The sequence below is a fragment of the Equus quagga genome, chromosome 17, assembly GCF_021613505.1.
Source record: "Equus quagga isolate Etosha38 chromosome 17, UCLA_HA_Equagga_1.0, whole genome shotgun sequence".
NCBI classification, from domain to species: Eukaryota; Metazoa; Chordata; class Mammalia; order Perissodactyla; family Equidae; genus Equus; species Equus quagga.
The window spans coordinates 16,738,872-16,810,960 of record NC_060283.1 but is presented as its reverse complement, the minus strand read 5'-3'; the positions used below and the strand labels follow the sequence as shown (position 1 = coordinate 16,810,960).

The 72,089-nt window shown below is 35.6% G+C and overlaps 1 protein-coding gene and 3 pseudogenes across 1 annotated transcript; all 4 read left to right on the top strand.

Moving 5' to 3' along the window:
- The first annotated feature begins 9,603 nt into the window (after positions 1-9,603).
- Positions 9,604-10,591, top strand: LOC124229324 (olfactory receptor 4A16-like; annotated as a pseudogene).
- A 27,348-nt stretch (positions 10,592-37,939) lies between these two features.
- On the top strand, positions 37,940-38,863 carry LOC124229290 (olfactory receptor 140-like). The gene has a single exon (XM_046644433.1). The coding sequence runs from the start codon at positions 37,940-37,942 to the stop codon at positions 38,861-38,863; it is 924 nt and encodes a 307-aa protein (XP_046500389.1).
- An 11,090-nt stretch (positions 38,864-49,953) lies between these two features.
- Positions 49,954-50,857, top strand: LOC124228391 (olfactory receptor 4C11-like; annotated as a pseudogene).
- Positions 50,858-63,709: 12,852 nt separating this feature from the next.
- Positions 63,710-64,468, top strand: LOC124229126 (olfactory receptor 4C11-like; annotated as a pseudogene).
- Positions 64,469-72,089: the final 7,621 nt, after the last annotated feature.

Genomic DNA, 72,089 nt, shown 5'->3' with positions numbered 1-72,089 from the left:
AAATGAGACAATACAGGAACCTTGGCCTGAAAAAGATATAATGAAGATGTGATTAGACCTTTTTGGGATGAGGTTCTGGGCTACCTCTCTAGGTAAGTCACTGAGACCAGTCATGGTGTTAGCAAAAGGCAAAATGAGAAGAACTGAATTGATAATGAAGGAAGAAGATGATAAGCAGAAATTGCACCTCTAACATCAGCTGCAGTGGCAATGGACATAGTTTATCCCTCTAACCATTCTCTTCTAATTTTCCCCCAGAAAGAGAATCCCAGAGGACCTGTATCCATAACGTATATGAAAAAATGGACTCAAGCAGCAAAAGGGGTGGACTGTGGTGTATATGGTGATGTACTACTCTGCTCTCCCTTTAGGGAAGAAGAATTTATTGCTCCTGTTACTGAGAGTGTTGTTAGTAGTCACCCTCCTCAAGATTAGCTTCATCAAGGTTCACATAAGTTACAGAAAGCCTCCTCATCAAAGATCTCATGCCCTTTCCCAGAGCAGTCCCTCATTGCCTCCAGATCAATAATTATATTCAAGCATCAGTAGAGCCTAAGGAGGAAACACAGTTGTGTTTTAGAAGGAAATAGTTTATTTGATTAAAAAAATGCAGAATCTGGGTAATGTGTACTGGTAATAGCTGGAGTAACATATATGGAATGGATCTCTTAGATATTGAAACAGAGAAGGGCAAAATATAAGGCTACATGGGGAAAGTTTATTAGCATGGGGATATTCTCTCATGAATATGCATGACATAAAATATAAGATGACTAAATATTACTGAACACATACTGTATGCTAAACATATAGGAGACTATTCTAAACTTTCAGAGTAGGGTCTCTCAAGTGGCACCATAAGTCAGCTTTCAGTAGGCCATTCCCATGTTCTATTCAACTAGTTGCTTCTAGGTGATGGGCAATATTGTTACACCAGTGAATTCTATGGTGGTGAGCAATTTGTTTTATTTGATTTACCATAAAACGTGTCTCCTGGTTAGAGATGACAATGAGTGGAATACCATGTCAATGGACACAAGATTCTGATCCATGAATAATAAGGCAGAAGGAAGCACTGCAAGTAGAAGGGACAAATATTTACCTAGAATATATGATGCCAAGATGCTGTCTCCTCTAGGTTGAGGGGTTTCAATGAAGTAAACTGCCACAAGTTGTTGGCTAGTTTCCCTAGAGAATTGTGCCCTATAAGAAAGTAAGTGATGGACTTTACTGATAGAATTTTTGATATTCAGCAGTAGTAATAGCCAGATAAAGACTGGTGAAAGATAGATCATGTTGTTCACTGAGCGTACATAGAGCATTCATCTCTGCCATAGTCACCACAAAAGTGACTGGGGAAAAGGCTGAGTGATATGCACAAGACAGGTCCTCTTGTCAACCAGACTTTTGAGACCCTTCTCTGCAGTGGATTATCTCTGTTAGGTACTTATATAAGAAACAAACTTTGTCACATTTGGTGTCCATTCTAGGGGATCCATCTACATACCACTCCTCCGAACTGCTTTATGTCCATTCTTCCATTTATTTTCCTTTCCTTCAACAGTGCATCAAATCTGTAGTGACTGTCCATGAGTCAGTGCGGGACCATAACTCAGGCCATTTCTCCTTCCATGTGAAGTGGAAAACTATATATACTGCTCAAACTACTGCTTACTGGGAGGATTTTCCTTCACTACAATCCTTCAAGACCATGTTGAAGTGAGAATGCAGTGCAGCAATTGCCTGCTTTTGGTGATTGCTGCCAAAATACGCAGATTTATTCATACAGTTGCTTTTATTTTTATTCGTTCCATTCCTCTGCTTATTTTTGTTTCACTTTTCTGCCATGTTAATAACTGCTTGAAAATAGGTTTAGGGCATTAATTTTTCAAGATTCATCATTTTTTCATACATGCAAATACGATTTTAGCTGACTCTCACAAGCTGTGATATGTTTTAATTCATTACTTTTGAACTCAAAATAATTTCTATTGTGATTTACTTTACCCATGAGTTACTTAAAAATACACTGTTTAATTTTCAAACTCACAGGAATTTTCTAGTTAGTTTTAGGTTTTGATTTTCTAGCTTATTTTGCTCATGTTCAGAGACATACCTTATGATTATAATTCTTTTTGAAATTTTTTGATAATTGCTTTATGGCCCAGCATCTAATCAATTTTGAAAAATGTTCCATGTGCTCTTGGAAAGAGTATGTATTGTGCAGTTGTTGGATGCATTGTTTTCTTATGTAGATAGATTAAATTTGTTAATGATGTTGTCTTAAGTTTTTTATATCTTTATGAATTTTTGGTGTGTGTATGTTCTTGCAATTACTGAGACTTGTGCTAATCTCTCTCTCTATTATTACTGATTTATCTCTTATTCCTTTCAGTTCAATCTGAAATTTTTAAAAAATATGTTATGAAACTATGTTTGTAGGTGCATACTAGCTTATAATTGTTATATATGATTGCTATATTGACCTTTTGCTGTTGTAAAACTTTTAAATATGGAAGTGCTTCCTGCCTTGTAGTCTACTTTTTTCTGATATCAGTATAGAAAGAATGCATTTTTTTCAGTTAGAGTTCATGCAGTTTATTCCATTGTTTTATTTTCACCTTTTATCCTCATTTAAGATGTTCATCTTGTAAGGCTCATACCATTGAGTTCGTTTTCATTTGGCGCTTTGAAGATGTTATTCCTCTAACTCCTTGCTTTCATTCCTTTTAAGAAATTGGTTTTTGGTATTATTGTTGATTCCTTGAATGCAATATGCCCTTAAGTTTTCTCTTTGTCTTTTGGTTTTATGCTATACCTTTTCTATTTATCTTATTTGAAAATTTATCCTCTTAAAATTTTATTCTTCATGAAATTTGTAACTCCCTATGAATATACAACTTAATGTCTTTCAATAATTTTGGAAAATTTCAGCCAAATATCCTCAAATATTTTGCCTACCCTAGTCTCTTTCTTTTATCTTTCTGGAATTATAATTAAATTAAATGTATGTTGGAGTTATGCACTGTGCCTTTTAAATGTATTTTGTGTTATTTTCTGCATTGTCCATCTTTTTATCTCTCTCTGCTTCTGTTTGTGTATTCTCTTCCAGTCTTATTTCCCATTTACAAATTCTCTATTCATATGTGTCTAATTTGCTGTTAAACCCAATGATTGACTTCTTAATTTCAGTTACTTTAGTTTTCAAATTTCTTTGATTCAATTTATTACCCATCTTGTTCTTTAATTATTTGAACATACTACACATTTTAAAATGCTTGTTTTTTTATAGTCTGGATCATCTATATCTGTTTCTACTACTATTGCTTTTCAATTAGGCCTTGTATTTTCCTGTGCTTTGCTATTTTTGTTTTTGTGCCAGATTTTATATTTTAAAACATGGAGAGATAATTCAAGGATTTTATGATGTTTTCTTTGTTGAGAGAGGATTTCATTTTGTTTACAGCTGTCAGTTAAGTTGGGGGAAAAAATCCTAGATAGCCTAATCTGATCAAGAGATTAGATGATTCAAGATGGCTTGAGTTTCTCTAAGAGCTGTTGTATGTTCTATTTACCCAGACTCCAGGGGTGAAGCCCTTTGTGGTCTCAAATGAGAGCCTGGTTGTTTACAAAAGCCTCTTCTTGATAGACCTTGAATCCCATTTGTTGTCCCCCAGGGTAAAGCATCTGTAGGAAGTTCTACTTAACTTTTCAGCCTTTCATTTGTCATTTTTAGAATTTTAGCTCATATCTTTAGCAAAAAAAAAAAAAAAACCAAAAAACTAGGAAGTGAAGTGTTTAGCTCTTGGTTTCTCTTCTATTTAAAATATTGGCCCCATAAGGCCTTGATTCCGTTTTAGATCTCTAATGCTTTTAAACACATGCATTTTATATTTTTCTAGTTCTTCCAACTTTGCTTATTGAGAGATTTGGTGCAAAACAAGCTGTTCTTGCTTTTCCAGATGACAAATATTATCTCTCCATTTAATTTTCTAGTTTGGCAACGGATGAGGCTTATAGAGAATTACTGTGGATAATTACCTATTTTGAGGCAATGTCTATACTAGTTAATATTTTCAGTGTGCTAATCTCATCGGAGACATAAATTCAGCTTCTGGGCTGCTGTAGACATCATCTATCTAGCAAATTCTTTCACTTCATTCAGTTACGCAGAAAGCATTAGTAGTTCTTTGCATTCAGCTGGAAGGGACATAGAGAACTATGCCTATGTATATATTGGTTCTCCAGCTCTGAGTCATAATTTAGTTCACAGTAACCTTGATCATATCAGATAGTTCTCCTAAATTAAGGGCAACATCTATATTTTTTGCTATTCACTGATAAGAGAGGACCAGTGTTTCGATGTATTCTTTAAATCATAGAAATAATCCATATAACATTTCAGGTTATCCTCCGTTTATTAGCTAAGCTGAAAACTTCCAACTTTTGGTGTGGCTTAGCACATAATAAAGATCTTGAGGTGGTTCATATAGGTATTTAATGGCTCTTTACCTAAGACCCTTACGACCTAGAAAATGCAATATTAAGCTGAAGATATGTGGAGATGAACATGCTCAGTGGAGCCCATAGCAAGTCATATTACAACAAATAACAATGGAAGATCTCATAGATTTTGATGTACAGGAGGGCTCTTGTTGAAACATAAGACCTTCTTATAGAAACAGTTACTCAACTGATACTGGACTAAAATTAATGGACTTAATTAATGGACTAAAAGTCATCATGGTTCCACCTGATATTGATTCAGGCCTTGATCAACAACATCCCACCCAGAACTACAGGTCTGTGATTAACTGTCTTTTGAAGAATTGGAACATCAACTTCCATTCCTAGTCTCAAGGTTTTCTGCCTCTGAGCCTCAGCTCTTCTTGAGCAAAGGCTCTATCAGCTAGAGTAAGGACCTCTTTTGATGGTGATGTATGGATAAGGAAACCTAAAACTGATCTACCTTTCATTTTGGCTGAAATATATTTTGCCTTACTTAGATATTTCCTAATATTAAGGTCATAATTCATTATTTACTTTAACAGTTTTTTTCTTTTAAAATTACTGATGTTTCACATATTTGGGTGTTTGTTACTCTTTCTTGGCAAGAACCAAATCTTTTTTCTCTAGGGGTTTTTCTAGGAGAGAAACTTGTCCAGAAGAGGTTACTTTATTTGAGTTTGTTCCAAATTTTCTAATAAACTAATCTATAATGATATTATATTATCTTTCATTTAAAACAATATGATGTAAAAACCATAGGCTATGTCTACAGAAATAAATGGAAGAATGATTTTCGTGATAGAATGGCCCAAGAGATTTCCAGGTTGAAGTCTGTTTTCAACTGGTATCTATTCCTTTAGATGTTTCTTTGTTATGTTTTCCTTTTTATAGATGTCCCTCATCACTTGTAGGAATTTAGGGAAGTTCCCAATTTTCTGAGATGATGTTGGAGAAAAGTAAAGACATGCTTTTAATTAAGGAGGAAGTGACCTTAGGGATAAGCTATTTGAATGATTGAAAGGCTAAAACGTTCTACTCTTATCTGTGGGAATGCTTACTCATTGGCTATTCTAGGAAGTTAAATCCCAATATTTGTCTTATTAGGCACAGGGATATATTAATCGTCAGAGATGTGAATGTCATCCTAAATCCTCCAAGTAAAGTACTTTGTGGTAGTCTCACTTTAATTTACTGAAAATACATACATTCAAACGACCAATTTCAGTGTTTTAAAATTTGGGTGGGGGGGTTGTTTTGGCAAATAATAAGCTTGGCGAAGTTAATTTCCACTAATTAGGCCAGATTTACATAGTCATGAGAAAAGATCAGCTTTGTTTTTCATTGAAGAAATTTTCCCAGCAGGTGAGTATGTTCAATTATATTTGCACAGTAAATATTTATGTTGTATTTAAGTGTCTTTATATTCTAGGCATCTACAATGAATACTTCTACATTTATCAAAAGGATCAAGGTGATGGGGAGCCTGTGTGGAAATCTGGAAAGTGTGGCCACTTGAAACTATTTCCAGATCCACTTATCAACCATATATTATTATGTGTTCTATGGTCACACATAGATACATAAAATATCTAGAGTTACCTCATGTGAAGGAAGGAAGCACTGGTTTTAAAGAACAAGGGAAAAAGCAAAGAGGTGAGTTCTTGTAACAGGCGAAAAGGGCTACTCATTGAAAAGTCATATATTTAAATTCAGATATATTTAAATATAACTAATTCTTCAATTTCATATATTTTCTTGGGAAGAAGTCTGAGTTGAGTAAAGTAAGCTAGCAAAACATGGAAATAAACCAAAGTATACAAAATGTATTTGTTTTTGGTATGTCAGCCTGACAGATGTTCATTGTCCATTTTGCCAATAAATAAATAAATAAATATGTAATGCATTACAAGTACACTAATGGATTTATAATCTTGGTTCATGGGCTGTTATATGTTATGTAATATTTTAATATTTATAATTACTTTTAGACATTTAAAGTAGAGAATTAAAAATCATATATCAAATGTGATAGAATATATAGGAATGAATGGCTATTTTGTTCTGAGGGCTTGATAATGGCATTTATGTGGGAATTTTTTAAAAGAGTCACTGCAACCATGTTTGTACATATTCATTAAGAATCCCATACTCGGGGAAGTACCTTGCTTAGTGTCACTTAGAGAGGCATAAAACTGTAATTATAAACAGCTTTGATCTTTTTCTACCCATAGGATTTTAGTTTGCTTTGTAAAAGACCATATTCTTAAGAAACTATGTTAAATGACAGTTTTAAAATAGAGAAGTGTTAGCTTAGTGGTCTAATCTGAAAGCCTAGTAATACTATCTTTTGTTTTTTATAGTATCAAATCTTTCACGACTTACACTGGAGAATAGTTTATATACCTATTTTTCACATATAAATAATTTACCTGGCTAATAGAAGATTCATCCTGGTGAAATCCAATATTGATTATTACTAAGAGTAAGTGCACTAGATTCTGCAGAGAGTCAGGAGTGAAAAAAATTAATTGTATGTAGATGACCTTCTTCCCTTATGTTCTTCAACAGGCGCACCTTTATCAATCTATAGCTTCAGCAATGACAGAACTTCTGAATTGAGTGGGAACAGTGATGTGAGCAAGTCTGTGGAATGTTCCTCACAGTGGGCTCCTACAGAAAGCTCAGACTTTCCTGCACATGCCCTCCCCCCACCAAATCCATGTGAATCGAATCAACTTGTCTAGATTTGAGGTTTAGTAATTGTGTAATGTTTTTGAGCAGTGAATAATCTGAATGTAGTTATACAGTTCTCTCTTGTTTAATTTTGTCCTAACCATCAGATGTAGAGCCTCTAGCTTCACTTAATTATCACATTAATATTCTTATTTACTAGTATTAATATTCTTAAATCTAACTTTTCCTTCCTGATTTTATCTTTCTTTTCTTTCACTTTCTACTTTTTTCCTGGTATTCTGCTTGCTTCTAGTTAAAATACATCTAGTTAAAATACCTACATGAGTAGGTAAATGTTATTGCTCATAGATAATAAGACATACCATTTTATCTTATGCTTCTATTGGGATTCATGAATTATAGATATAATATTCTTTTTATCCTGGACAATGTTTATAATTCTTACCAAATTGAAAAACATCCAGATGTCTTGTTCTGATGCAATGTTCACAGCGAAGCACTTAAGAACATTAATAATAGGTGTCTTTCATTGAGCCTTTATCAGGTGTCAGGCTCCTACCATGTTCTAGGCACTGTACTTGTAATAAAACAACAACCCTAAGAAGTAGGCATTATTGGTATCTTGATTCTAAAACATGATGAACCTGAGGCACAGAGAAGCTTAATAAGTTGCACAAGGTCACCTAGATAGTAGGTGGCAAAGCTAGGATTCCAACACAGACAGTGCAGCTCTAGAGTCCACGTTACTCACTACTGTGCTGTGTTCTCTCTACAAGTATGTTCTGGATCTTAAATAGGCACGCACTGAGTGAGAAACTTATAGTCATTATTTGCTCTCTATAATTGTCAAATCCTATAACCACTGGCTATCTTTTCTCAAGTGATGGTGATATGTTGGAAAGTTTTATTTAATTATAAAAATATCAAGAAAGAAAAAATATCATCAGCAGAACAGAATAAGGTGGAGCTGCACTAACAGTATCATAGAAAGTTGGACTGGAAAGGATTTGAGAAGGTCTAGTTCAACCCCTTGGTTTTCCAATGAGCAAACTGAGCAGGCTTATAATTACATTTTGAAAATGACTCTGACTCATACCTTTTTACACTGAACTTGAACTTTTCCCTTGAGTATGCCGCCTTTTCTAATCTGAGCACTGAAGTTGTCTTTTTGAGTTCTCTCAGTGCCTAAGTATTATAAATAAAACTATGTCCCCTTGTCCTCTACCTCTCTTTTCAGCGTCTATTTCTCCTCCCTCACTACCTTTCTCACCCCAAGAGTTTTGAAAAAATATACTAGCTGCTAATGTAATAGTTGGTGATAGTCATGAGCCATTTCAGTTCAAAAATATTTGGGCCAGCCTGGTGGCACAGCAGTTAATTTCACACGTTCCTCTTTGGTTGCCCAGGGTTTGCTGGTTCAGATCCCAGGTGTGGACTTACACTCTGCTTGTCAAGCCATGCTGTGGCAGGCATCCAATATGTAAAGTAGAGGAAGATGGGCACAGATGTTAGCTCAGGGCCAGTCTTCCTGAGGAAAAAGAGAAAGATTGGTGGCAGATGTTAGTTCAGGGCTAATCTTCCTCAAGAAAAAAATATATATATATTTGCTAAAAATTTATATAGTGTCATGTGTGTTAAGGTTTGAGGGATAGGCAAAGATTAAATGGAGAGAATTGCAACTTGTTAAAAAGCTGACAGAGGGTCAGTCCAAGTAGTTGCTACAGGGAACAATACGCTAAATAATTTTGTAGATATTTGATACAGTTCAAAGTCTAGTTTCTTTAAATTTAATGAGAGATTCATGAAGACTGAAAGTCTTTCAAGACACGAAGGATTGAGCATGTAATAGTGGAATATCATAGTATTAAGTGAGTTATTCCAGAAGGGACATTATTTTGGTACTTTATAGATCATTTTGTAAAGGTACTCACTACAAATACCATCAACTTAATGGTCTGACTCCATGCCAGTTTATTTAGAGTTTATCACCACCACCAGAGAGTAAGTTTCTGGAGAACAGGAACCCTTTCCCTGTTCATCATTGCTGACTTGTGCACCAAGAACTGACACAATTTAAATGTGAGACTGACTGTTGGGCCTTTGCTTACTCTTCTCCACAGAAGATTCACTATGACTTTGAGATAGAACCTCTTACTTGTAGCCCCAACAAAATCATCTGAGGAGAAGTAGAATTGTCAGAGGAAGATGTGATGGGCTCTTTGGTAGAAGAACTTGGCAGATATTTACTAAATGTTTATTGTGTGTAAACCGCTGTAGAAGACATAATGGTGAAGATGTGCCTGTAACATAATGGATGTACTCATAGTCACATTCACAATTTCATTTCAGGTCCCATTCTTCTGAGCACTAATCCCTGAAACAGGCCTTAGAGAAGAGCAAATGGGAAATAGTAACAATGTAACAGAATTTGTCCTCCTGGGTCTCACTCAGGATCCCGAGGGGCAAAAAGCATTATTTGTCATGTTTTTACTCATCTACCTTGTGACAATGGTGGGTAAACTGCTCCTTGTGGTGACTGTTCTTGCCAGCCCCTCTATGGGCTTCCCAATGTACTACTTCCTTACCTATCTATCACTCATGGATGCAGTTTATTCCACTGTCATTTCACCCAAATTGATTATAGACTTACTCTGTGATAAAAAGACAATTTCCTTCCAAGCTTGCATGGGACAGCTCTTTCTAGAGCACTTGTTTACTGGTGCTGAGGTCTTCATTCTGGTGGCAATGGCCTATGATCGCTATGTGGCTATCTGTAAACCACTGCACTACTTGACCATCATGAATCAACAGGCTTGTATCCTGCTGGTGGTGGTGGCTGGGGTGGAGGTTTTGTGCACTCTATGGTTCAACTTCTCCTTGTGTGCAGCCTTCCCTTTTGTGGCCCCAATGTCATTGATCATTTCATGTGTGACATGTACACATTATTGGAACTTGCCTGCACTGACATCTACTTTGTAGGTCTCACTGTGGTTGCCAATGATGGAGCAATCTGTATGGTCATATTTATTCTTCTACTAATCTCCTATGGAGTCATCCTGAATGCCCTTAAAGCTTACAGTCAGGAAGGGAGGAGCAAAGCCCTGTCTACCTGCAGTTCCCACATCACCATTGTTGTCCTCTTTTTTGTTCCCTGTATTTTCATGTATGTTAGACCTGTTTCCAACCTTCCCATTGATAAATCCATAACTGTGGTTTGTACAGTTATCACGCCCATGTTGAATCCTTTAATATACACCTTGAGAAATTTGGAGATGAAAAACGCTATGGAAAAACTCTGGTGTAAAAAGTTAACCTTTGGTAGAAGAAGAATGGGTCACCCACACTGAACATGTTTGCTACTAATTCTAGAGCAACAAACAAGCAGTAAATTCTAACAATGGATGACAGTGAATTAAATGAATTCTCTAGGGATATTTTTCTTTTATTTATGCAAAAGCATTGAAAACAGTAGAATAAATTGTCCTTTGAGGTTAGAACAAATCTAACAGAGAAATTCTGGACAATGAATGAAAGGCACAGATAGTTGTCCTATTACTAGGCAAAATAAACTAACTTCATGGTAACTTTATATTTCTCAGTTTATACTGAAATGATATTTTAGAAGAAAGAGTTTTTTCTTCTCCAAAGTGTAAAGCAAGAGAACTTTCAAAATTTACTTTCACTCGGAGTAATGAGAAAGCTGTTTGGCTAATACTTAGAAGAAATTTCGGGGGCTGAAGTTCATGACTACGAACCCATTGCTTTGCTGTGATATGGGCTCCTTGGTTAAAGGCAACACTGGATGGGATCTAAGGGCAATGAATAAAAAGAATTTTGAAAATCCATGTACAGGAGTGCTATAAACAGAATGTGTCCATTCCTGTGAAGACAAACCACTACCTCTTTCATGACTAACCACGTCTGATGTAATAAACCTGACATCACCTACCTGACTGGTGGTTTATTGTGTTCTCTGAAATGGCTTTTATTGATGTTATGTTGAGCATTATGCTGTGGAGGTTTCCAGGAAAACTTTGCTGAGGACAAATCCACGTTATCAAGCCCATGCATAATATTAGAATGCTATTAGGACCAGTTATTACATGGATCCATTTAGCAAGCAGTGAGTGGTTGGAAAGAACTTGACTGATAACCACAGATGGGTCATCTTGTCACCTAGCTCATCAAGAGTCTTCTCCTTGATGTCTGGTGGGCATTTATATGGAAAAAATATCTTTACACATCATGCTCATTCTAAGAGGTACATTCAGTGCTTGTTACCTCTCATACTTTTTTGTCATCAAACTTCCAATCTTTTTCTTTCTAAGTTTTGGCCAAGCTGGCCAAGCTATGAATGTGGTAGATCTATGCCTCAGGTCATTTCTTCTTTGCAAGGTTCACAACCAGATACACCTCCTGAAATAATGCCTACTGAGGATATTTCCTATCACTGCTTCGTCTCAGGACTGTGCTTGTAGGATTGTGTGCTATAATAATATTTTCCATAACGTCAGTGCACTGTGTAACCCCATCCATACAAGTGATTATTTTGCCTTAAAAAAAAAATCTAACTGTATTAGGAGACCTCTTATGAGGCTCTAGGTGTGAATAGGAGAGAAATGATGGAGCAAAAGGAGCAGTTAATAAGGAAATTTAAAAATAGATTATCATTTTAATCTTTAAAAAAACTTTATTTTTTAGGATGTTTTAATTTTGCAGAAAAATTGAGTGGAATATACACAATTCTCATATAACCCCTGCCCCCAAATATGCATGAACTCCTACATTATTGACATCCTACAACATAATGGTACATTTGTTACATTTGGTGGATCTACATCAAAACATCATCACCTAAAATCCATAGTTTGCACTAGAATTCACTCTTGATGTTATACTCTCCATAGACTTGAACAAATGTACACTGACATGAATCCACCATTGTACTATCACACAGACTAGTTTCACGGCCCTAAAATCCTCTCTTCTCTGCTTGTTCATTCCTTCCCCCCCCATTAACCCATAACATATACTCATCTTTTTACTGTCTCCATAGTTTTGCCTTTTCCAAAATGTCATGTAGTTGGAATCATACAGAATGCAGTCTTTTCAGATTGGCTTCTTTCACTAAGTAATATGCATGTAAGTTTATTCCATGTCTTTTCATGATTTGATAGTTCATTTCTCTTTAGTTTTGAATAATGTTACCTGGCTATACCGTAGTTTATTATCCATTCTTCTATTGAAGGACATCTTGGTTGCTTTGGCAATTATAGCATGTTTTGGCAATTATGAATAAGCTTGCAATAAACATCCATGTAAGACTGTGCAGGTAAGTTTTCAAATTCTTTGGATAAATACTAAAGAACACGGTTGCAGGATCATATGGTTAGAGTATGTTTAGTTCTGTAGGAAACTGCCAAAATGTCTTCCAATGTGGTTTCACCATTTTGCATTCTTATCAGCAGTGAATGAAGAGTTCTTTTTGCTCTACATTCTTGCCTACATTTGGTGTCGTCAGTGTTTTGTGTTTTGACCATTCTAATAGGTGTGTAGCAGTATCTCATTATTAGTTTACTTGGCAATTCCCTAATGACATATGATGTTGAACATCTTTTCATATACTTACTTGTTACCTGTATATCTTCTTTGGAATGGTGTTTGTTAAGGCTTTTCCTTATTTCTTATTAAGCTTGTTTGTTTTCTTATTGAAACTTGAGTTTTAAGTGTTCTTAGTATATTTTGGATAATAGTCCCTTATTAGATATATCTTTTGCACATATTTCTCACAGTTTCTTGCTTGTCTTCTCACTCTCTTGTATTAATTTTCACAAAGGACAAGGTTTTAATTTTAATTAAGTCCAGTTTATCAATATTTTCTTTGCTGAATCCCACCTTTGGTGTTGTAACTGAAAAGTCAGCATACTCAAGATCATCTAGATTTTCTCCTATGTTATCTTTTAGGAGTTTTATCGTCTTGTATTTTACATTTAGGTTTATGATCCATTTTAAGTTAATTTTTGTGAAGACTGTAAGGTCTATGTCTAGATTTACTTTTTGCAGGTGTGTGTCCAGTTGTTCAGCACCTTTTTTTGAAAAGCTTTTCTTTGCTCCATTGTATTGTCTTTGCTTTTTTGTCAAAGATCAGTTGACTATATTTATATGAGCCTATTTCTGGGCACTCTGTTCTGTTCCATGGATCTATTTGTGAATTTTTTCATCATGACCACATTGCCTTCTTTACTGTAGCTTTATAATAAATTTTGAAGTCAAATGATATCAGTCCTCCAATTTTGTTTTCCTTCAATGTGGAGTTGACTATCCTGAGTCTTTTCCTTCTCCTAAACTTTAGAAGAATTTTGTTGATAGTCATAAAACAACTTGCTAGAATTTTGATTGGGATTTCACTGAATCTATTGGTCAAGTTGGGAAGAACTGACATCTTGACAATACTGAGACTTCCCATTCATGAACATGGAATATTTCACATTTACTGAGATACTCTTTCATATCTTTCATTAGAGTTTTGTAGTTTTCCCCATAAAAGTCTTGGATATATTTTGTTAAATTTGTACCTAAGTATTTCATTTTGGGGGGATGCTAATGTAAATGACAATGTGCATTTAATTTCAAATTTCATTTGGTCATTGCGGGTATGTAAGAATCTGATTGACTTTTGTATGTAAACCTTGTATCAGCCAACCTGGCTATAATCTTTTAAGAGTTCCAGGAGTTTTGTTAAATCAGTTCTATTGTATTTTCTACATAGACGATCATGCCAACTGTGAACAAAGACAGTTTTATTTCTTCCTTCTCACGTGTGTATATATTTTTTCCTTTTCCTGTCTTATTGCATTAGCCATGATTTGCAGTGCAATTTTGAAAAGCAGTGGTGGAAAGGAACATCTTTGTCTCTGATCTTAGCAGGTAACCTTTTATCTTTTCACATTAAATATGATATTAGCTCTAGGGTATTTTGTATAATTTTTATCAAATTGAAGAAGTTCCCCTCTATTGCTATTTTCCCAAACATTTTTTACCATGAATAGGTGTTGAATGTTGTCAGATGCTTTTTATATATCAATTGATATGATCGTATGATTTTTATTCACTAGCCTATTGGTGTGATAGATTAAAGTAATTCATTTCAAATGTCAAACCAGCCTTGCATATCTGGGATAAATCCCACATGGACATGATATATAATTCTTTTAGTACATTGCTGGATTTGACTTGCTAATATTTCATTGAGGATTTTTGCATCTGTGTTCATGAGCAATACTGGTCTGTAGTTTTCTTTTCTTATAATATCTTTGTCTGGTTTTGATAGTGTAAAGGTCATCTCATAGAATGGTGGTCTTAGAAAAGCTGTTGATTTTTCACTTTGTTCAGTGTTTTACTTGTTGTTAGGATGGGTTGGTAACTTTTAAGCTCCTTATGTGCCAGACTGGCTAATATGGGAATTTCTGTCCATGCTCAAGCAAACTACTTGTGCCTTCTGCACCTGTTTGGGCCTGGAAATATATATATATAATTTCTACATTAACATAAGAGGCAGTTATACATACATATTTTTATAATTTGTTGGTTAAAATAGTACCTGCTTAACAATGGAGATTTTTGTTTTCATTGTCTCTTGGAATTCCATGGTCAAATTTTGTTTGTGTCAAAGCCTGTTATCAAGCCTTGAATTGCTTTGTCAAAGGGAGAATTTTTGCCAAAAGAAGACTATATTGAGTCATTAAAAATCCTAAGTATCTGCACTGTGAGAATCCTATGGATGCTTGCCAGATACCCATATTATGTCACTTACTGACATAAAAAATGTCCAGTATGATTCATCTTCATGGTTATAAATACCATTTGTCATGATAACTTTTAGTATAATCATGAGCTTCTGTATAGTCTTCTCTTGCCCTGAACTCACACAAAATTTGAGTTTTTTTAGGTAATTCCGTAAACAGAGCTGTATATCCAATATAGTATATGTTGCTTTCAAAATCTGAAAAGTCAAGGGAGGCACTTCCTGAAGTGTAGAATAACGGCCCATGAAGACTCATTCCTTGATAAAAACAATGAAAATACTGGTAAAAACATCAAAATAAACTTTTTTGGAGATCTGGAAGTAAGTAAAAGGCTTTCAACAATGCAGGGATTATTTATTAAAATAAAAAAACAAACTAAATCCTGGTAACAACAGTGAGTTTTGTGGCATTTTACCTTGCCCTATTATACAAACATCTCCCCAGGACCATATTATCTTTGAAATCATGATACACATGAAAACCAGCAGTCTGACATGCATTGGAGGAGGCTCAACAGATTTAGAACTCCTCCACACTTCACTCCTAGAGAATTATTTTAATTATCCTTAAGTGCCCTCTATCCCATATCTGCAGGGCTTGTCTTTATCTAATCTGACTCAGAGCTTATGCTGTGAGAATATTTTCTCTGAGGCATTTCAGTGGAAATCATTTAACATCCCAGTTGCCCAAGGTGACAATAATGAATAAGACAAACAGGAAGCTGACCAAAAAACTTAATAGAAAAATCTGTGGAATGATATATCCAGAGGTGAATTTGAAATGCTCCAATATATTCCTGAGAATCTAGAAGGCCATGTGCATGCCCAAGTCTGGAAGTATTCCAAGGAATTACCTGCAAAAGCTCTAATCTTTCAATGCCAAGTAACCTTGAGGCTCCATACAAAGGAAGTAAAGGGTAAAGTATAGTTGTAAACTGCTTGCTAGAGCATTGAAGGCATGCCCTGATACACACACATAACCCCTCACAATGACTGGGAGACCAATTAGTGTAACATATTTAAGGAAATCTCCATTCAATAATTAGCTCACCAGTAAGCTAAGAGAGTAAAGACTTCAGGGGAAACTCATGACAAATAATGCAGATGTTAAAATTATTTCAGGAACAACAATGAAAGAACAAGTTCCAATGATAACAAACAGGAACCACAAGAAATTCTGAGTGGTTGTGGTAAGGTAAATATGATTTCCAGAGTTGCCATGTTATATTACTTAAATTTCCAGTTTTCATCAAAAAAAGTAAGACCTGCAAAGAAACAGCAATGTTTGGCTCATACAAAGGAAAAAAATAAAACAGTCAATACATACTGTCCGCATGGCATCCTAGATGGTGGACTTACTAGACAAAGACTTTATTTTTAAGAAATATTCAAATAACTAAAAGAGCTAGAGGAAAAAACTAAAGAACAATGCCTCAAGAACTAAATGATTTATATCAGTAAACAGATGAAAATTATAAAAAATAACAAAATGAAATTCTAGAGTGGAAAGTACAATAATTGCAATAAAAAATTCACTAAAGTGGTGCAACAGTACATTTGAAAAAATAGAAGAAACAATTGATGACATTGAAGATAAGTCATTGAGATTATCCAGTTTGAGGGACAGAAAGAAAAATGAATGTAGAAAAATGAACAGACTCTCAGAGACCTGTGGGGCAACCCCAAGCACATCAATATACACATATGAAAGTCCAAGAATAAGAGGAGACACTTATGAGTAAAAAGAATATTTGGAAAAATAATGATTACACATTCAAAATTTGATGAAAAATATTTATCTACATATCCAAGAAGCTCAATAAAGGCCAACTGGGATAAACTTAAAGAGATATACACCAAACACATCATAATCAAATTGTGAAGGCAAAAGAAAAAGAGAGAACCTTGAAAATAGCAAGAATAAGAAACTCATTACCTACACGTTCTCCTCAAAAAGAGTCATAACCAATATCCCAGAAAAAAACCATGAAGCCTTGAAGACAGTTATATAATGTATTCAAGGTGCTGAAGAAAACAAAACAAAGCACTGTAAGTGCGGAATTATATACCCTGCAAAACCACCATTCAAAAATGAAGATAAAAATATTCCCAGATAAACAAAAAGTGAGCAAAATAATTACTAGTAGACTTGCCTTATAACATACACTATAGGGAGTCCTTCAGGCTGAGATGAAACATCACTAGATAGTATCTTGAATCCGCATGAAGAAATAAATAGCATTGGTAAAAATAAGTAGATAGGGAAACATAAAAAATAATTTAAATATAGATGTATTTGCTTTTAATTCATTTATTATCTTATTTTAAAGACAAAAATGTGAACAAGTCAAAATCTATATGAATGCCCTTATATAAAGACGTACTTTGTATGATGATAACAGTACAAAGGATGGGTGAAGAGAATGGAGCTATTTAAAAAGAAGTATTTTATTTATTGAGATATCATTCACATATCATAAAATTGAACATTTTAAAGTGTGTAATTCAGTTGTTTTTAGTGTGCTTACAAAGTTCTGCAACTATCACTACTATCTACGTCCAGAACCTTTTCTTCATTCTGAAAAGCAACCCAGAGCAAAGGAATCTGGGAAGATGGTGGCATAGGAAGCACCAGAAATCTGTCTCCCTACCTGGACAAAAATGTCACTGGCAGAATCTGTCAGATGTAACTATTTTGGAACTCTGGAATCTATTAAAGACTTATAACCTCAACGCAGAGGCTTGGATGGTAAATTGCAGTTAATTTGAGTCAATTTCAGCTCTCGGTACAGTAATAACTCCCCATGCCCCCCTCCTCAGCCCTGTGGCAGGCAGCTGCACATGTGTTCCTGGAGCAACATGGACGCAGCTTGTGGGAGCAAGGGTAGGCAAAAATAATCCTACTCTCCAGATATCAGGATCTGTGCTCTGATCACTGAGTGCTGTTTCTGATCACAGAAGTGCAGACAAAGAGGTGGTGGCCATTGTTATTGTACCTCTTTCCATTGTTAAAAGCTCCTCCCTCTCTGGCTGAAGTGATTCCAGGACATTTAAAAGGAGGTGATGACTTCTCCCTCCTTCATTTTGCCCCCTTTCCATTTTAGGAGCCAGATATCAAAGAATAGGACATTCAAAAGCAACCATATATACTAGAGAAATTGGAAAGTCACATGCATGCCCAAGGGAAGGACCAGGCTCAGAAAAGACCTGGGGAGACCTTAAGTGTACACCTTAGGCTGATGCTTGGCACAGAGACAGCCTACAACAATAAAAAACAAAATAAAATATTAACAGCAACTAAATCAAAAAGAAAACAAAAAATCAGCAAACCTGGGGAAGGGGGGAGAGAATCTGATTTCCAGAGTTACCACATTGTTAGATTCAAATGTTGAGTTTTCAACACAAAACCATGAAGCATATAAAGAAACAGAAAAGTATGGCTCATTCAAATGAAAAAAAAATCAATAGAAATTGTCCATAAAAAGACCTGAGAACTAGACACAAACTTTAACACTACTCTCTTAAAGATCCTCAAGAAGTAACAGAATATATGGCAAAAGTCAAGAAAACCATGCATGAATCAAATGGAAATATTGGTAAAGAGACAGGAAAATGTCTATATCAATAACTCTCAGAGGAAGATGGTCATGGATGTTAGCTTGCGGCCAGTCTTCCTCAGCAAAAAGAGGAGGGTTGGTAACAGTTAGCTCAGAGCTAATCTTCCTCAGAATAAATAAATAAATAAAGCTCAATAAAGAGATAGCATGTTTTTTAGAGCATGTGTAGAGAGATTCAGATTTAAGGACCTGACATTGTTAATAAAAGACATCTGAATATCAAGTGTCAAATATTTCTGGATTTATCTTTTATTTTTTATATTATTTTATAATAGTCTCTTTCAAATTATACATCCTAGTTACTTTTTTCTATGTTCTTTTTGAGAAAGATTGTTTTCTTTTCTGCAAAACTCCTGAGTTGGGATTTTGTACATGGATATTATCTTGTCTGAGTTGAACTGAAACTTTTAGTAAATTGATTAGCAATAATCTGGTGCCATTCTCATTAAATATGGCCTCCATATACAAAGAACTAAGCTTTTTACTTTGTTCTAGTGCCCTCTTGGATTCAAGAATTAAAACCTGCACTGGTTAATTGAAAATAAGGGATTCTTGTTCAAGCAAACTTATGTCTTTGCTTCTAATAAGTGACTTGCTTTTTGCTGTTAGATTGATATTTTTTCACTTAATCCCTCTAAAGCGATTGCCCAAGAGAAGCCTCTGAAAATGAGGAATGTACTGAAAGGATCACGTGGAAGGTCTTAGTTCTCCAGAGCATGATTCCTCAGTGAATTTGATTTAGAACAATCAGCCTTAGGGATAAATGTTTTTAACAACTTGGTGAAGAGATTTGTTGTTCATTGTTGATGAAATGCCCAGTCACAACTTCTGTTTCCTGGGAGAAGATTTATTCTTGGGTATTAATGCTACTGTCAAAAGCTATTCCCTTACTAGACATGAACCACATTAAAACTGGCATATAAATGCATTAAAGCATATCTTAAAAAAGCCCATTTCTTTGATTATCCAGATCTCTGCATTATTGAATAAAAACACTATTAAAGATTCGTTCAATTAATTTGATCAAAGATATTAATTAGGTTTTAAATTTGATTCTCGAAATATATTCTCAGTGAAAGCTTTCAAATTTTATGATTTATCAGTCACATCAACCATATGTTCTTTTTTTATGTGAGAGGAAGATTGGCCCTGAGCTAACACCTGTTGCCAATCTTCCTCTTTTTGCTTGAGGAAGATTGTTGCTGAGCTGACATCTGTGCCAATCTTCCTCTATTTCCTGTGGGCTGCCAGCATAGCATGGCTTCACAAGTAGTGCTAGGTCTGCACCCAGGATTTGAACCTGAGAACACTGGGCCGCCCAAGGAGAGTGCATGAACTTAAGCACTACACCACTGGGCTGGCCCCTGAACTGTATATTCTTAAAGCCAGCTCCAAATAATTCTATAATCCAAACTGTAAAATATTTATGAAATTTGAAGATGTTCATGCTTTGTACGCACGTAGAGAGACATATCTGTGTGTAAGAAAGCATTTTCAGCTGTAGTGACTGTGTGTGCCCTGATCTTTATCTGCAGTCACACATGGATGGATGTGGCGACAATCCTGACTTTTCATCAAACTAAATTGTCGTCTTCCAGGACCAAAGATAGAATTTCAGAAGTTTGGGTTTGAAACAAGTGATCAAAGAGGAAATAGAAAACCCAGGTAACATTTACAAAAACTCTTCACTGCTTGTGAATAGGGAAAAATAGGCTTAGTTAGAATGAATCATGTATCTTTCTTAAGAAGCAGGCTTTGTCATTTGATCCCAAACGTTTTATGCTAAGATCTCCTGGAATAAGATAGCACATGTATTTTCTCCATTTTATAGAAAATTATCAGAATAAGCATAATAGAAATAATTTTCTCCAATATTTTGTATTAGAGCTGTTTAAATGCATATTGAAATACAGAAAGCACACAGAATAACATGACATAGCATAAAATAACATAACATTAACATACAATATAGCATGGTATATATGTATAGTCTTCAAAATAGCTTTTCTTTAGATTGCTTTATATACTTTAGAGAATCTAACAATTGTTTGTTTTGAGTCTTTATACATTGATCATAATACTAAGGATTGCTGTAACTTTTTACCAATTGGTACCTTGTGTATGATATCTTTAAATGTTCTGGTTCTGTGTAGATTTTTTATTCCTGTTGATAATTTTTTTTTTTTGAGGAAGTTTACCCCTGAGCTAACTACTGCCAATCCTCCTCTTTTCGCTGAGGAAGACTGGTCCTGAGCTAGCATGCATGCCCGTCTTCCTCTACTTTATACGTGGGACGCCTACCACAGCATGGCTTTTGCCAAGTGGTGCCATGTCCGCACCTGGGATCTGAACTGGCGAATCCCAAGCTGCCAAAGTGGAACTTGCGAACTTAACTGCTGTGCCACAGGGTGACCCTGATGATTTTTTTTATTGTGGTAAAATATACACAACACATTATTGTGCATCCATCACCACTACTCATCTCCATAATTTTTCATCACTCTAAACTGAAACTGAACTCATTAAACAATAAATTCCCATTTCCTCCTACCCCGAACCCCTAAGCAGCACTGGTTGTACTTTCTGTATCTGTGAAGATGACTATTCTAGTTATCTCATAAAACTGAGATCATAAAATCTTTTCCATTTTGTGTCTGGCTTATTGCACTTAGAACAACGTCTTCAAGGTCTATCCAAGTTGTAGTATGTGTTGGAAATTACTTCCTTTTTAAGGCTAAATAATTTATTTTATAGTTTGTATATACCACAATTTGTTTACACATTCATTAGTTGGTGGACATTTGGGTTTTTACCCCCTTTTGACTATTGTGAACAATGCTGCTATGAATATTGGTGTACAAGTATCTGTTCTAGTCTCTGCTTCCTATTCTTTTGTACATACTACGAATAACATTTTGATATGTAAATTAATAGCCCCTTATTCCAAGGGAAACTTAAAAGTTACCATGTGGAAACTTAAGTTCAGAGAAGTTTAGTTACTTTTCAGATTCATTGACCTGTACTTATATCTTTTTAGAAAGTGAATTATAGTGTCTGTGGAAATAGAATTTATGAATTTTGTTAGATATAAGATCTACAGAGCCTTAAAGAAAATGCCAACATCTATTTCTGCCTGTGGGTTAATTACATGGATATTTTCTCATTTTTAGTGTCTTAGTAATGTTGTGAATGAATTCTGGACACATTACATATGCAGCCAGTTGACCTCACAATTTATATAAAGAAGTTCCCTCAGATTAAATTTAGCTGTAATGTTACATTTCATAAGGAGAATGAGATATGGAGAAAGACAAGGGAATTTCAACACTGTAATGTGAATGGTAAAGAAAGGACGGCTTCCATAATTGTGTATGATAATGACCCAGTCAATCCATCTGTCCCTCAGGGAATGATCCTTCGGATAATTAGGGAAGAGAGTGGACTTTGGGTAAATTCATATGAAACTAATTGTAGAGATGTGGCACTAAAGTAACATGGGGAAAAATTATAGTAAAGAATACCTTGAATTGATGTAGAGCTTATTATTTGTCAGAGGTTTTGGAAAGCTTTATTTGCATTATCATGTTTAGTCCTTAAAACTATCCCATGTGTTACATGTTATTATAAACTCATTCTGCACATGATTTTGAGTAATATACCGAAGGTCACACAGTTGGTAAGTGTGGATTCTGAGGCTCAAATTCCAAACCAGAATTTAGAACCTGAATTCGCAAAACGTGGACTATGCAGGCATCCTGGCCCACCCATGGAAAACTACAAAACAAAACTTACAAAGACCATATATGACTTAGGCAATCCACTCTCGCTGTTGTTTGTTTTTGTATTTGTCCCTAAAGTCTATTCAGTCACATTCAGGTTTTAGAGGTACCATTTTTTCTCTACTATGAAGAAAATGACTGGGAAATTTAGACATTTCTTCAAAATTTATCCTTTAAAAAAATGTGATGTGCTGGTTAGGTATTTATTAGGACCTCAAAGTTTTTGCAGCATTATTTTTATGGTCAGTGCTCAATTGTTTAAACAAAGCTATTGCTTACATGGGAATCAGGTTTTGCTATACAGACAGTTAAATAGAAATATCTTTCCGCATGGATTGTGATCATATGATTCAAAAGGATCTGACCTAAAACTCAAAATTTCAGGGTCTGTAATTTCCTATATCTTACTGAATCAAAGTGTTTCCCAGTATTTTACACCTCGCATACCGTATAGGTGGTTTACTTTTCTGCCTTATATTATTTAATTTGGCATATTGTAGATCTAGTTAATTTACCTTATTTTAATTGTCATTGTGGGATACTGATCATGGATTTACATCTTTTGAATATTCCTTAATGATTTACTTCTTTTCATTGAATACATGAGGAAATTTGAAGAATCTCACAAATGTTTGAATCAGATATATTTATTTTTAATGAAACACCATATTGATAAAGTATAGGATTTTGCATCATTCTGAGTCACATTAATAGTTTTCAATAGTTTAGAGTAATAATTATGTTCATAAGAACATTTTTAAAAGTAAGAAATTTATTAATCACTTAAAATGTCTAAGGCACACTCATAGATTCTGGAGATACAATTATTAAGACGATATGTTTGCTATCCTGACAGACCCAACAGACAATAAGGGAAAACACAGCTGTGAACAAATAAGTGTGGTAAGTACTAAATAGGACAAGGGATTAGATCCTCCTACTGAAGCTATCGTGTGAATGCTCAGACTACTCCTATGAATTGTGACTATATGTTTTCCATTATAAAAGCAAATATGACTTCATAATTGTAAGTGAAGATATGTGATTGTGTGTATATGCGATGAACTGCCAGAAGCCCGGAAGATGGAGCTCCTCCTTTAGGTAGCTTGTCTCACCTAAACGTATATCTTAAAGTTTAGAATTTGATTTTCTTATTTTTGTTTGATCTTGAGGTATAAGGTTCTGAAAGACAAGTGTCAGTACTGATGCTGCTGAGTCATCCCTCAGGCTACCTCCTCATTGACAGCTTAGGAAATCTGAAATTTCCTCTTCTCCCAACTCTTTCAGGCCCCCTAAAGCAAGCTGTTTTCCAATTTTCAAGCATGTTTCATTCAGCTTATGGTCTTTATTGGTTTCTAGCTGCCTTTTCTCTGTTATCTCTTATTTTTTCTCATCTACACTTTTACTCTCTCCCTGAAGTTTGAGTAAAAATTTTCCTAGAAGCACAAAGAATAGAATAGTCTCTTGCCCTTCACAAATGTAGACACTGAAACAGAGCACATTTAAAATAATTCTGCCAATATGAAATTTGCACACCGTACATGTCAAATTGACTCTGGATCATATCTGGAAGGCCTGACAAATGATTTATTTTCCTCAAGTGAAAATGAATGCCTTGTATTCAACACAGACTCAGATAACCAGAACTAATAATATGAGCAAAACAACTAGTCTCATCTATTGATTATTAATAATCATACAACCTTAAACATATGCTAATTCACCCTGATTAATATAATCTACCAGAAAAAGTGTTGTCATGTAATTTAGGGTAAAGTTTTCAATGACAAGAATTCAGAAATGCACATCTGGAAAGAGCATAGCATTTCTAATAAGAATATAAGTTGGGATGTCATTTTTCTCAAGGTGACTGAGCAAAATCCAATAAGATATCTGGATGTTTAGTATAGCATTCTTTCTACCATCCCATTATTCTGCCTGAAATCTTTATTTTGCCATTCTGAGCAGAGCTATGATTAGCAATAGGCAATTCTGAACACTTTTGAAAAGTAGAAATGTCTATGTAGCACTCATTCACTTTGATTTGTATAATCCAATTTTTCCACAATAACCCAGATTGTAACAAATGTCAATTAAGTTTTTGTATGTGTGAATGTGTGTGTGTATTTTCAAACAAAACATTACTTTTATTGGACTTTCTTGGCTGGGGAGAAATTAATACATTTATCTCTACTCAGTTGCTTTCTTATCAGTGTTGATATTCAGTTTAATTTAACACAATTCAATAAGCATATAGTGAGCTCTCACAATATGCCTGTTTTTTTAATTGTTGTTGGTGACTTATTCCTCTAATCTTGGTGCTCATAGGGAAATAACTCAGAAAGAAAGTCATCTAAATGTCAGCCTATAATTCTATGCTCCATGAACAAACTAGGTATTATTTTATATAAATACATAAGTAAAGGTATTAGAAATGAGGTTGTTTTCATGGAGGATCTCAGAAGTCCAAAAGATTTCAAGGAGAAACGAAATGATATATAAAGTCAAAAATGCCACCTTGGGGGCCTGCCTGATGGACAGCAGTTAAGTTCACACATTCTGCTTCTATGCGGCCCAGGGTTCACCGGTTCATATCCCGGGTGCAGACATGGCACCGATTGGCAAAAGCCATGCTGTGGTAGGTGTCCTCTATAAAGTAGAGGAATATGGGCATGCATGTTAGCTCAGGGCCAGTCTTCCTCAGCAAAAAGAGGAGGATTGGCAGTAGTTAGCTCAGGGCTAATCTTCCTCCAAAAAAAAAAATTTTCACCTTGTTTTTTTATGGTTGAGGAAGTTTTGCCCTGAACTAACATCTGTTGCCAATCTTGCTGTTTTTGCTTAAGGAAGATTTGCCCTGAGCTAATATCCATTGCCAATCTTCCTCTATTTTTGCGTTGGTTGCTGCAACAGCATCACCACAGATGAGTGGTATAGGTTGACCCATGGAACCAAACCCAGGCCACCAAAGCAGAGCATGCCAAACTTAACCGCTAGGCCACTGGGCAAACTCCCCAAAAGGCCATCTTTGTGAGAGATATTCTGTAAAAAGTAGCTTTCTTGTTGTTCAGTAAATCATCTTATAGACATGCCCACTCAGGTATACCTTCCAGTTAGAATACTGAAGTTTCGTCATTGTAGTTGAGGCAGAAATGTGTGAAAAGGAATGGAGTAATTGTGGGAGGAGATTCCAAACTCTTATTTTCTAGTTACTCTGTGTGAGCGGTTGTGAGTCAAACATTGCTGAATAAGGCATCGCATTTTATGATATATAGCTTGCAATCCTCTCAAATTCATTAATGGCCCTTTTGTTTGCAGCCTCTGACAGCTGAGATCAACACTTTCAGAAGAACATAAGGAAAATACGAACAATATGACTGTGTTTGTCCTCCTGGGGATCATATAGAGCCTTGGGGGGCAAAAAGTTCTATTTGTCACGTTCTTGCTCATCTACATTGTGATGATGGTCACCATCATGTGCAGGTTTCCCAGTATCATCACAACATAGATGAGTAAGAACATGACAAATAGAACTTTTTTGCCCCCAAAGGCTCTATGTGAGCCCCAGGAGGACAAACACAGGTGACTTTAGTGGAAGAGGACTGTATCCCTCATGCAGAACATAATACTCATTCTTTCACAAAAGCATGGAATACTTTCACTATCAGTGATTTTATTTAAAAATCATTTCCTTTGGTTTATTTTGCTGCTCCTGAAACAGTGATATAAATTAATCTTATCTAAGTGGAATATATTATAGCCCTTTGACAACAAGAGAATTGCATAGATTTAATCTCATATAGGTAATCATGTTATGTTAAGATTCTTCAGTGGACAACAGTTTTTTGGATTGATTTCAGGTTTGTGGGGTATGGTATTTCCTTGGTATGTAAAAATGTGACTTAATGGAACTTGTTTCATTGTATCCAAAGAGTAAAATTTTAAAAAGTAAAATTCAGGGTGCTAAACAATGTTAATTAACTGTCAAAATAAATGTCTTGGTCAAATTAATTATTTTAAAATTTCACACCACATATTCATAGCTGAGGAAAAATGCATGAGAAATAAACTTCATTAACTTTGTACTGTGATGGTAGCATATGGTTAGTTTTATATATTCTGATCAAGTTTTGGACTGAAAAATTAAATTGTTCAACAGCGTTTTCATACATCTAGATCAACTGGCCTCCTCCAATAGCTGAAATATCTATGTAAATCATTCGTATCATAATAGGAGCCCAGAGTCTGCCTACATTCAATTAAACTCTCTACGTCCATTTATTTTAATGCAATGAATGTTTTACATTTTGGGAATAGATTCTTCATTTTACATAATGAATGCCTTTCTGGTTTTCTGTAAACTATATGTTCTTGACCTAAGTGACTAGCTGTCCATAGATGTACAGTTTTATTTCTAGGCTCTCAATTTGTTCCATTGATCTGTGTGTCTATTTTTCTACCAGTACCATGGTGTTTTGATTACTATAGCTTTGTAGTATATTTTGAATTCAGGCAGTGTGATGCCTCTAGATTTGTTCTTTTTTCTCATAATTGTTTTAGCTATTTGGAGTTCATTGTTCCATATAAATTTTAGGATTCCTTGTTCTATATCCTTGAAGAATGTCATTGGGATTCTGATTGGGATTGCATTGAGTCTGTACATTGCTTCAGGTAATATGGACATTTTAACTATGTTTATTCTTCTATTTTTCCATGAGCCTGGAATATCTTTCCATTTCTTTATGTCTTCTCGGATTTCTTTCAATAATGTCTTATAGTCTTCACTGTAGATGACTTTGCCCTCCTTGGTTAAATTTATTCTTAGATATTTTATTCTTTTTGTTTTGATTGATTTCTTGATTTCTCTTTCTGCTAGTTCATTGTTAGTGTATAGAAATGCAACTGAGTTTTGTATGTTAATTTTGCACCCTGCAACTTTTATGTATTTGTTGATTATTTCTAATTGTTTTCTGATGGATTCTTTAAGGTTTTCTATGTATAGAATCATGTCATCTGCAAATAGTGAGTTTTACTTCTTTTTCAATTTGGACGTATTTTGTTTCTTTTTCTTGCCTAATTGCTCTGGTTAAAACTTAGAGTACTTTGTTGAATAAGAGTACCCCGGCCTGCTTTTATCAATTATACCAACCATGCTCTTTCCTCTGGAACTTTTCACTTGGTGATCTTTCTATCTGGAAATTTCTTTCCTTAGATATCTTTGTGGCTCCTTCCTCACTTCCTTCAAGTTTGACTTTGCACTCCCTTCTGAAAGAAGCCTTCTCTGACTACCTTATAGAAAATAATCCTTCTTTCCAGACTATATGTATCCTTTATCGTGTTTTATTTTTCTTATAGCAGGTATTCCAATTTGACAAACTATATAATTAATTTTCTATTTGTTCTTTTCTGTCCCTACTTACTAGAATGTAAGCTCCAGGAAAGTAGGGACTTTATCGGGGTTTTGTTTTTCTTTTTGTTTTTTACTGCTCTATCCTCATTTCCTGGTAAGACACATTAGTAGATAACCAATAAATATTTGGAAATGAACTTATAAATGAGTGATTGAATAGAGCATAAAACTATATTCCATTACATAATCCTTCCTGTACACACTCACACACACACAATGGTCAAATTGTTCAACAGCCTGGTTTTGTTTTAATTGATAAGGATATGCATATTAGCTAAGTCTTGGTGGGAGTGGAATTGGGAGGTTGATAATGCTCTTTAATATATTGTATTTCCATTTGTTTGCATAGTAAGTTTTAAAAGAGATTTTTTTTATAAACTGATGAAATAGAAGCAAATCCCAAACAAAATAAAACAGAAAACACATGGTGAAATAACACACAGAGTAGGAATATCTGGATTCTTATGAGTCTGTTTATCTCTCTAAAATATAATGGTCTCTATTATAATATCCAAAGGCCACAGAATTTTTTAAAAAGTAAAATCAAGACTCTCATACAGATATAAAATAAACACGTGATAAAGACATTTCTTTAACCTGTTAATTACAGTTGGAACTAATAAGATATAATCAGTCTAAAGGGTAATTCAATGTACCAAACTTACACTATTCAATCAGGGGTGTATAATGAATTTACAAATAAATGCAAAGTTGGCTTTATGTGGAATGATCAGAGAAATCAATTGACCTTCCACCAGACAACATTTGCATTTCTATAAGCCAGAATTAATTGCATTATCAGTTTTCTACAATTCAAAGAGTTGTAAAATAGCTTAAAGGTAGCAAAAGGCACAAACCATATAGAATCATAAAACTCCAAAGAGAGTGCTATAGACAAGATATAGATTTTGTCAACAAAAATAATCCATAACCAATCTGTAAATGAAAATTTGGGTGAGTTTATTCTGAGCTGAAATCTGAGAATTATAACCTGGGAGAGTCTTTCCACAAAGGAACAGAGCACTCCAAAGAAGTGGGGGTACATAGGGTGGTTATATACCCTCAAAGAGGGTGTTTCACATGATTGAAATGTCCCTCCCACAATAGTCACAAGATTGCCCTGTCAGCACAGCACTTGATGGACACAGCAGGTAGTGGGTCTGCTATCTTGGTGGGAGTAGCAGGAGGCAAGTCTATTTTCTCAAGCTGGGTGGTCACAGGTGAGCACAGCAATCAGTTTCTAGCCTAAGGAAAGATACTTAATCCTTAAGGAGACGCCAACATTGGGAGGGGGAGGGAAGTTGCACCTTTATCTCAAGGGCCTATTGCTCTTGCCATAGGGAATCTCTAAAGCAGATATATAACGCATGCTCAACCGCCTCCGTCAGGCGCTTTTGGAAAGATAGGGTCAGGCCGAATTAGGTTTACACCAAAATGGTTTCCTCAGATATTCCAATATATCCTATTACTTGTCATTTTTGTCTGACAATTTCCATTAAAAACACTCAATAACTTTCTGTTACATTTCAAAGTCTCATACAGTATTTTTTCCAGACAAAAGTTAAATTTATTTAGCAGCTATACATCAAAAGAAGTGTAGATGTTTTTTAAATAAAATAAATTTATATAAAAGGATTTTTTTATTTTTATTTATTTACAAAGGAAAAAAATGCAAACTTTCTATTCCCATAGGAGTCCTGAAACAGCATACTTAGAATGAGAGATTAAAAAGAGTGTAATTGTGATTATTTATCAAGGTATGGCTAGGGTTAAGGGAAGCTAATAAAGGATAATAAAGCACACCAAGACTAAGGACAATAGGAAGCCATTCCCACAACTGGGTGTGACAGAGCAGGGGAGAGAGTTGACAAATTGGAATGGCAAACAATAGGACGAATTGGAGTATATTAGGAAGCCATTTAGTGTAAAGCTAATGAGGCCTGACTTTGTTTTTTCAAAAGGGCCTGACATGGCTATTTAGCATCCATTGTATATCTACTTTAACATTTCCTATGGCAAGAAAAAAGGGCCTTAGGATAAAGGTGCAACTTCCCCCCACATCAGCATTTCCTTAAGGATAAGCATCTCTCCCTAGGCCAGGAACTGATTGCTGTGCTCACCTGTGACCACCCAGCTTGAGACAACAGAACTGCCACCCTGCTGTGTCCACCCAGACAGCAGACCTACCTCAACTGTTATGCTGACAGAGCAGTCTCATGACTATTCTAAAAGGGACATTTCAATCATATGTGAAACATCCCGTTTGGGGGTATATAACCAATCTGTACACCTCACTTCTTCGGTGCCCTTTCTCCCTTTGGGAAGAAAGGCCCCAGGCTGTGGTCCTCACATTTTAACTCAGAATAAACTTACCCAAATTTTCACTTATAGATTGGTTATGGATTATTTTCCTCCACAGAGTGAGCACAGGAACCCAGAAGGTCCACCCCACAGAGTGCAGCCTCAGTTAAGGGAATCCAATTGTTGACAGACCACAGGAGGGAAACATGACAATAACTACTGTAGGGACCTGAAATTGGCCACCCCAAGATATGTCTCTTTGGCATCAGGATTATTTGAAGCTGATTGCTTTTGATAAACTGGGACAGGGAAGGAGGCTCTGAGGAATGGAACTTGCCCTTTGTTAGGACACATTTACATTTGTAAGGTAAATCTCCATCTGTAAAAGGTGCCTCCCTCTCTGTACCAGGAAGAAGAAAGGAGATGACTGACCTTTTCTCTAGAAACTCTTAATCAGTACCAAAGGCAAGGACTTAAATCTGCATTTTATTGTGCTTCTCTGGTAACCTCCTGTAACTGTCTTCCCTCCCCCTCCCAACGTTGGCATTTCTTTAAGGATTAAGCATCTTTCCTTAGGCTAGGAACTGATTGCTGCACTCACCTGTGACTGCCCAGCTCCAGACACTAGACTTGCCTCCTGCCTACACCCACCACCGAGATAGCAGACCACTACCTGCTGTGTCCATCAAGCCCTGTGCTGACAGGGCAATCTTGTGACTATTGTGGGAGGGACATTTCATCGTATGTGAAACACCCTGTTTGGGGGTATGTAACCACTCTGTGCACCCCACTTCTTCAGTGCCCTTTCTTCCTTCAGGAAGAAAGTCCCCGGGCCATGGTTCCTCATAAAGCTTTGTTTAAGTTTCTCTTGCTATTATGTCTCATGTGAATTTAATTCATTCTCCAGCCAGACGAACCCACATTTGGGAAGAGGAAATGTCTTCCTCCCCTACACTACCATGACATTCTTTTTTTCTCGCTTGCCCTCTAATATTCAGCTAGTACTACCTTTCACCAGAAGATAAGAGAAGCCAACTAGGGATAACAGCTGTCCAATGTGAAGAAAGTGAGCATACATCTGAAGAAGTGAAAGGAGTATATTAGTTCACATTCTAACAATTTGTCAATTTTTTTTGAAGTAAGAGAGTGAACACATCTTCTGGAGTTAGCTGCAAAAAAGAAAACAGAGAAAATCAGTAAAGAGTCTCCCAACGTATTTATTCACTTAACATTTATTGAATAAATAAATGAGTCAGACACTAAACCAAGTGCTAGGGATAAAGAGGTGAACAAGACAGATACAGCCCTACTTTTCTGTGACTTATTTAAAGAGCTTTGAAATGGAGGAGGGAGTAAATTAGACTTAATCCGTGTACCAACAGAGTGCAAAACCAGAACCAATAGTTGTACAAATAGTTTTTTTTAACATGTAAGGAAGAGTTTTTAACATATTTTACAGGCTGAGAAGAAATCCAGTTTATTGTATGGTGAGATCCCTGTGCCTGGATGTTCTCTAGCAAAGGCCCAGAGACAACCTGCCAGAAGGTGTTGAAGGAGGACTTCAGCATCCTTGTAAGAAGCTGAATTTGATGGCTTCAAAAGTTCAGCTTTTTATATATTAAAAAAAAAAGTATCATGTTTCTTCTTCTCTGGCACACAATGAAAGAAAATAGCTTATATTGTGGAGATGCTTTGGATTTATCTGAAAATCTAAAATATGAAGTTCTCATTACCTTGCTATTGAAAATATTATCTTTATAGGTTAATTCCCCACTTCTCAATTCATCATTAGCATTAAATGAAAGAAGACAGGATGAATGTTACTGAACTCATTCTAATGGGACTTAAGCAGAATCTTTAGATGCAGAGGACCCTATTTTTGGTATTACTTATCAACTAAATTGTCACTTTCACAGGCAACCTACTCATTGTGTTTACTATAATCTGCAGCCAGACTTTGGACTCCCCATAATATTTCTTCCTAGCTTTCCTGTTTTTGGTAGATGCATGCTATTCCTCTTTCATAATCCCTAAAATGGCAGCTGACTTGCTCTGATTCAAAAGCTGTCTCCTTCCATAGCTGCCTGACGTGGCTCTTTATTGAACATTTCTTAAGAGCTCCAGAGATTGTCCTTCTTGTGGTCATGGCCTATGGCCACTATGTGACCATCTGTCAACCTCTGTACTCTGTGACCATCATGAACCACCGCATATGCTGCCTCCTGGTGGGGGTATGTTGGTCAGTGGGTTTTCTCCACTCTATTGCACAAATTCTCGTTACTTTCTGGTTCTCCTTCTGCAGCCTCAAGTTATGGATCACTTCATTTTTGATGGCTCCTGTTACAACTTTCCTGTATTGACACTTTCCTTGTTGGTCTCTTGGTTGCTACCAATGGTGGAGTAATTCCTGTGATCACTTTTGTAATGCTATTGGTACCCTAAGTGGTCATCCTGTACCCCTTGAAGACTCATAGCTCTGCAGGGAGGAAAAAGGCCCTCTCTAGCTGTGGCTTCCTCATCTCAGTTGTTGTCTTGTTCTTTGTGCCCTGTATTTTTATGTACCTGTGACCAGTAGCTACCTTTCTGATGGATGGTGATAGAAGTATTCTATTCTCTTATTACTCCCATGTTAAACCTTCTTATCTGTACAGTAAGGAATATAGAAGTGAACAATTTCATTATAAGGTTATTAACAGGAACACAATTTCAGACAATAAATGACCCAAGATGAAGATTTTATTTCTATTAGAATCTTTGCATTTTTATGTTTTATTACTTTGAAGCCCTTCCTATACCTCTCACCTGACACAGCACCTTTGCAAGGTAGGTATCATTATTACTATTTTACGGATAAAAGAAAATAATGTTCAACAAAGTTAAATAAGCAACCCAACATCAGAGACAGAGCTAGTATTCAGATCTGCAACCTTATAAATCCAAATTTCATGCTCTTTCAGCCATTTCAAAAGTTACTGGAAAAAAGATAGCATTTATATCTGAACTTCTCTTGTTTTGTAGGAAATTGAAATATTGTCTTTTCTATTTACAGAGTTGTACAACGTGCCTACATATATAAACAGTTGGTATTCAGAAAGCCATATTGTTTACTTGTGTCCAGAACACTGTGGAACATAATTTAGAAAGAAGGTACTTAGCCATATCCTCTTGGCACACATTTAATATCCCTAATGTTTAAAATTAGGTTTGGTTTCTCGTTCTGTTGAGTAAAAATTGTCAGTGGTTATTAAAATTAATTGTATTTAAACCTATGTAAATTTTTAAAAACGTCCTCACATGCTCACTTCTACTCTATAAAATTGAAATCTAGTGTTCTAATTTTACAGAAAGAATGGAGATTCAAAAAGATTAAACAGCTAGATCATGGAAGATGTAAGTCAGCCCTGAGCCCAAATATTCTTACTCCGTATCCTGTGATGTTTTCATTATCCAGAATTCACTGGTGCTAACATTTGATTATGGCTTGGTATATTGAAATATTTTTTCATTATATACCATGGGAAGTGACGTGTTTTAGACTGAAAATTATCCATGGCAATTAAACGGAGATTTTTTTTCAAAAGCAAATGGTAAAATTACATCTGTAAAACGATTTATCATTAAAAAGTTGGCTTTATAGTTTTTATACAGATTCCTTGAATCTGGAATCTTCTTTGAAAACTATTTTATGCAATCATTTATAAGAGATATATGTATAAAAAAAGAAATCATTACTCCATAGTTGACTAAAGAAAGTCTTTGACAAGTAATCAATTTACCTACCCTATAAGACTATGTTGTGAATTAAATTTTGGCTCTTTTCAAAAATGAAGGCTGTTACCAAAATACAGGTGTGTATATATAACATAGATGTGTTTATAGCTTCCTCTTTTGACAGAAATATCCATCCTCTCACCTCATGGGTACCATATATTTTATTGAAGAAATCAATGGACTCCATGATGTAACGATATTTAGCAACTGTATTATAGTTATGGAAATGTGAATGGAGAGTAAGAACATCAGCTTCAAGATCAGGAGACAATCATTTTATTTCTCACTATGGCATTATTTCATTCTATGACCTTAAACAGCTCTCTCTGTTTCTACAAGTAGTTTACTTAAGTAATTCAGAAGGTGTTTCCATGTTTTGCGATTCTGTTGATGCCAATATTTTTTGTACCATAAATATCATTATATTTGCTTCTACTTCAATTAGAAGAAGTAAAATTGGGAGAGTGATGAGAAATTATGTGTCTATAGGCTGGCAATTGACCACAACCCATCCACACCCCCAAATTTTTCCACTCCTGGTAAACCATTTAGGAGAAGTCCTTCCAGGACAAGAGGATCTTTGGATTGGATTAAGACAATATGAGCTCTGCTCTTGAGAGTTTTCTTATTTTGAGGAGATGTTCCTCTACCTATTGAAATACTTGAAACTGCCCATAAGCAGAACACTTTGGCAGGTACCTGTTTATTGTGGAATTAGTCTGTGAATCTATCAAGCATCAAACCATACCTCAACTAGTTTCTGACCAACTGAGATGATCCGTGTATAATTTCTTCTGCTTTCCTTCCAGTTTACCCTTGCAGTTTGAAAATCGGTGTTCCTGTCTCTCCAGAGTTTTAAACCTCTCTGTCCTTAGATTTGTATTATAGAAACAGATTTTTCCTGGGATAGTTCCAGGAACTTCTCTTCCAAAACATTACTTTCATGGACAACCCTCACTGATTTAGACCTAACTCTGCTCTTTTTCCATTGTGTGCTACTCTAGCCCTTGGGGAGCGAGACCAGACAGGTGCATGGGTTCTAAACCAATCTTTCTGCCCACTGTTGTAGATGTATCATTTTCATCATTATCATGTTAATCTAATTCTACAATTGGCATAAAAAACAACTACTTTGAAGAGCTACTGTAAACTTTACCTGCTGTGAAATGCCGATATTATAATAGGGTTTGTAACTAACACAATGTACATCTGAATAAAATATTTAAAAAATATGATCACCATGAATGGCAGATTGATTAAAAGAACAAAATATTATAATGAAAAATTTAAAAGTCAGATAGGTACCCACCTAAATGTTTAATTTATACAATACCAAATATACAGATTCCATATTGAGTTCATTTTTTTATCAAATATACAGATTTATAAGTGGTCGACACTTTTTTTTCTCTTGTCATGGCATTTTGTTTTCATGTAGACTTAAAGAAGGAGTTAAAAATTAAAGATGAATGCTCTAAAAGTTCTCTTCTGAAGTTCACTTAAATTACATGAAATAATTGGGTTGTTGGCAAGATCTGCTTATGGTAGTGAAATACCCTTGAGGTCTAATTAGCCAAAGGTAAGAAACTTCATAGCATTTACCTACAAACAGGATATGTGTTAGCACTTATGAGGCTCAAGAGAAAGGCCTTATCCAAAGGTGCCATTTATAAATCAACAAAGACACTTATTGTAGCTAGTTGGCATTTTAAATTTTACAACTTTTCTTCTTTCGTGGTGAACTGCCTGGGGCCCTGGCCAAGGAGAGGTGAGATTTTTTCCAGGAAATAATATAATTGTAGAATCTTAGGTTTAAATGGATCTTGCAAATCACATAATCACTCCTCACCTCCAACAATCTAAGATTTGAATATCTTCTTTAGCATGTCAAGCATCAAGAATGCTAAAATTAATTCAAATACTACCAATTTAGAAGTAAACGTGTTGGAGCAATTTTTTCTTATTGATATATGTTTAAATTGGTTAGAATTGTATTATCTACTCAAATTGCATTCAGAGTTTCCCCATTTAACATTACAACATAAGAATTTTTCTATGACATTGCACAATTTTAAAAAAATCTCTGTTAAAAACTACACATTATTCAAAGAGAAGCACTATATTTTACTTATTCACTTCTCTAATATTGGATAGTCCATGTAATTTCTAATGTTCTGCAGCTCTTAATAATTGTATTGAATATATTTGTACATATTGATTTTTCTCTTTTAAAAATCTTTTCTTTTCAGATTTATTCCTGGAAAGATGATTGTGGAGTCAAAGTAAAATGACAAAGTAATTTCTATTTCTCCATAGATATTTCTAAATCACTTTTATTAATTATGTCTTATTCTTACTTTATATCACTGTACTCTTCTGATGTGTTGGGGAGTCCAGCTCAGAGTAAGGAAATGCAGTGAAACTGTGCACTTTGTGTTCACATATGTATACGATCTTCATTTTGAATAATTGAATAATAAAGCTCTTTATCCATTATCTTTGAAAGGAAAAGAAACATTTTCCGTAAAGTACATTTTATTATAGCAAAGTTTTTTATTTTCTTTGGGAAATTTATGTCCCCAAATTTCCTCATTCTATTAGCAATACAATATGCTGTAACCAGGAATGATGATGATGGATGTTATGGGAGGATGGGAGAAGATGTGAGAATGCATATGGCAGAAACATAAAGTGAGAGGATCTCATGGATGGAGGAGCTGCTGCTGTTTGGTAATAAAATGCGGGGATCACTAAGGGCATTTAACAGCGATATTTCATATGACTTTATTCATTCGGACAAATATACACTAATATACATAGTAAGTGTCCAACAAATGTTTATTTGCTAAGTGAATATGTAATACATACCATAAATAATAGATTTTACACGTATTTGTGTATGTATATATTTATCACACTTTATCTATCTTATCTAGTAAACTATTTCTTTCTATTTTCCACATTAAATTTCCATTTTTAAAATGTGAAAATAATGATTTCTTTTGTTTAATAGATTTTCATGTATTGGACACCTATCCAAGAGATTTTTTTATCTCAGTCTACTCAAGCTGTAAATTTACTGAAGATGACTTTGTTAAATTGTATGTGGAACAGAATTTTTAAGAATAAAAAAACATTAATTATAAACATAATAGTTATCTTGAAAATAAAATGACCCAGTAACATGTTCTTTCCTAGGGGCAGTTAATATTTTCATGCTTACCCTAAAATGTATGTCAGAAACTATTAAACTGGCATGCACCTTCCTTTCAAAAGTTTATGTTTCACCTAAAGTAGAGAGTAATGATAAACAGAGTGGGAGGACAAGGGCACTTGAATGCCCAGGTTTATGGGCTGGGGAAGCATGCGTATTTTTACACACAAAGAAGTGGCAATTCACTAAGCATTTGTTCATCATCCAATAGGTTCCAGACACTGCAGACATTATGCCTGGCTCTATGGTAGGCACAGCGAGGAAATACACATGAATAGCATAAGTGTTATGGTAGGTACCAAGGAGGGTGTGTCACCAATGACTTATATATTTCCTTTATTTGTCTGCTTATGACAGAGACTTAGTGATTATGTCTTTCTTTCCAAAGTTACAGCTACAGGTTCTAATGAGAATTCTCCTGGAAGAGAGAATAACTCTTGCCTTTCAAAATACACCTCAGAGTTACAATTTGTAAGCTCACAGACACAGAGGAGGGCTGAGAAGCATGGGGCTCTGAAATGATTAAATAAAGTCACAGAATTGGAACCAGAGGAAGAGTACATGTATAGCCCAGTATTTTCTCAGTAACTTACACATCAAATGTTGTCCTATAGATTATTTATAGGTGACAGATACTAGATGTATAAGAGATGGAAAATATCATGGAGGAAATAAAGAATTAAAAAAATTACTGTGGCAGGGAGTATCAAGGACAAGTTCCACAGTTACAGTGAGTACTCTAATTAGTACTATCAAATTCAGACTACAATGCTTTCATGAATAATACCTATCTTTCTTTATCCCTTGTAGGTAATTTAGGCCTCAGGAAGGCGTTATTCCCAAATGGATCACCTCACTCCCAACAATGTGACTGAATTTATTCTCTTGGGTCTCACACAGAATCCACACTTGCAGAAAATACTTTTCATTGTCTTTTTGTTCATTTTCCTATTTACTGTGCTGGCCAATTTGCTCATTGTCATTACCATCTCCCTCAGCCCCACACTTTCAGCTCCCATGTACTTCTTTCTTACTTACTTGTCCTTCATAGATGCTTCCTACACCTCTGTCACCACCCCCAAAATGATTATTGACATGCTGTACCAGAGGAGAACCATCTCTTTATGTGGCTGCCTTATTCAGCTCTTTATGGAACATTTCCTGGGAGGTTCAGAGATAATCCTCCTCATTGTCATGGCCTATGATCGCTATGTGGCAATCTGCAAGCCCCTGCACTACACGACCATCATGCGACAGGGGCTCTGCCGCCTCTTGGTGTTTGTGGTCTGGATCGGGGGAATACTGCACGCCACTGTGCAGATTCTTTTTATGGTCACCTTGCCCTTCTGTGGACCCAATGTCATTGACCATTTCATGTGTGATCTCTTCCCACTGCTGAAACTTGCTTGCAGGGACACCTACAGGCTTGGAATGGTGGTGGCAGCCAACAGTGGGGCTATGTGCTTGCTCATTTTTATCATGCTACTCATTTCCTACGTAGTCATCATGAGCTCCCTGAAATTCCAAGGCTCTGAAGGACGACGCAAAGCCCTCTCTACATGTGGCTCCCACTTTGCTGTAGTTGTACTTTTTTTTGAGCCTTGTATATTCACCTACATGCGTCCTGTGGCCACATACCCTGTGGACAAGTTAGTGACTGTGTTTTTTGCAATCCTCACTCCCATGTTAAATCCTATCATTTACACAGTGAGAAATACAGAGGTGAAAAATGCCCTGATAAGTTTGTTGAAGATGAGAGTAACTTAGGCTGTTCACAATGCCAAAAAGTGATGATGTATTTAAATAGGGAGGATTATATCTGTTGTAAACTGTGGAAGAAAATTAACAAATTTTGCACATCCCTGATAGAAAAACAATCCCAGATATTAGCATTTATTGAGTACTTAATAGTGGTTAGTCTCTTTGATATGTGCTTTTATAGCTTTTAATACACTTTACCAAAGCTTCAATATTCATCTGCATAGATTCAGGATGTGCAGTGGAAAACACAACTATAAACCCCTAGTTTGATGATTCTAGAGTGTGTTTTTCTCCAGTCTCACAGCTACTTGACTAAATTTTTCACATGTATGTTACTTAGATGAAATTGGCTTTTTTGTAGAACCTTGATCTCAGAAGATCTTTTATTTTTGCTTTGCCTGTGGCAAATCAAAAAAGAGGCAAGAAATTCTTACATAGATATATGGAGAAGAATGAAAAGTTCACTGCTGATTTGTTTTTGGCACCATGAATTTACTAAAAGTAAAAAGAGAGACAGCCACAAAAAGAAGAAAGAATAATTTATATCCATCTCTATTTTTACCTAGAAATTTTGAAATTACTCTCAATTTGGTGTTATTTTCTTGAATAGCTTTACGGCTCACAGTTTTTCTTGAATATAAAAGACTTTTTTTTCCTTTTTCTTACCAAGACTTGAGGAGCCATTTGAAGCAACAAAGGTAGGCATTCATTTAGTTAATCTCAACAGAAAGACATACAGTTATAATCCAATGCTATTGCTCTGTAGGCTGATACATATATTTATATTAAATGAATGTTTTATTATCGATCAGGCACTTTGATTAGGTGATTTATCACATGCTAAATTGATAGTTCCGTTATTACTAGCCCCATTTTACAGAGAAGCAAATTGATTTCAAGAGACCTTTATTAATTTACTTGCCTCAGGTCAAACATCTAAGAGTTTTAGCTACAAACTTCAAATCCTGGTCTTCCAAATCGCAACCCTACGAACTTTAAAAGAAAACACAGTTGTAAGTTTATGTCCATAGATAAGACATTTTTCTGCAGTCTTAATAATTCACTTTGTCCTTCAAGAAAGATGGTGTTGAATTTTTGTAGCTTTGTCTCACATGTAGCTATATAGTTAAGCAATAATATTCCTTTATGCACATGGAAAATATCAGGTCATTCTTTATTACTACATAACACTTTATAAATCAAAGCTCGTCTGACTATAACACTCCAACTTGTGTTCCTTCTCACAAATTTGCCTTTCTCAAACCCACCTGTCATCTGAAGCTATTTTTTAATTTGATCATAGTAGTGCCAGAGCACCACTCTTTGGGGTGACTGAGTGCTTTAGTTTTTGTATGGCTGTCTCAAATTCATAAGAAATAAAACATTTTCCTGTGAAATCTAAGCCTGGAAGAGTATATAAATAGCACTTAATCTATGAAAAATGATCAAGTTTGCAGTTGCTGGTGAGAATTAAACATTTCAGTGGAATCTGGATTAAATGATGTGGTTCATTTTGACTGTCAGACAGGGAATGAGAGTAAGCCAGGGGTAAGGAAAAGAAAAAGTATTGAGTAAATGTTGTTTCTACTCTAAAACAAAAGGGAAGATTTGAACAGGGAAACTAAAGCCAATGATTATGTCTTAGGGGTGACAACAAGTAGTCAGTGGAGGGGTGAGAAGCTTAACGAGAAACAAATTACAATCAACAGCAAACTTGGAAAGTGTAAGAACTGAAGGAGGAAATGTAAGGCAGTCTGAAATTCTCAGTAGATGGAATTTTGCTGGTTTGTGGCTATGTTTAAGGAAGGTTAAGATCTTCCTTTGTATTCATCATCAAGAGTCTTTCATGAGGGTCGACCGCCATCTGATTTCTTGTAATACTTAAAATGACATATAAGGAAGTAAGTATATTTACTCCAAAAGTTAATAAGATAAGTAACATTAGGATCTGATGTATAAAAATCTTTTGGGTCACAGGGACTTTTAATTCAGTGAAAATGTTAGGCATTAAGTGAGAGGAGTGAGTTAACTCTTGTTGAAGGCCAAAAATGAGGCATGCATTTCGATAGATTATACACTTTAATTCTCTTAATGTAGCAAGTTCTATTAGAAAGTTCTTTACTTCATTTTATATAAGAAGAAAGTGAGACTTAATGAGCATAAGCAACAATATCGTCTTTTAGAGTCTGCCATCTCTACTATTCCGACTTCACAGTACTCCCTGCTAGCATGATATGAAAATATCAAAACACAGAACTGATAATTGGCCACATTGTGAAGACTGCTTGAGGCATTTTCCCCTTATTTTTGGGGACCACTTTCTTCCCTCAACTCTCCTTTAGCCTTCACTTCCCAGATTGCCTGCACTCTCTTGATTTCACTTGTGTCTGAGAGAAGCCATCCGATAATCTAATTTCCACAGATGTATTTCCTTTCATGGGCATCATGAAAAGTGGGATGTAATGGGCTCAAGAAATAAAATTCAAATGGTTTAACTTCAAAGAAAGTGACACATAGGTGAGAGAGATGTTTGGAGAAAGAACAAGTAACTCAATCACTGAGGAGACTGATACTTTGTTTGGTCTTGAGGGTAGCACTTTGAGGATTTAAATGTTGTTTCTATAGGACTTTTCCCATTGTTATTCCATAGCATCAATATTTATTACTTGAAAAATGGCTCCATGTCCATTTAAGTTTAGGAAATTTTGACATTTCGTTTAGCCAAAAAGTATTGATCAGTGCCTACAGTGTGCCAAAGAGTCTGGGAGTTGTTGAATACTACAGACAAGGGCTGTGTTTGTGTGGAACTTAAATTCCAGTGGGGAATAGGTGGATAATAAGCAAGGTAACAAATAAATAAATGTAATTGTGTTAGTAATAAGTTTGCTGAAAAACATTTTATTAAGAACCTGATGCGGAAGAGAAGAATTAGATACAGATTTGTGTAGTTGTTGTTTTTGGTTTTTTGTTTTGAGGAAGATCGGTCCTGAGCTAACCTCTGCCAATCCTCTATTTGCTGAGGAAGACTGGCCCTGAGCTAACATCCATGTCCATCTTCCTCTACTTTTTATATGCGGGACGCCTACCACAGCATGGTGTGCCAGGAGGTGCCATGTCCACACCTGGGATCCCAACTGGTGAACCCTGGGCTGCCGAGAAGCTAAACATGCAAACTTAACTGCTGTGCCACCCAGCAGGCCCTTGTGTAGTTGTTTGAAGCACAGCTAGAAATTTAGTTAGGACCAACTTCAAATAACCATATTATCCCCACTCCCCCACCTCTTTCTTTTTATATGTAGGTTATTGTAACACATGCGTTTGCAATGAGGATGTTACTTCTCCCATGTAGGTAAAAATGGTTTCTTGGGAGATGAAAATGTCTGTTTTTATATATAAAGCATAGGCATACATACATAAATAGCATACCCATGGTGTTAAGATTTTAGGAGGGTGATTAGAGGAACAGAATATCTAAAAAGTGGGCAGTAATGAAAACAAAGATTGAGGAGCACTACTCTAACCCATGGTTAGGTAAGAACACAGAGTAGTTTTAGGATGTTAGGAAAGATAATCCAAGTGCAGAGATTGGCCCATCACCTGTGAGGATCATATGTGGCCAAATCTAGAGACTCTTCCTTCTCAGAAGACTTCCCAGGGTGTATGATCAAATATGTTAATGAACCAGTTGTAAATCTGTGAAGTGCGTTGTAAATGTAGGATATTGATATTTTTTACCATTGAAGTTGGAAAAACAATCAAGACTATAATCCCAAATATTTCTAAATTGAAATCATGTTATGAAGTGAGACAGAATTTAGTCCTATTTTTTTCTGACTGTGGTATATTTTTTAATCCTTAATAATGGCAACTGTCCTTCAGTTGGATATGACACAATTTGAGTAGTACTCGAAAGATGAAAGAGCACCAGATTAGGTGATAGAAAAATTCAGTCTTGGCACTTGCTAGGCAGCTAAGAATAAATCCTATTGAATTTTCCTCATATATATTAACAGGCAGACAGAACATTGTGTGGCTATACTGTTATTGAAGAATAGACTTTAGTTGTGGAGCAAATAATTGAATCATTAATACGATGATGTGGTTTTGTGTTTGTGGAGCATCAGGTTAGCCTGGCTCCAGTGAAGTTCCACCTCTGGGAAAGGTGGATCATTGCAGGAGTGGATGGGAATTCACTGGTATGGTGTTTAGCTCCTCAGTCAGTAGAGATGCAGCCTCAAAGGGATACAATTGGAATGAAGCAAGTCTTCACACTTTGAAATTCTGTGCAATTTGAAAATGGCACTCTGCCCTCTTTTAGCCCAGGTCTATTATCCAAAGGAGAAGATCTTATTAACGAGGTGTCTTTTAAAATGTGGATTGGAAACTGTTTGCAAATTAAGCTCAAAATGCAGCCAAATGGCAAGCACAGTTCCGTGAATGATTTTGTAAAGCTTAATTGGCTGTCTTTTTTGGCAACATTTTCTATTTAGAGGACGTTTAAATTCCTCTGCCAACCACGAGGGTTGTTTTCTATTTAAGTCTTTGGACACTTAGAGGATTTGTTTTAAATCTTTCTTTAAAATCATTAGAAAGTCTGGTCCTATCAAAATAAGTTCCCATTAAATGATTGGATGATTTGTTCCCAATGCAGGCTTATTTGGCTCCACATTTGGATTTGCCACATTGAAACTCTAATATGCCATGATTCCCAGTTCTTATGTAGATGAAAGGTCACATGAGTACATCATGGGTGGGGTCAGAGCTTTGGTGACCCTGACATGATCCTACAAATTTTACTTGCACAATCTCCAACTTCTACTTCCTGGGACCATCAGGTAACTGGCTTTTGAAGGTCACAGAGATGACATCAGACTTAGTTTTGGAGGCAACTTTAAGAACTTATTTAAGTATTAGACATGTTCTTATTAATTTGAACCACTAATTTGAAATCATTGAAATAACTGAATCACCTATGCACATGGACAATTATGTTATACTTAAAATGTGTCAGTAGTTCACTCGTTTCATCTATATACACAAATCATGGCCTCGGGATGGAGAACCTTGAACTAGGAAAAAGTTTTAGCTTGATTTACCTTCTTTTTGAAAATTATCAAAACTGTGTCTACCTTTTGGTCTCTATCCAGAACATGGGATTAGCAAATAAAAGAGTGCATTTGTTTCAGAGATGTGATCTTAGGAAGGGAAGGAACAAGACTAGCTGGTAAATCTAAGATAGTTTTATAGAGTTCTTTTTACAACACATATCAACTGTCAAGTCAGTTTCTTGGATTCAAATCCAGAGTCTATCACTTACTAACTGTACAGCCTTCTTTCATGCAACTCTTTCTCTCTGTGTGTATATGTGTATGTATGTGTAAGCATTATGCATATATATGTTGCATCTCCATAAATTTCTGCTTTCCTGTTATACTAATTTCTTTTAACTTTTATTTTTCTACCAATATCCTTTGAGAAAAAAACTATGTGATGTTTTTCTTTCTTTTATAATTAATGATACTTCAAATTTCTGGCTTCAATTTTTAATGTAAAGGTGAATTGGATTTTAAAAATTTATTTATCTATCTACATAAAAGCAAATACATTTCTCTCTGAGTATCTCTGCCTACAAGGGTGGTTTTGGTGTTGGTGCTAATGTTGATGCTGATGAATTGTTCACGGATGGAGTGGGGAAATCAAGAAAGGTCAATCGAGGATTAAGTCCCATCCTTCCAGAAGCATTTCCAAAGAACATTAGTTCTTGTGTCTACAATGGTATAGCAATTTCTATCATATAAAAGTGCAACTGTAGATAATTCCATCTCCACACATCTCTCAAGGAAAGCAAAGTGAATTAGGAAGACTATCAACAGAAAAAGTCCTTTTAAATCCTTTAATTAGAGATGTATACTGTTGATGATATATGTGCCCAGATCTTCTGAGGAACACTGGGCCACTGATTGTTCATTAATAAATGATGACCCAGAGGTACTTACTAAACACATTGCCATCACTTCTTGCTATCCAGAATTTTGTTGAAGAAATTATTTTGCTCCATAAGAAATTCAGACACAAGAAGCATGTATCAGCTATAATTTCAGCTTCATGGATTCAAATCCAGGCTCTATCATTTATTAACTGTAGCCTTAAGCAAATTAATTGTTTTGCTCTTTTTCAGTCATAAAAAGTGTCTAAATATATCCATATGTGATGATTCTATGAGAAAATATGCATAAAGAACTAGCAAAATGTCTGGTACACAGCACATACTGAATTATTTATTACTATTATTTGTTAGATATGGATAGCTGTGTATAGACTATATATCTTTCTACATATATTGCATTGCATTTAATTTAGGTTTATCTTAAGACCAATAATATCTTTATTGTCCTCAATGAAATTGTATGAACGAATGATTGATGAGTGCAAATTAAAGTGAGATATGGTTTTTCACCTTATCGCTTGGTTAATATAATCTAGATTGATAATATTTAGGGTTAGTAAAGCTGTGGGGAAAATTACTATTTAACATACTATTTCTGGGAATAAAAGACAGTTAACAATTATGAGAGAGCAATGTTACAGAATCTATTAAATTTAAACATATCCATATCTTTTGACATGGTAATGACAGATTTCTCCAACAAAAATAATCAAACCAGTAAGTAAGGATGTCCATAAGTGATGTCCATTGCAGTATTGTGGGTAAGGAAGAATACTATAAATAACAAATTTCAAGCAAAAATAGGCTGGTTAAAGGAGTTATGGTGTAACCATAATTCCGCAAAATGGAATAACGTAGCAATTAAAATGAAGGGAAATCCATAAATATTGACAAATAATGACAAATAATTTAACAAACTAAGTTAAAATTTCAGGTATAGTATATTTTTATAATTTTATTTACTGTAAAACCAGAAATGACTCTGCATACACAGTATACCTACATGCAAATGTACATCTGAAGAACATGCTCTAAACTCTTAATAGAGGTTGAATGAGTGCTTGTCATTGGGAGTTGTTCTCTACGTTAAACTTTCTATCACTCTTTCCATCTATATAAAATTTTCTCCAATGGCCATGTTTTACTTTTGTAATATATAAAAATAAATTATTTTTATTTAAACTATTCTGCTTTTGGAGAGGACTGCAGGCTATTTTAGAAAAAGTTTTGGAAGATATTTCTTTTAATGTCAATTCATAAACTTACATCCTTCGTAGCATTAAGGAGTCATTAAGCTGATATCCTGTTAGCCATTTGAGCACTTAATAGAAGGACATGTTAAACACATGTTTACTGAAAGTCCAAGGGCAGGGGAACTATTTTAAAATAGCTTGTGGTCAGTATCATTCTCCTCATCCTGGGGGGAAAAATGGGGATACTGATCTAAGCTCTTTACATTGTAAAATCATTTAATCTTTACAACAGCTCTTTGGGATTGGTAACATTATATCACCATTTTACAGAGGATGAAAGTGAGGCACAGAGAGGTTGTCTGGCATATTATAGAAATTCATAAGGAAGAACTAATGGCAGTGCTGAAAATCAGGAACTTTACATATGTTTCTTTAAGCTTATAGCTTTTACTACTTATTCCCAACTGAACTCTAGTCTAGCACATCTACTCAAGGCACCTCATACCTAGGGTTAGTAGTGTATATAACTAAGTTTCAATAGACAGCCAAGATATGCTGGACAGAATAATATTTAATAAACATTTAAAAGATAATTTAATATTTTATCACGTTTTAATGTTTATAAGTTTAAATGTTACAATTTAAACTCTAATGCTAGGGACTTATGTTAAATACAACAACTGAAAAAACAATTGAAATTTAGCGAGAATATATAACTTCTAGTTAATTACATCTCTGCAAGGTCCATAATGAAATCCAGGTTTTTGTGATGAAAAAGTCACTCCTTCTCTCTCCCTCTTTATGGATAGGGTATTTTCTTGTATCCCTCAGACTAATGAACATGCTATTAAGTGAGAAATATGTACTATCTACATAATGATTAGATATCTGAAGAAATGTAATTCCTTACTTCTTTATATGAACAGTCTTTTGAGCTATGGTATTTCACAAGAACACTAGAAAGAAAAGGGCATTGTTACAGAGAAGATCTGATGGCAGTGATTCAACACTGAACTCGAAGTCCAAGGTTTGGTTCAGTTCTTGGGTTTGGCTACAGCATGTCTGGGAGTAGAAATACTGAAGATGAAAGATGGTAAATGGGATATTCGAGACTGAATGCCAGAAGAATAGCAGTGAGGCTTGGATAATGATGCTTTCTAATTTCTTGAGGCAGGGACTGGCACCAGCATTGCCTGGCCCGCATGGTTCAATGCAGTTTTCTTTGGATGAATTCAGTTTCATGGATTTTATTAAATTTTATTAAATGACTAGTGTGCCCTCTGCACAGCACTACATATTTGGTAGAAAGAGAATAAATCAGCTCTCCTTAAGCATCCAAGTGAGGAGATAAAACCAACATGAAATTTTAAAAAAATAGCTAAGAAGATAATTGAATTATTTCTGATAGGCAACCTATAAAGGTATAAGTAGCAAACACCTAGGATGATGGTGTTGAAGGGGGCATTAGGGAGGAAGTGAGGCATGAAGGAGGTGTGGCAATGGATTTGTTGATAACAGATGGCATAAGCAGAGGCAGGAGGAAGTCAGAGGCTTATAGAAATGGAAAATAATCATGATGACTATTTGAATAGTGCTCTCCAAACATTCTCCTACCTGTTACTTCCTTTGATCTTCATGGAAGTGTTGTGAGGCAGGGCATAAAATTCTTAGAGAGGTTGTAGAGTATAGCAGCTAGTAAGCTAGTAGTCTGTGCTATGAACTTGATCATATACCCACCAAAAGGCTTTGAGAAAGTTGTACAAGTTCTCTAAGCCTTATCCAGTGCCTCAAAGAAACCAAGATAATACTAGTTTCTGTCTCATACAGCTCTTGTGAGAATGAAAAGAGAAAATCATGAAGCTCTTAGCATAGTACCCTCAAATAATAACTACCTGAGACCTACTGACTTTAATTGCTAGCACATTGTGTTATTTTTGCAAGGTTTGAATGTCATGTAGTCAGTCAGTGGCCTGAGTGAGATTGAGAACTTAATCTGCTCATTCTGAACCTATGGCCTTTCCCACCATCCTGAAGAAACTGAGCTGTGTGCTCTGGTAGTAAGAGGTGGGCTTGACTGCAGTGGGAAGGAGACACACAAAACATACAAAATGAAGTTGATTTCTTTTGGAGAGAGTCTTGGACAACATATTGAGAAGTTGATGTATGTACTAGTAGTCAAAAGAGATTTGTGATGAATTCATAGATTTTAAGACAGAAGGGACATTATCTTTCCTAGTGCATTTCATTTTAAAATATTTTAAGTCATGAGATGGCTCAAAGCAAATCTTACTTGGATTTGTAAATGTAAACATTTGGAAGTGTAAACATTTAATGCAGATAATAGCCCAGCTGCTGTGTTTGAAAGAGACAGAGTCCCTGAGATGGCTCCTTTGAAGCCCAGCATTCCACTCATTTACCACAACTGTCTTGTTCTCCAGATGAGGAAACTGAGACCCAGTGTAGTGAGCAATGTAGCAAAGTATCCTAGGAGTTAGAGGGACAACTTGCAATAAAACCCAGTTATCCTGATTTCCAAGAATGTGTTCCTTCTACTTCATTATGGCTATTAAAAAATATTTGAAGTTCTTGGGCTGGAGATGGGAGAAGTTGAAATTAGTGCATTTTGAAGATTTGCAAAGTGTCCTGGCAGCTGTATTTAGTATGAAGGATAATTCTAAGAGTGGGTCTTTGAGTATTTACAGGAGTCTTAAAGAACACTTAGTTTACATCCCCATTTTGAAAGCAATAGTCTCTAGCATATTCCCACCAAGTGACGGACAGCTTTTGCTTAAGTAACCCTATGACACTGAAGCAATTATTTTAGCACATCATTTGACTGCAGTAACAATTGCTAGTTGAGAACACTGCTCGCTGCTCCTCATCCTCAAGATAGGATTTGTCATAGGACATATCTCACGTGATATGAAAAATAAATGTGATAATGCATGCAACATACCTAGCACCTTTCTAGTACACGGTGTAAAATAAATGAGTTGTGTTTATTGATATTTTGATTATTCTTTAGAATTCTTTGTTTCATCTGGAATAACCACTTTACAAGGAAAAATGGAAGGAATGATTTACACTGATTCAGGCTCATGTGCAGAGATGGTGTCAGCTCAGTTGGGCCTGGGTCTTCCTGGAGCAGAGAAAGAGAGTTAAGAACTTTATTTTCTTTAATCAGCATATCTGGAAAATGATTAGAAGCTTGGAAACTTAGTTAATGGTTGTAACTTCTGGTTTCAGGATTAGATTTTATATATGTGTGTGTGTGTATATATATATATGTATATATATATATATAATTAGAACATGTTCTTTATTATGGAATTGCTGTTAAATTTTATTGTAGAATTGTTTAATGAAATGAGCACAGAAAGCATAAATATCACTCAAAGTATAATAATATTAGAGGATGATTGAAATTATATAGATATGAATGTAGATAAGTAAAGAATAGAGTAGAACAATGAGAAATATTTGTATGTTGAAAGTCTGAAATAAATTTTTATACTTACTTATAATTATGTTTTAAGGGAAATAAAAATTGGAAGACGACAGACCTCTGGAACTTAACATTAGTAGAATCATATATGAGAAAAGATTATTCAGGTTAAAGAAATATGAAAAGCAGCACATATGTTTGCATACACAGGATGTGAAACCTGATATCATGCACCTAATATGAGTAGTAGATTTTTTCAAATAAATAGTAATTTTCCTCTATAATGCCAACCTCAGGGATTTACTCAAATGTCTCATGTGCCCTGACTGACAATGAAGATAAAATTATGGCCACCATGAGCCTGAAGCTGAAGAAATAATTTCTTTTTAAAGCACAACCAAACCAAGATACTTAAGAGGTCAGGAGTAACGGGTGCAAATTGCTGTCCAAATCAAGAAACTTATTTTCTTAACCATTTCTCACCTGTGTCCTTTCTACATTCACTGTAACCATGGAACTGAATAGCAGTGTGAATGAGATCATTCTGCTTGGGTTAACACAGGATATTCTAAAGGAGAAAATAGCGTTTGTGGCATTCTTGTTTCTATATCTCGCAACCCTGTTGGTGAATTTACTTATTGTGATGACCATAAGATATAGCTGGATGCTGGGGGGCCCCAGGTACTTCTTTTCTATTTATCCTTCGCTGATGCCTGCTTTTTAACAACCACTGTTCTTAGGTTGCTTATAGATTCTGTATCTGAGAAGAAAATCATCTTTTACAATGAGTGCATGACCCACATCTTTGCAGTTTACTTCTTTTGCTGCATGGAGATCTTGGTGCTCATCCTCATGTCCTTTGATTGCTATGTGGCCATTTATAAGCTCCTGTGGTACACAACTATCATGAGCCAGTGTGTCTGTGGGGCGTTGGTGAAACTGGCCTGGGTGGGGTCCTGTATCCATTCCTCAGCACAGAGTCTCTTGACTTTGAAATTACCCTTCTGTGGCCCCAATGATACCAATCAGTATTTCTGTGATATGCAACCTTTGTTGAAAATTGCCTGCATGGATACTTATGTCATCGATCTACTCATAGTGTTTAACAGTGGGGCTATATGCATGGAGAGTTTCATGATCTTGCTTATCTCCTATATTTATATCTACATTCTTTGAATAACCACAGCACAGAAGGAAGAAGGAAAGCCCTCTCCACTTGCACCCTCCACATTATTGTTATCACCTTATTCTTTGTTCCATGTATATTCACATGCACGCACTCTCTAACCATATTTCCAGTGTACAAGATTGTGCCTATGTTTTACACTATCAGGACACCCTTGCTCAACTCGCTCAACTCTCTGATTTACACTCTGAGGAATGCAGAAGTTAAAAATGCCGTGAGAAAATTATAGGGCAACAAACTCTGACTTGAGGTGGTAAAGAGCAGAAGACTCCATTTGCTAATTCTGTAACAGTTTAAATAAAATTGGATTGATAGAAAAGAGAAAGTATTGTCATCCCAATGTAAGTAATCTAGTCTAGTCGCAGTAGGATGTTTGAAGAAATAGGTAGTATGATCACAGTGCACAGACACATTTTCTTTCCAGCCAACATCACAAAAAGTGTCATAATATCAAGAACAATGATATTTGAGGGAGGATAAACCCACTCACTTCTCTCTGCATTGCAGCTTTTTAGTCAGATCCTGTTGTAAATATAGCGTTAGCTCCCTCTTTGTACATTATTCTGGTTTGTATTTCTCTTCTCCATATTTCTCATCCAAATTGAAAAACTTGTCCCTGATCTTGACTTATCCATTGTGTTGGCAAATCAGTTCCGGATTCTACTAAATCTAGATCTTATCTTTTCTGGCTCAACAGTGAATAGCCCAGAGTCACTAGAAGAAACTTATGATCCAAGGGTGTATATTTATATATTTACATATCAAATAATTAACCTCCTATTTCATGCTTGTTTCCCCTTAGTAACACTCTTAAAAATTAGCTTTTCCTTTGTCTCTTTAACAGGTGCAATGAGATAATTCATAACACCTTTGATTCAAACAGGGATAATTCTAGTTATAACAAACATATTCATTGCATTATTCATAATTTCTCTCCATGTACTTTGAGATATTTTTTCTTTGTTCATCAGGTTAATTATTTTTTTGTTTATGCTATTTACATTTCTGGATTGTTTTTTTTTCACTTTCTTTTATTTTCTTTTTCTTTTTTTTTTTGGAGGAGATTGGCCCTGAGCAAACATCTGTTGCAAATCTTCCTTTTTTTTTTCTCCCCAAAGCCCCGGTACCTAGTTGTATATCCTAGGTGTAGGCCATTCTAGTTCCTCTACGTGAATACCACCACACCATGGCTTGATGAGCAGTGTGTAGATCCGTGCCCAGGATCTGCACCTGTGAACCCTAGACCACGGAAGTGGGAAGTGGAGTGTGTGAACTTAAGCATTTGGCCACAGGGCAACCCCCTATACTATTTAGTTTTATATACATATCAGCTTTTGTAATTTAAGTCTGGACACGTCCCTAATCTTTGGTTGATGAATTGGTGGCAATTTTTATAAAATTGCGAGTTGTAAAAACCAACACCTCATGGATGAGATTATGTAAATGAAAAAGGCAACAACTGACATAAAAAACAAAACCAATTTCATAATAATCCACCCGAAAAGAAAAGATGTTCAGAGAAATGAGATTCCCATCTTGGAAATACAGAACAAAATATATCAAGGAAGCAAAATTTCTCATGAGGTATCATGTACAGTCGAACTGCAGGGAAGTGTTTCACTGACTAGTGTATACAGCCGGTCAGTTGCCTGGCAGGTACACTTCTGGGTTAGGAGAAATGTTTCAGGCTATGACTTCTTGAATTCTACCTTCATCAAGCAAAGGTATGGTCATTGGACTTTCTATAGAAATGGTCCTCCTTGGAGAGAAAGTTACTGACCAGTGACTAGGATAACCACCTGGTGTTTTGATTTATATTTTTCATTTATCTCATTAAATTTACATTCTGGTTCAAGTAGTGTCAACTAATGAGTATGGACTGGAGGAGTCAGTCCATGAAGAAGTGAACAATGAATTTATCTTTGAGAATAAATGTAATCAGGACTATTCTTCTCCAAATCTGAGACCATAAAGTGTATCAGATGAACCCATAAATGCCACCTTGGGAGGTTTGGCATGAGCATTCCTCCTCAGGGATAATGCTACTGATGGACTTTCAAACTCTGATGATAAATGTTTGGAAGACTTATTTAAATCTCATATTCTTTACTAGAAAATATCTCAAAGGACAAGTCCTGTAAATCATGAGGTGGAAATTTTCTGGTTTGTAACATAGGGCATCCAGAAGATGCTTTCCTTGCCAGCTTTGCCACAAATTCAGCATTGGTATTAATTGCTATTTATTAATATTATATAAGCAGAAGAGAAGAAAGGGAGAAAGGAACAGTAGTAATGACGATAAGATTATGGAGTGTAGAAAGCCTTTCGTCTTGAATTTTTGGAGTCTCCTCTGGGCAGAAGTGTTTGTGGAAAGTCACTAATGATTAGAAATCTTCTTTCTTTTTTCCATCAACTGTGATTCACTGAGAGATCTCTGAAAATGCATGTGTTTAGGACACCAAAGCTCAGAGGAAAAGTTTCATTTCAGATCTTATATTAAAACTCTAAAATAAAATCAAGAATTCTTACGGGGTTACATACTGTCTCTAAGCTGATGACTCATATTTATATCTCCACCTCAGAACAGAATTATATATTCAATGACTTGCTTGACATCTTCCCTTATATAGCTAATGGTATTTTCATATTTAATGACTAATTGTTCTTGTCCTAAACATACTCTGCCGGTAATCTTGCTCAGGAAATGCCATCCTTCCAGAGTCCCAGGCCAAAAACATGTAGTCAAAGTTTGATCATTTCACAGCTCATATATAACCTATTAGAAAAAAAGTTGTCTTCAAAATACATGCAGAATATGATATATTTTCCCACTAATTCTCCTACCATCCTGGTCTTGGCTGCCACTATCTCTCATTTAGATCACAGCCATAAACTCTAAGAATTCTCCCTACTTCTACTCTTGTTCTGCTAAGTCCATTTTCAGCACAGCAGCCAGAGGATCCTTTTAAAACTAGAGTCAAATCAGGACACTTCTCTGCTTAAAACTGTGCAATGTCTTCATTTTGCTCAAAGAGTGAAAAATCCTCACAATGATTTGAACTTCTGTTGCCTCTTTGGCCCCTTCTGGTACTTACACACTTGATCCCTTGGTTCCAGCAACACTAGCTTCCTTGCAATTCCTTTTTTTCCTAGTAGGTTATATGTGAGCTGTGAAATGATCAGACAGTGTGTCACTTTATGGCATTTGCTTCAGCTGTTTTCTTTACTTAAAATCCTCTTCCAGTAAGGTGCTTGGTGAACAGCTTCATCTCCTTGTGGCATTATTATAATCTCCCTTCAATGAGGCCTCCCTTATGCCATATTTAATACAGCATTCCCGTTAGTACTCCAGATCCCTTAATCTTACTCTATTTCTTTCAACTTAATAGCATTTGTCATTTTCTAACACAGTATTTAACTTATATTAATGGTTTCTTGTCTGTTCCCACTAGAACATGAGATCCAAGAAGATATAGATTTTTTTCCATTTGGTCAGAAATATATACCAAGCCAGTGGTTGAGTGCTGTGATCATAAAGGAAGCTCATTAAATCTTTATGGTAGTTGTTGTTATTGAGTGCTTAGAATTTGATGAGTCTAAACTGAAGATTGTAATACTAGGACCTGTTGGTTTTTATAAGAATGTTTTACTTCATGTTTCCATTTGAGTGATAATTTCAAAATACATGTAAGTATACTCTGGGTCATCTGATGACCAGCTTATATACAATTGTAAACATATAATCTCAATACCAGAGTGTGATTAATGTTATGGTGGCTCTAAACACTGCTACAATATGATTGAAGGCTGAGAAGTGAGCAGACATGAACCTGAGCAAATAATTAAACTCACATTGTGGTTTATATCATGGGTGCCTTTTTATTTGGTCAAAATAAGCCAGTCTATGAGAGGCTTCTCATCTCTGGGCATTAACAGAATTCAGTGTTTCCTTTAAGTCTAAAGATGAGACCCCTATCCATAGATGTCCCAGAGTGAGGGGAAGGATGTGTCAACTAATCTTATTGTGGCAAATATTTCATGATATATACATGTATCAAATAACCACATTCTATAACTTAAACGTACACAATATTGTACTTCCATAATATATCAGTAAAGCTGCAAGAACAACAAGAAAAGGAGATGCAACCCTGGCAGTCAATTTCTGAACTTTTCTTCCTAAATATCTAGTTTGATGAACTTCAAACTCAGATGTTATAGATTTTGGTTGCCGATGTAAATCTGTATGCTTAATGTAAAAATATTCAAAATGTTTGGTAAGGAATTTCATCTTTGCATGTGACATACAATCCTAGAAATCCAGTTATTCTCCCAGGGGTACAGTATTATCATAAAGAGGAGACTGGTCTCATCAATATTTTCAGTTCTGTAATTTCTTTGACTAAGGCTAGATTTCTATAAAAGACAGGCCAAATGTTAGAATGGTTTAAAGTATAGACATTTACTATTTTTGATATAAAAATTCTATGTTAATGGTCCAGTTTGGCAGGGCAAGTTCATTTCCTCCTCTTTTTTCAGGAGCCCAGGTTCCTTCCAAGCTGCTACTTGGTCATCCCCTAGGGTCTTCATTTTCAAAATGTGATGCAAATATTAGCATCACTGGCATCACCTGGGAGCTTGTTAGAAATGCAGAATCCTAGGTTCCATCCTACACTTAATGTTTCATAATTTGAATTTAACCCTAGAAGTTTCATATGTACATTATAGTTTCAGAACATTGCCATAGAGCACTGTCACCTACAGTTGTGACCCCATCAGTTTGGTTTCAGGTGTCAAGAAGGGAAAATAAATTTTAGTAGTACAATCCAATGTTTTAGACTTCAGTCTGGAGATTAACATACCTCTTCTCCTCACATCCCATTGAGAAGAACTTAGTCACAGAGCTGCATCTAGATGCAAAGAGAACTGGAGAATGTCAGATGTGCTCAGGTGGCCATGAACACAGGAGCCCCTCTGTTACTACAGAATAAGGGAGAATGGGTTTTAGTGGACAACTAGCAGCCTCTGCCCCAGGCACCTGGCACCTAGAACATCCACCAAAACATTGTTTATTCAAAATTAAATTTAGCTTGAGAAATATTTATTGACTTCCTATTATTGCCAAGTACTATTTTATGTAGTAATGAAAAAAGAAAAACTCTGTCTTCACAGCTCATATTCTTGTGTATTATGCCATTTCAAAAAACCCAATAAATAGTCCAAGAGTTTAGAATTCCCAGGATTTGAAGAGATTGAATGAATGTTTCTTAAACTAAGGGCTGGCAATTTTTTTTTAACGATGACTTAAAAATTTGCATTTCAAATGGCCTGCAGCACTATAAACTCCCATTTTCATCATAACTGTCATCCCTTCCCAAATCCTCTTTCATTAGATCTTCTGGATCTCAGGAAAATAACAAGCAGAATCTCCTACACTTTCAAACTCTATGTGAATAATTTCTTGCTTTCTTGGGTCTTCCTTCCATATGCTTATGTTTCCTACCTAAGGACTTTTCTAGTAGTTCTACTTTTACATATTGATTATAAATTTTAGCTTTTAGTGATCTTTACTTTCTGGTGAAAACTAGGGAGCAGGCAATTACGAACTATCTATCATATATTAGTATTCTGTAATAGATTAGCAAACCTATAAATAAATAATTATAAAAACTTGTACTTTTTAGAGATATATGTTTCTCATGGTACTATTTTTAATATGATGAAAGACATATTTATTATTAGACCCAAAGACCTTTTGTCTCTCTACAAAAAATTAAGAAGACAAAAGTCAATAAATTTAAACTTATCTTTAGTAATCAATATCTTAGTACATTATTTTATTTGGAAATAATCTAGATATTCAATGACTATCCATTATTTGGTCTAACTTATTATAAGCCTTTTTGTATTTGCATCTATTTACAATAATTATTTTTAAAATTATTCTTAGACATCAAACATCTATCATCTTAAGTTATTTTTCTTTCTGATAATTTTGTAACAGAGATAGCATGAGCTAATTTAAGTAGTGTATTCAGGTAAATAAAGTTATATGTTTTCATTACATTTAATATTGACAATACTGAGGGCATGTTTGTTTTTATTAAACTAAAATGCTTAAGCTAGCTTTTATGTATTAAAGATTATCCTTATCATGTGAAATTGAAAACCAACTGAGTTTGATTATATATTTCTGAGAGTTTTAGGAATACTTAATTTATATAAGCATTTATTTTTCTTTAGGCCAATTAAATAGAATTATCTTTAAAACCACATATATAAAGTATACTAAATATATAGATATATATAAACATATGGATAGACAGAAACAGAGATCTTATAACTTTTATTTTAAAATTTTAACCATGTCTCAGGTATAACAATACAATACTCAAAAGAATAGCTGGATCCAAATTGTGTTTCTTGCAGATAGACTAAGTTAATATTACCTGCTCAGATGGCCCAAGTTTTTAAGACTTTTTATTTGTGCACTATAAGGATTCTTTTAAAGAAGCTATTTTTGGATTCATTTTGTCTTTTAGGAGCTTCTCCATACCAATCAAAGAATGCACTCCATTGTCTCCAAGAGGTTTGAGATCTAATTTTCAAGAGTGCCCTTTAATGTGGACTATCTTATCCAAGTCAAAGTTTCCCCAAAGAGGCCACTACAATTCCAACTTATCCAAAAGTTCACCAACTTTTCCGGAAAGACAAAAGATCCTGGTCCACAGTGGGTATACATATAAGAGGCAGGTGTCTTTAAGGGAGGAGGAGAAAGAGAGTTTGACCAGGTGGAACCCATCTCTGTCTTTAGATTCCCTGAAACAAATAATCTATGGGAATCCTAGTAATTTTCCTGCTGCCCAAAACCCAGACAATCATGGGTTTCTCCCCTTACAGACACAAGTGTGACCTACTAAGAAGCTTCAACAAACAAAATAAAGGTATGCACAATAAAGTCAGAGAGCTCGAATGCAAAGAGAGCAGAAAATGGATCCAAGAAAGACATGCTCAAACTCTAGGGTCTGTGAGAAAACAGTGAGCTCAATGAACTCTGTGGATGCCAGCACTTCGTTGCTCATTGGCCTTGGAGTCCTTGAGGGTCTTCTTTGAATTCAACTTCTGATGTCATAAACTGTCAAAAGTCCAGAAATAACAAAATTAAAGCCATCAAATCAATAAATAGTATTTAGTAAGAGTTTACGGTACATATAAGACAGTTTGTGAACTGGGACCTTCATATCAGTCTTTGAAAGTAGAATGGGTTTATCTGAAGTACAGTCTACATGCTGTAAACACATTGCACATGATTTATCTTCAAAGTAAATCAGAATTTAAAGAGTGAAAACTATGAACTCTCTATTGGACATCATCTCTTTTTATTGAATTAATGAATAATAACAAAAATACATAAATAGGCTTATGCTCCTGGATTATATGCAATAACTTGTGGCCAAAAATTTTCTTGTCATGAAAAACTAGAAAAGCCAGATACTATAGAAAAATCACCTGTATGAGGTATTGGAGACCTGCTGAGGTAACAAAAATGGAAAGGAATAAGGCTCGAGAGAGACAAGCCCTTCAATAAAGTGAATTGAATTCTGTGATTGCTTTTACCCTGGAAGCATTTGTTCATTCTGGGCATAGACAGGAGCCTGAGAGTTTGGGATTTACACCAGTTGAGCGTTACTTCTGGGACTTGGATGAGGGCGAAAAGACAAGGAGAGCTTTTGGAGGAAATTTGGAGAGCCTCAATCATACAGTATTTTTCCCTTAGGACATGTCTTCAATTCTAGAGGCTGTACAGGGTGTGTTATGGGTTGAATTTTATCCCCCCAAAAGATCTTGAAGTCTTAACTCCCAGTGGCTGTGAATGTGAATTTATTTGGAAATAAGGTCTTTGCAGATGATCAAGTTAAGATGAGACCATTAGGGTGAGCCCTAATTCAATACAACACGTTCTTATAAAAAAGGGGATATTTGGACACAAAGATAGACATGCACACAGGGAGAATGACATGTGAAGATGAAAGCAGAGTGTGGTGATTCATCTACAAGCCATGGTACTCCAAAGATTGCCAGCAAACCACCAGAAGCTAGGGGAGAGGCATGGAACAGATTCTCTCTCATTTCTTCAGAAGGAGTCACATAATAAAACCAAATAAAAAGAGCAGAAGGCAAATAAATAGAATATAAATATGAAGATAATACAGATAGAGCCTAAATCTGGTATTTGAATAGAAGAATAAAGTTGATAAACTTCTATCAAGTGGTGGTAGTATCATGGGTGTATACATTTGTCAAAAGGCATCTACTGTACATTTTAAAAAGGTGTATTTTGTTGTATGCAAATCATACCTTAAGAAGCTGATTTAGAAATAAAAATGTTTCAAAACTTTTTCCTTTCCATTTTCTCTCTTCTCCCATTCTTTAGCTACTGCCTTCAAAATATTTTAGAAATTATAGAAATTTTAATTAGTAGTTTTCATTGTAATTATTTATATGATAATATATACTATTAGTGTCATTAGGATTTATCATTATTATTATATTTAACAGTAACATTTTCTAAAGGAGGAAACTAGGAGAAGAAATTTACCTAAAATCACAGACACATAAGTGACTAAGCTAGAATTTAATTACGTCACATCTATTGGAAATTTTACCTGGGCTCAGAGCTTTGCCTGCCATTAGAAAAGATTCAATTTAAAGTCCTTGGAAAATTTTAGGAGTCTATACCTCAATGTGATTTTGAAGGTATGCTTTTTTCTTAGGGCAGGGTGCATAGTGGAGCATAGGGTGCACTTGGTAACTGAAATGGGAAGTGTCCCTTAAGACTGCTAAAGAGAGGACAAGGGATCTGAAGACAGAATCTGCCTGTTGACAGTCTTATCCGGGATTAATTGGCCCCATGGTTTGCTGTGATCCTAAGTTAACTGATCCAAGCAGCTCAGTAAGCAAATCCTTCAGGGTTGGTGGGAAGAATAGAACCCTCATCACTCCAGATGCTGGACTTTGGTGAAATTCTATGAAATTCCTATAAATATCTGATGGAGGAAGAAGAAATATCTAACTCCCATGCTCTGCCAAGGAATGTTTTGGGGTAATAGAGCTAGTTTTGGAGATATTTCCATCACAAAAGAGTGGGAATATTTCTTTTTTTTATTCTAGAGCACTCTAAGAGTAGACGTAAGAAAGTTTCTACTGGTATTATGACTCTTTTGTAGAGGTTAACTTAGGCTTTTTGGAAGGATTGTCTATCTGTGAACTATCTTCTCTCCCTATAAATCTTGCAAGGGAATGCAGAATGGATCTGCTTGAAGTACAATTTACATGTTGCAACATACTGCATATGATTCATCTTCAGAGTAAATCAGAATTGAAAGAGCAAAAACTATGAGGTCTCTATTGGACATTATCTTTTTTTCACAAGAAGAAAGGTAAGTTTTCAAGCCCCACTGAACTATTTTCTTTCTCTTCCCTCCCTCTGGGACTGAGTTTTAGGGCAGCTGCCATCATCCAGTTCTGTCTCCTAAGAAATCTTAAGTTCCAGGAACATATTTCTCACAGAAATGAGATGATTCTGATGTTTCAGAGTCCCTGCCCTTTATTGGCCTCTATTTGATGCAGCAATGTCTCAGCCCCAATTCTTATTTTAAAAACTGGTATATTGAATGGGTAGAGGTATAGTATACCATACCTGCAAATTTCTTAATTGCAAAGCTTAGGGTCAGGAGAAGGATAGGAATGCATAGGGATGATATTATGATTCTATGATATTGATTCTTCTAATATTGGCTATCTAGGACCCACTGTCACCCCTGTTAACAGCCAAAATTACACTCTCTTTCTGGGATTAGTGTAAAGGATAATATGAGGAGTAGAAGAGAGAGAAGTAAAACCTAGTGAAATCCGAGGACAAACTACTCTTGATCCCTATCAAGGCTCTTTGCTCACCCTCACATTGTGGGTTTTCCTATCTCATCCCTTGATTCTTATTTCTCTGGCTTTTTCCCACATCACATTTTTCTCTTGGCTCTGATACTTTCCATCATTCCCTAACCTCTCTATCTTCTCCTCACCGTTACTTTTCAAATACACATATAAAATGCTCATCTCTTTGTTTGACCCATCCTGAAGTTTGCATCCATTTAATAGTCAGGACATATACTGAACCTGTCAGTGGTCCTATTCTTTACCTGTTTTGGTTTCTTGGCTTTATACTTGCTCTGCCCCAGATGTTTGGAGACTAAGCTTTGCATGGCAGTGTAGGGTGGAGTTCTGGAGAGAGAGATGGCCATGGAGCATGAAGGTTTGGATTCAGGTTCTGGTTCCGGTTCCTTTCTGATTACTCTTTACTAAAATTTTCCTCCCAGCTTAGCCCAAAGTGCATAAAATAAAATAATAGGAACTGGCTTTATGAGATATTGTAAAACCAAATGAACAAAAGATATTAAACAAAAATGAGAGAAGGCTATAATTAGGGATCGCATAATTCCATAAGCACACACACACACACTTTAGCAGTGGAAGGTCATTAGCAAGAAAGTTATTTGACTGGGAAAACATAGAAGGCCTTGCTAAGGAGATGCAATTTGAACTGGATACTCTGTACACAGGTAGCAATGAATATCAGAGGAAAGTCATTTACCACTAAGAAATATGGAAAATTCAGAGAATGAGATGGTTGGAGTGTATTTATGAGGGACAGCAGTGTCAGGCTTGGTTGGAGCATAAACAGAAGCACTGGGAAGAAAAAGTGGAAAGCAAGATGAAGGCACAGAGTTAGAGAAGGCCACGTGAGTATTTCAGTCATTGCATTTGAAAATCATTTGTAACCATTTTATTGTATTTGTGATTCATCATAATTTCAAATTGTCCACTTTTATTTTTCAATGGATAGCAAGGAGCTAAAAAAGAGGGAGAGGACACAAAAAGTGAGGAGAATAGAGAATATCTGAAATTGTGTTTCTTCTTTCTGTTTATGAACAAAAATTAGCCTGGGAGGATCCACTTAAAGAATTCTAGGATTGGCAATTTATAATACTTATATTTGTGAAGTATCAGCCCAATTTTGTGGTACGTACAAGGCAATAATTCTTACAATGAAAACTCACATAAGTATCTCATTCAAAGTATTATTTTTCTTTCATTAAATTGTGTAAGACATTATGTTTAGCATTAAATGGATATTAAATACTGTGTGGAAGGAATTATTATGTTCTATGTTTTGAGTGTATAACAATGATCCTGTTTTTAGGGCAGTGAAAATATTCTGTATGATATTATAATCATTGATATATATCATTACACATTTATCCAACCCCTTAGAATGTACACCACTAAGAGTTAACCCTGAGATAAATTATGGACTTTGGGTGATTACTATGCATCTATGTAGATTCATGAATTATAACAAATGCACCATTCTGGTGAGGAATATTGATAATGAGAGAGTACGCATGTGTGAGGGCAGGGGCTGTATGGGAAATCTCTGTACTTTTCTCAGTTTTGCTGTAAACCTAAAAGTGTGCTAATAAATTAAAGTTTAAAAACAACAAGAGTAACAAAAAATTATCCTGTTAAAGTTAAAAGAGATATTTAATTTCTCTATTCTCCACAAGACTAACTGAGAGTTTCCTAAGAAAGCAAGTAACAAGTCTGAAGCCTCTGGTGAATCATATTTGGGATGCCTGCAGACCCCATCTTTATTTTGTTGGGGCCATAGAGAATCAAGTTGTATGCTTTCTACTGTTTCTAAATGTAGGGCATAGAAAGACAAATGTCTTTAGTAGAATGCTGACATCTTAAAGGAGGTAGGCACTTCATTACAGATGACCTCAAAGTCCAATTAGACTAAATTTAGTAAAAAGAAAAAATGACAATTTTATTAAACGACTTTGAGTGATTCTTGTTAAGTACTGCACAAGTCTTAATACAAGCTGCTATCATGTTTTATATGCCTCCAAATTTTGAATTTTACCAATAAAAATATCTTTAAACTTCATAGCCTGGGTTTCATGGTCTTCAACCAGGAGGACAACTTGCTTTTCCAAGCTTTTCTACTATAATAAAAATACAGTTAATAAGAGAGTACAAAATGCTGAAAAACGTTTTATTACTTATTAAAAAGATTGATAATTTCTAGCCTTTGGGGCAGTAATATTGTACGTCAGCAATTATTCTAAAGTTTTTTGTAGAATTATTATTTATGAGAGTGAAAATTGAAGCAATGTAAATATCTCAATGGACAAATGGTTAAATAAATGCTTCCTATAAAATTTATATATTATATTATTATTAAATTGATAATTAAACAATGAAAAGTATAAGAACTTGGGAAGAACTACTATAACAATTCTTAAGTCAAAATCAGAACACAAATGATAGTACACGACGATTTCAATCACATAAGCTATATTATGAGGCATAGGTAAAGGGTTGTCAAAGTAAAGCGTATTTCATTCAAGACCCTGAAGGGTTCGGGGTTAATGGGAACAAAGATGAGTGAACCAAAGTGAGAACATTTTCTTCAGGAGGAATTCTCTAACATTATGCTTAATTATATTGAAATATTGTTGTTCAGATTTCAAAGCACACAGATGTGATGCATAATACATGAAACATACCTGTGAATGTGTGTGCATATGTGTGGGTATAAAATCTTTTTTGAAGTTGTTAGGAAAACTCAGAATAAGATAGTGCAAGTATTTGGACTCCACTTTTTGAAAGAAGGCTAAAATTTCAAAGCAGTTAAATTGCTTGCCCAAATGGTACAAGTTCTGCAGTTCTCAATCCTGGCAGGAATCAAAAAATTTTAAGGGACATTAATTTTTCATTTAAGCAAAAGCTTTGGTCCAATGTAATGTGTTTCTGAATTAACAGATAGATCTAGGAGGGGCTTGGACATCTGTAGATTTACAAAACTTCATAGATGATTAAAGGCAGTTGGAAGTAACAGGATGGTGCAGAAACAAGGAATTCAGAGTTCAGCCTATTGATATTCCTAAAATGTCACGTCTTCTCTCCTCTCTGACAAAGATTAAAACTTTGCTAACTTCATCTTACCTAGAGCAGTAGTATGGTGATGAATAGCAGTGTGACTGAATTCATTTTGTTTGGATCGACAGAGGATATAGGAAAGCAGAAAGCAATAATCGGGGTTTTCTTAATTCTTTACCTTGTGACACTGTTGGGGAACTTTCTCATTATAGTGACTATTAAAACATGTAGGACTCTTGGGAGTCCTTGCTGATGCCTGCTTCTCTATAACCACAGCCCCCAGATTGATTGTGGATGCCCTTTCTCAGAAGAAGACCATTTCCTTCAATGAGTGCATGACTCAAGTCTTTGCCCTCCATTTCTTTGGCTTCACGGAAGTCTTTGTGCTCATCCTTATGTCCTTTGATCGTTATGTAGCCATTTGTCAGCCCTTGCAATACACAACCATCATGAGCCGGCAAGTCTTGTTGTGTTGGCGATTCTGGCCTGAGTGGGATCTTGTATCTACCCTTCAGCACAGATTTTCCTGGCTTTGAGATTGGCCTCCTGTGGCCCTAATGTGACTGATCACTATTTCTGTGACTTGCAGCCCTTGTTGAAACTTGCCTGCATGGACACTTATATGATAAATTTTCTAATTGTTTCTAATAGTGGGACCATATGCATGGTGAGTTTCATAATTCTGCTCATGTCCTATGTTGTCATCTTGTTCTCTCTGAGAAACCACAGTGCAGAAGGAAAGTAAAAAGCTCTTTCCACCTGCACCTCCCACTTTATTGTGGTTGTCAAATATTTTGGTCCATTTTTATTCAATACACATGTCCACATGTTCCCTTAGATTTTAGACATGGGCTCAATTTGAGACAGTGGGAGAAGCTATCAGGGGACAGATAAGTCTTTCTTGACCTCGTATCTTAACAATTTGTCTTACTGTCTCTGGGCCTGGCAGATATTGAAAGCTTTTTATTCCCCTTCCGTTTGGGGCTTTTTTATGCTCTCTCATTCTAGTGTCCTTGATGTAAGAGGATTTGTCTATCCATATGATCACCAGGAAGTCTTTACTTAGGCCTTAGAAAGCCAGTAATTATCTTAAAAATTCTGTACCCTGCCAAATGACCCTATGGGACCAGTCCCTAGGAAATCATCTTATGGCTCTTATATGGCTGTCCATGGGGAATCATCTATGCATTGCTGCCCCTCAGGAGTACTATTAATGCAGAAACACTGTTAATGTGGGCTGATGTCAACTGGCCACCCTCACCTGACTCCATCAGTAAGTCAGCCAGTCTATCGTCCTGTCTAGACTTTTATGATCTCAGTCTCTTGGGCCCAACAATATGGAGGGTTGTATGCTACATTCTCAGAAGAAGACTCTGAAATCCCCCTCTGTTACACAAATTCACAGACAAAAACACATCTTAAGTTTGGGGTAAGGGGGAGGTGTATCTCCACAGTAATTTCCCCAGGGTGTTCTCACAAATCACTCTGCCCCTTTGACCAGATTTATATCCTGTATCTAGTTGTGAGAGACTTATCTTCACCATTTCATTTGGCTTAGAGATAGGTATACATGATTTGGACCCACTTTGTAATTTTCCATCTATTGCAGCTAGTCAAAATTTCAGTTATAACATCTTGTTACATAAGAGGTGTTAATTCATAAATAGTTTATATTAGCACTAGACTTCAAGATAATTTATTTTCATTTAGAAAAGGATGATACGTTAATTTAAAGACATTTATTTTCAGTCACATAAAAGATAGATTTTATGGAGAAAATTTTGTAGAATTAAACCTTATTTGTAAACAGGAAAAACTACAAAGGGAATAGGGTGAGACTGACTATATGAATGATTAATGAGGAAAGGGGAGGAGGTATCCCCCCAAGCATAGGAATGGGAGAAAGGAAAGGAAGTCTGAAAATCAATGTTTGGATCAGGGAAATAAATGAAATGACAAAGTCACTTCATGAAAGATCTACAACAGTTCTTCTAAAATCCTTTTGTGATTTCTATGGTGAGGGATCCATTTTTTAGTTTCTCCATCTCCACATTCAGGTGTGAGGCTTCTTCTACAGAAAAAGAACTTCTAGGATCCTAAAGAGAATCATCACTAGGGTGTCAATAGACAATAGGGAGAGTTAGTGTTGAAGTAATTTTGGCACCAGTCACTTCAAATAGCTGGACAACTAAGGGGCTGTGTAAGACCCTAGAAAATGACAACCAGTCATAGAGTTCTGCAGAATACTGCGGAGGTCTCTCATCCTCCTCCTTTCTCCACCCAGTGAGTCAGAAGGAGAGGATCAGATCAGAAACTAGAAAGTGTTTGAATAAATAGAACCTGGTTAAGGAATAATAAGTGTATCTTTTGTCCTATGTGTACCCTGGGCCTCTTGGCTGGCCTGCAGTATAAAAATGCATACTTAATAACTCCATCAGGAGAGAAAGGGTTTTTTACACAGCAATTCCAGTAAAAGTACATACTAAGATTGCAGTTTCTATGGGTCAGGTACCCCTCCCTGAAACCATCAATGTAGTCAAAAAAACAAGATTCTCTGATTTTCCAAGACTTGGCCATAGCTTACCTTTGGAGCATGGATGGAGACAGGAATTAAATTTGTGGTTGAGAGTGGCAAAAGAGTTGGTTTATTACAAAAAAAGTATTGACTTCACAACAGGCAAAAACAAACTCAAGGCATCTCTACCTGGTTTTGATCACTCTGCTTTACCCATTTTCACAACTGCTTTCTGAAGTATCCGTGGCAGCAGATGTTCCCATGGCTACCTCCTGTCTATAAGATGACTTTGTACAAATTGGAAATGTGTGCTTCATCCTCAAGACACTTTACTTCCAGGTAGCAGAAAATCGTCATAATGCACTCACTCATTTATGCTCATTCCCTGCTATCTGTCAAAACCCTACTATGATAAATATATAAGTCTAGGAGACCTTGATATAAATGGTGCTTCCTTAGATGTGGGGCTTACATCTACACAAGCGTGGAAGCTTTGGATTTCTCCTTCAGGCAGAATTAATTCTTATTGATGCAATTTTATGCCATGTCATTGAAATTAACTCTCCATCAAGGATACATTTTGCTACCATTACATTCAGTTGAATGTAGTCTCTCAGAACTACTGTTAACACTGCTTCTGGCTACATCAGAGAAAGGGATTCCTGCTGGAAGGGTCCATGAGCTGATCACCTTCCTTTTTTCCATATCTCAAAATTAGAGGTGTTCATGTCATTCACACAGATATCTTCTGCTGATTTCATGCAACATCACAATCCTTTCTCAGTCAGGGGCATTAGTTATTGTTACTCAGAATAATTTCCAGTCTGATTTCATTTGTGGTTCCCTCCCTCCCTCCTTCCTTCCTTCCTTCCTTCCTTCCTTCCTTCCTTGCTTCCTTCCTTCCTCCCTTCCTTCCCTCCCATTCTTTCTTTCTTCCTTTCTTCCTTCTTTGTATTTCTTTCAACAAGTTGTTTATTAATTACATTCTAGGTTCCATAATTGGTGGACACATTTTTTTTTTCCGGCAGTAGTATTCTTTTATTCAGAGAATAGCATGGAGTAGCATGGGGGCAGGACCCATGGTCAGTAAGAGCTGCAGAGTGTTGAGGGCAGGGCTAAATTTATAAGGCATAGGTATGTGAGTTATTTCTTTACAAGACAAAGGAAAGATGGTGTAAAAAGTAATTAAATGGTATCAGTGCAGGTGGGATCTGGTTATTGGGGGTTCTATAACTTTAGATAAGAATAAGATCGGATTAAATCAGAACATCCTACGCTTCCCGGAGGATGATATAGATCGGTATGTAGGGCAGGTCACCTTGGACTTCTCTCCCTGTGGCAGCCTTGATCCTCATCATAACACCCCCCTGAACCCATTTGGCCCCAAAAGCTTTTGGGGATATGGACGATAGTCAATCTTCAGTAATTACTTCCAGCTGTACAAGGTCGTAGAGCTGTCCCTAAATGGGGCCATAGGGGTACAAGCAGAAAGTTCGGTGGACCAGAAGATTGTGCCTGTGGAGTCCAAGGCTGACAGGGTATAGAGAGCCTCTGGAGAGGTGAGAATCATCTGATGAGAAGTGGTCAAGAAACAAAATTTTGTTGAAATTTTGTCAGTCTGTCCCTGAGTTACTGTGTGAAGCAGAGGCCCAAATTGCAAGGAATACTTAAGGTGAATGAGAACTTGGTTTTTTTTTTTCAGTTCTTTTCTCTGTCTTGTGGTGTTTCACCACACAGATGCAACTTAGTATTCTTAGAATTGAGCAACTGGCTTAGATTGCACAGAACTCTTTGAAGACTTCTGTTGTTTTTTTCTTTTCTCTGCATAGCTCCTTCTGCTCCAGTGCTCTGCTTCACAGGTTATAGCCTCTTCAGTCACCCTGAACTCTGATCTCTGCATCTTCATCTCAGTGAGAACTGTGGCGCCTTGCTGGCATTCTCCCTCAATGCACCATAGCCTGGAATGCTCTCTAGCAGAAGCCTGTGGTTATCCTAGAGCTCACCAAATTTGTTTCCTTTCCCTAAGCATCCCACTATTATATTGCTTGTTGTCCAATATTGAAAACATTGTTTTACATATTTTGTCCAGGTTTTAGTTACTTAGAGCAATAGGAAAGTCCAATTTCTTCATATGTCCAGAAATTTTAAGCACTGTGTTTTCTTAAAAATATCTATCCCATTTGTTTTTATATTATTTAAAAAATGTTAATTATTATTTGTAGAAGTGAGAACTAACGCACTTCTCTTACTTAAAAAAAGGAAAACATTACAAATGAGTACATAATCAACTTTAACATCAATTCTACTTCCATCACCATCTCCCTTGTCCCCACTTTCACTGTAATTGAATTTTTAAAATATTTTTAGTTTATTCAGCAACCTTTCCCTCTTTATTTTTAATGTATCATATACACACAAAACTCTGTCAGAAATGTTTTCCATTGACTTTGAGAGATAGGTTCTAACTTTTTTTCAAATTGATAGTCATTTATCTTAATATTGCTTATTTCTATATTGACAAAAACTTCCAACTTCATCATACATTAAATTACCAAATATATATAGTTGAATTCTATGCTCAATACTTATTTGTATATTCTGTGGGTATATCTTATTTTTAAAATTACTATGATGTTATAATGTACTTGGCCTTGGCTCTTCTTCTTCTCCCCCACCTTGAACAAATATTTGACTATTCACATATGTATATTCAACCACGTGAACTTTTGAATCATTTTATCAGTTTCCATGAAAAAAATTTCTCAAGATTTCAATTGAGATTTCACTCAATTTGTTAATTAATTGGGAAAAATTAAGAACTTTAAAATATGGTATCTTCCCATGATGAATTTTGTAACTCCTTATTAAGATGTGTGTCTTGTGAAGATGTTTAGCATTCCTCATAAAGAATGTACACATTTTTATGTTCTTTATAGTCTTATTGTTATTATGAAGCAGACATTTCATTTTATAGCTGTTTATTGTAACTATATTTGAAAGTATCATTATGCTGATTTTTGACTAAATTCTTTTAACAAATATTAAAATCTGTCAGTTGATCATCTTGGTTTTGTAAGTGGATGAACATGTCAGCCAATAATGAATTGTGTTACTTCATTTTCAGTTTTGACTATCTTATCGATTTTACTATTATTTCATGGATTAACACAGAGTTTCCAAACTGACAGCCCATAGACCAAATTCACTCAAAATTTTGTTGATTTGTTTGATCCCAAATTGTTATTATATTATATATTATTATATTGAAATCATTAAAGTTGGTATGAAATATGTATGCCTGATTTCTCTTGAAACCTGGGTTTGTGGCAAATTTAGGCATAAATTCCCTATAAGGCAACACCAGACCAGAGCTGAGTCATGGCAGTTGATGATGTGGGCAAGATCTGCTCCCTCTCCAGAGGTGACAAATGTCTTAAATGTCTCTGCACAATTTTGCTTGTCTCATTTGTTTTATCTTTCTGGCCAATGTAGGCATCTGAGATTGCAAACTCTGCATTAGACATTCAGTAAAATATGTAATAATAGCGTTATAAAAAATAGCCTTGTCTAATCCCTGAATTTAATTTTCAATTCAGTTAATTTCCAATTCCAATTCAGTTCATTTAATTCAGTTAATTTACAATTAACTGTGAAATATTCTTTAGATTTCTGGAACATACCATTTCATCAAGTTAAAGAATTTAATTTTAATTTGCTGCATTTTAATTATAATCCAAATGAAATTTTATCAAATCCCATTTTGGTATCTTAGACATTATCAAATTACCTTCTTATAAAACAATGTAATTTTATCAACAGAAAGTCCTAGTAACAGAAATCAGTGAACCAAAGTTTGTATCAGAAACCAGAGTATATAAAAAAATTTCCAGGCCTTACTTGCTAAAATGCATATAATGAGAAATAGAGGCACCCATTTTATGAAAACTAATTTAATCACCTATAAAAAGATGTGAACAAACAGGCAGATGACTAAATTATGCAATGACAGTCACATAAAAAACTCATCTATAGGATACAAAAGACAAAACTAAAGCTAGCATTACACTACTTCTTTTATTGACCTTTATCAAGTTATTAAACATCACATATTACACAAATATAAAGTCAAGGACCTCACTCCAAGGTCTTTCCCAGTATTTAGAAATATGATTATAATTAAATAAAGATCATCCTAAGGTTTTCCCAAGGACCCAAGTAATCACACTATTATGGATTTTTTTCTTCTGTATTGATGGATGGGGGAAAAATAAAGAAATGTAGGGCTAAGAGGAGTATTTTACTCTGAAATATTTTTAAAAGTTATTGTAGGGCCAGCCTCGGTGGCCTAGTGGTTAAGTTCAATGCACCCTACTTTGGCGGCCTGGGTTCAGTTCCTGGCTGCAGGCTTACACCACTCATCAGTGGCCATGCTGTGGTGGCAGCCCATAGACAAAAAATAAAGGGAGATTGGCAATAGATCTTAGCTCAGGGTGAATCTTCCCCAGAAGAAAAGAAAAGTTTCTTCTATAATTGAAAATTAAAGGACAGATAGAAACTGACTGCTAAAGCTTTTCACACCATGTTGCCTGAGTCCTCTGTAGCACAAAAGTTAGAGTCCATCTGCATTCTGAAAGAACTTTTGACTTTGGGTCATTTTTAAGAGATAACAACAATATTTATGCTTTTTGGGGACTTGGGGAGTGTTAGATGTATGAGCACTGCACGATCTGTGGTGCACATCTCTAATTCGCTTCTTGCAACTCTCCTCCTGGACTCTTATGCTCCATTCACTCTGATCTTTTACGTTTCCTTGAAAATGCAATGGTGGTTCCTGCAATATAGATTTCTTTCTTTAGAATTTTCATCCCCTTAATTCTTTTATGGCTGTTTCCTTCTGATCATTCTTGTCAATAATTGGTGCTCATCATTATTAAACTTAGTGATTAATATATTTTATCACTTTTCCTAAGGATATCTCAACAGAATTCAAAATCAGCAGAAATATGCCTACTAATAGAATCCTTCTCTGATTACTCAATACGATGTGCCCTCCATGAAATAATCATAGCTCTCCATTTCAATTAATTCTCTTGTAATGATCACTCTCTGACTTTTGGTTTTGCTGAGGAAGATTTGTCCTGAGCTAACATCTGTTACCAATCTTCCTCTTTTAGTATGTGAGCCACCACCACAGTATGGCCACTGACACATGAGAAGTGTAGGTCTGCACCAGGGAAATGAACCTTGGCCACTCAAGCAGAGTATGTCAAATTTAACCACTTGGCCACCAGGGCTAGGCCTGTTTATTTTTAATTACTTATTAGTTGTGTCTTTTTTTCCCCCTAAACATCTGAATTTGATTGTTTGGAAAACAAAGCTCTTGTAGTCTATAGCTATTCAACACATATTTATTGAAAGCTTAACAGGTACCCAGAATAAATAAAACAAAAATCTTTCCCTCACAAATGTCCAGTCTGGAGAGAGATGGAAAGCAACAAAAACAAAATAATCATTATACAAAAAAGTATACATTTTATCATCATTGCTAAGAAAATGAATATGTTGACATAGAGAATAATGTTCTGAGTGGAAGAATCTTTAAATAGAGCCATAGGGGAAAACTCTCTGATATAATGACACTTAGTCTCTTAATCTAGGACCAGCAGTTAGAAGGAAACAGCCACTTGAAGAGGATGAGGGCTTGTTTTCAGAGAGAGAGAGAAGTCAAAGCACTGAGGTAAGAAAAGGCTTGCATAGCACTGAGGGCAAATGAAAAAGCCCAACATGGCTGATGAGCAGTGAGGGAGGAGGTGAGACCCTCAAGAGGTGGTTGGGGAGATGGAGGCAGTAGAAAGATTAATCAGGGGACTCTAGGACAAGGCAAGGAGTTTCTAAAGGCAATGGGAAGCCAAGAAAGGATATAAAACAGGGAGTATCCTATTGT

Excerpts from the sequence above, each read along its gene's own strand:
- LOC124229290 (XM_046644433.1), top strand. The coding sequence starts at position 37,940 with ATGGATCACCTCACTCCCAACAATGTGACTGAATTTATTCTCTTGGGT.